Raw genomic sequence first — 60,948 nt, forward strand, 5'->3', positions numbered from 1 at the left:
TCATATCTGGTTCACTGCCCAGCACACAGAAGGCGCCAAGCCAATGCTGAGTGGATGAACCCCCCTCACTTCCACAGAGAAGAACTCAGAGCTCAAGTCTCACTGGTTTACTCTGGTGTAAAGAGGAGAGATGAATCCTGATAGGCAGCTTTCTAATACCTCCTGCTCTTTTTTTAAATCAAAGGACAATAGCCAGCACCACTTCCTCTGATCAGATGTTACAAAGTACTATTTCAGGGGAGGTAGCTTTTAAAATTTTACTTTAGAGCAAATGTTCAAATGGGTACAAAGTCCTTAGGTTTGAGCTGGGGAGAAATGAGGTTTGAGCCAATAAAAGTGATCATCCAAACTGGACACTTTCTGCAGGGAGAAATAATTTCCCAATGCCCTGGCTATGTGCCAAGGATGGCAGGCCACTGAACAAAGTATCCCACCCTCTGGGCATCACAAATTTGAAAAGTTCACCTCATCTAATCCTTACACCTTCAACCATGAGAAAGCAGGGAATGCACTGGACGAACAGATCTCTCCCCACCTCTGAGCAGGGTAGTGCTCTGCTCTTACCCAGAAAAATGCAGCCCTGCCTATGCAAAGTAGCCGGGCCCTGCAGTGAAGAAACTAGACTGCGCCTGTCACTTACTGTTGTGCTGCAGACAAGTTCCGCAGCTCTCTCAGCCAACTCCATAGGGACCCTCCAGCCACAGCCAATATGGTCCCCAACTCCCAGAGATCTTGTCTGTGCCAGTGATCCTGTGCATGGCTTTGTGTGGCTATTTGACTCCTTCATGAACCCCAGGACTGGGATAGGCATGGACTGAGGGCCTAAGTGGCTTGTCTTCCCATTCTAACACAGGGATGTTCCACTGGTTCAGTCTTAGATAGGCAGACATGAAGGCAGGAAAAGCATCCTTCAGACACAGCAGGATAATGCAAAAAGCACTGAATTCAGAGTTAAAGGGACTAGATTTTGATCGTTTGGTATTTTTCTAGCCATGCTGTCTGGTTCAACTAATTTACCTCTTTGAACCTGAATACCATCATAAAATAGAATAACAATAATCCCTACTCCAACAGGATATTGTGAGGCTTAAATAAGACAAATTCATAACAAAATCACCTTGAAAATTCCATGCTATATGAATGTTACATAAATGTTAACAACGAGACCCTTCTTTTATATCAGAGGTCAATGAGACCCAGATGAGGAGAAAGAACTTTCCCAGGGTTAAACACCACAGTAGTGACTGCACAGGGCTGACACTTGGCTCTTCTAGAATACCAGTAATATCTGAAGGACCTTATGCCTTCTGAACACTGTCCCACCACTGGAAGAAATGAGGGAAGAAGAGAGTCAGACAGAGACACACACTTATCTTCATACCTAGAACTAAAGGAAGGTCCTCATGACCGGAAGGACATCGTCCCTTCTTACCAAGGGAAAAATTCAGGAGGGACTCATGAAACCAGAGGAGTGGGAAATGGACTTGATTCATAGGAGACTATGAGGGAGAAAGGGATGAGCCCTAGGAAGGATGATGAGCCAAATCTGCCCTGGTAACAGAAATCAGAGCTAGATGATCTGCATTTCAATTTGGGCTTATTCATTTTCCTAGGCCTACACAAGTAAACCTTACCCTCTATGCTCTTGGGTAATTACTATGTGCCAGACATTATTCTAAGCATATGCCATTTATTAACTCAAAATTCTCCCAATTCTCCAGTCAGGCAGTTATCACCATCCTCATTTTACAGATGAGGAAACTAAGACATTGGGTTGAACTGTGTCCCCTCAAAGGATGTTGAAGTTCCTAGTACCTGTGAAGGTGACCTCATTTCGAAATAGGGTCTTTGCAGATGATCAAGTTAAGATGAGGTCATATGGATGGCCCCTAATCCAACACGATGCCCTTATAATAAGGGAAAATTTGGAGGGAATTGTGAGGGAAGATGGAGAATGCCATCTATAAGCCAAAGAACACCTGAAGCTACTAGAAGCTAGGAGAGAGACCTGCAACAGATTCTCCCTCACAGCCCTCAGTAAGTAGGAACCAACCCTACTGACACCTCGATTTCAGATTTCTGACCTCTAGAAGTGTGAGAGAATAGATTTCTGTTGTTTAAGCCACCCAGTTGGTGGTTCTTTGTTATGGCAACTCTAGCAAACGAGTACAGACACAGATTAAATAACCTGCCTGAGGTTACACTGTCAATATATGATGGAGCCAGGTTTCAAACGCCAGAGCCCACTTTTTCAACCACTATACTATCCTGCCTCATTTTCTGTGCTAAGAGAGGCCCGGGTCAGCTCTTTTAGCCCCTGCATTTCAAAGGAAGCAATAGGATTTCTGAAGTAAGGAAGGTTCTAATGCATAAAGTATATAGACCTTGGCAACTCATGAGCTGAGACTCACTCAGTATTAAAGTCAAGTTGGAGAAAACATTTCCTCTTGAAAAATCCAATAGTGTCACTCTTTTCCAGAAACAGAAAAATAATTCTGAAATTCATAAAAATAATAATAACTAATAGGAAGAAAAAATAGGAAGAGTATCATACAACTTCACTAAGCACTCATTTACTCATCAGAAAAATGAAGACGATGTCTAACTCAGGATTTATGTAAGAATCTTTTTCTCTTTGGTTTTCCCAAACCAATTATAGAGCAGATGAATTACGGCCAACTTATCAATAATCTGTGATTTATTGTGAGTGTACCAGCCCGTGGTACATCATTACAGATGTTTACAGCTTGTTACAGATTTTCCCTGTCATCTCACATTACCCTCAAAATATCCCTGTGAAGTAGGCAGGGAAGATGCTTTTAACACCACTTTACATTTCAGTAAACAGAGCCTTAGAGGGGTTAAATAGTTTGCCCAGGGTCACGTATTGTCATAAGGCAGAGCTGGAACATGAGCCCATGTGTTTTAGGTATTTTCTCTATATCCCACTCTTTTCAAAGAGTATATCTGGGAGGATAGGAAAGGCCACTGAAAGCTGCATTTACTCGACATCATCATTGGCCAGGCTCCTGCCCACCAAGGACATGATGCTTACTGGGCACTCTCACCTGTGCCTCACAGAGGGAATTTGCCAAAACCATAATCACAGGTAAGAGCCATATCTCCAGCATCAATCAGATGAGTAGGCAACAGATGCGTTCCATAGAGGACGGGGGCTCCCAGTCACAACAGGTCCCTATACCATTCCCTGATGTGCTTTACAAAAACTTTCCCCTGTCTCCCTTTCCAAGCCTCCAGTCTATTCTGGGATAGAGAAGAGGGCTCAGAGTCACTCACTTCTAGCCTGGTATTGTCCTGCACCATCCCTTGCCTCTGCCATCATCCCTTGCCATCCACAAGCATCATCCTTTGACTCTGCATTTGTCCTTCCTTACCAGGCACACAATAATTTTCCCCACAAATAGAAGCAATGGAGACTCAGGAGACAAAACATTTTCTGTCCATCCTCTAGTGCATCTTCCCGCTGTCACGGGGCGGCGGGGAGGTGAGGGCAGGAACACACCTGTCTCAGGAGGAACCTTCCTTGTGGCCAGGTAGCTTGTTTCCACTGACCATTACCCACCAGGCAAACAGCTGGCCTCACTGACTCCTAACATTCTACCCACTGACTGCATGACAGGACAAGCACAATAAATTATTGGATGTACCTCTCAACTGACTAACCCTAGATGGCTAATGACTCCTAATTAATTGAAAAACTGCATGGCTTGGCTGACTCATAAGCAGTTTGCTTACATACTCAAGTATGTCTCAGTGACTACTGAGTAGGAATAACCGACCAAACTCAACTAATTGAGTATCTAAGCAACCAACTGCCTGACAAACTGACCACCTCGTCTCTGCTCTGGAATACCTGATAGGCTGCCTCAGACATGAATGAAGAGGTCTGGCTTGGGAGAGTGCTGGCTGTACCTTCCTCAGCTCAGTCTCCTCTAGGGTCTCAGTGGGTCCATCAGACATCTGTGTGGGTGTAACTCTGCCTGTGTGGGTATGTGTACTGTGTCTGTGAGGATTTTTGTGAGTTTGTGAGCCCCCGTGAGCTCCCTGTGGATGTGTCATATGAGCCCATGTGAGCATCCGCAAAGTTCCTGAGAAGAAAAAGAAGCTAGAACTTTGATGATAGTAAGTATCCTTATGCACCTGCTATGTCAATGAGTTCCCTTATGGGGAATGTGGGGGATTTACTCTGTGTGGGGTGGTGGGGAGGATATAGCTGTAAGCCTGACAACTAGCTCACAAAGGAGCTTTCAAGTACTGCCGAAGGTTAGGAAAAACAGGTTTCAGAGCTAGATTCATAGGCCAAAGTATTAGGCCTAGAGCATTGGAACACAGTAGCTTCAAACCCAAATTTCCCAAACCAAACACCTGATTCTCTACCGGTACCCTACCTTTTAAAAATTATCCTTCCTTAGTCTTCCCATCTCACTAAATACAATTTTGTTTTTTATTTGTGTTTATTACTCTGTCCTCATATTTTAAAGCCTTGGAATTTCTCTCATATCCCTCAGCCATCAGTAAAGCCTCTTGACTGTTATCTTTGAAATATATGTAGAATCACATCCCTTCTCACCAAGCCACTGAGACCAACATGGTTCACCTCATTATCTTCTACCTGGACTACTGCAAGAGTCTCCTAATTAGTTTCTCTACTTCCAATCTTACCTTGTCCTATCTTCCATTTTCCATATAGCAGTCAGAATACTATTACCATCCACTGCCCTCCATTTCACAGGGGAGGAAACAGCACAGTTTCAGGTACTTGCCCAAGATCACATATCTACCAAGTGGCAGAGGCAGACTTCAAAAGCAGGCAGGCAGGCTCTGAAACTTATGGTCTTAACCATTCTTTTACTGCCTCCGCATAGAAGGCAAGACAATGAGCCCAGACTATCTGTATCCTCACTGGGAAAAATAAGTAGGACTCCAGATGCAGCCTTGTTTTGCAGACAGAGAAAGAGCTTTTCTGATGCTTATGTGGCAAAAGAAAGCTCATGGTAGAAGAAAATTTTGAAAGATGATGGAATTTTGGGTGAGGTGAAGGGACTAAACTTTGCAATGGAGAGTGAGAGCTATGATGCCCCTGAAGCAAGCAGAGTCAACTCTTAGACACCTGTGCAGAAGAATTAACACAACAGGCCTGAGACTGCTATCCTTAGAAAGGCCTGCTTACAAGGTCGGCCCTTGGCTGGCATCTGGGAGCATAGATTTGGGGAGGGTTCTCATAATTCCCATGACTGATAAGAGTGGTTCACTGTGTCTAAACCGTGTACAATGTGGTTTATGCTGAACACCTGCTTTCCTCTGGGAGTCTAAATTGTGGTACACATTAGGCAGAGGGTACATACTTAACCAGCCCCTAATAAAAAGCCTTGGGCACAGAGTCCCTAATGACCTTCCCTGGTAGATAAGACTTCACAAATGTCATCACTGAGGACTCTGACGCCTGGTTAAAAACCTATGTGTGATTTTTCAGGCCTCATCACAGGCAATTACAAAGACTTTACCCAGTAGGCCTCATGGGGGAAAGCTGCCCTCCCCATATCACTTGGTGCACAATCAATACATTGCAGTCTCTGAAGAGAATTGCAGTCAGAGACTCAGGTCCTTCTGGCCAGTCATGCTCTTCACATATTTGCATTTCTAGCCCAGGCACCTCATTCCTAGGTGTCTTTATCTGAGGCCTTGAGCAAAGGTTTTTCAGGTGCCTCTTCCAGGGCTTCTTTATGGGGAGGAAGAAAGGGAAGTCTTGAAGACACTTTCCCCCACTCTGACTCAGTACTTTAACTAGCCCTCCCTGCAACCCCAGGGTCCAAAACACTGCCAGAGTCTTTTCTTTGGGGCTCCCTCAACAGTGAGAGGACCCCCAGATCTATGCTGAACCACCTGACCTTAATCAGCAAGCAGTTTCATGGAGGGGAAATGAAACAGGGGGCAGTTGGAACTTTCTCCAGTTTTAGCTGCTTGCTAATATTATTGCAGTAAGTGGTTAAAGGCTCCACACTGGTACTCTCATTCTGGCTCACTGTTGCTTTAATTGGCTACTTTGATACCTGACAGTTCAGATCTCTCTCTCCCAGCTCAGCTGAACTCCTGACAGTCACAACTCATTGCTGAAGGAATTAAACACATTCTGTGTGATTCCACCTGGGTGAGCACTCTTGGAAACTTGCATCTGGTTTCCTCTGGACTTTTCCCCATGTGCCTGTACTGTTTGCTGATTTTGCTTTGTATCTTTCACTACAATAAAACATAGCCATGAGTACGACTACATGCTGAGAGCTGGGATTCCTCCTAGTGAATCGCCAAACCTGGCAGTGGTCCTGGGGACTCCTGACACAACACCAAAGCAGGGAAAGAAAAGATGAGAGTATTTGTACAAAGGTACAGCTTACAAGCACCTCAAACAGAGAAAGTAGGAAATACTCCACAATTATAGTTGAGGACTCTAAGATCTAACTCTTAACAATTAATAGAACAACTGTCCAGAAACCCAGCAAGTATAGAGAACTCAACGATGTCAACCAAGAGGATCTTTCATTTGTAGAAGGCTTCACCCAAAAATAATACACCCTTTGTATTATTGCTGTATTATAATACAACAAAAATACACATCCTTTTTAAGTTCCCACAGGACACAAACCAAGATAGAGACTATCCTGGGCCATAAAAAAAAACCCTCACAAAATTCAAAGGAACTGATATCATACAGATTATGTTCTCTGATCACAGTGGAATCAAACTAGAAATCAATTAACAGAAAGGTAACAAGAAAATCCCTAAACACATGAAAACTAAATAACACACTTCTAAACTAAACAACAAACATGCACACGAGATGAAGAGGAAGTCTGAAAGTGAATTAAAAATTACATTGATCTCAATGAACATGAAAATACAACATAACAAAATTTGTGGGACACAGCCAAAGCAGTGCTGAAAGGGAAATTTAGGGAAGATGAAAATGAAAAGTCTCAAATCAATATTCTAAGCACCCACCTTAAGAAACTACACAAAATAAAACCAAAGCAAGCAAAAGGAAGGAAATAATAAAGAACAAAAATCAATGACATAGAAAACAGAAAAAAATAGAAAAAGTCAATGAAACAAAGGTTAGCTCTTTGAAAAGATCAATAAAATTGGCAAACCTCTAGCAAGACAAAGAAAAAGAGAAGACACAAATAACCAATATCACAAATGAAAAAGGGAATATTGCTACCAACCTTGCATACATCCCTGCATAAATTTAATAACTTAGATGAAATGAAACAATTCCTAGAAAAGTACTAACTACCATAACTCAATCAATATGAAATAGTTTAAATAGCCCTATAACTATTAAAAAACTGGATTCATAACTTAAAAACTCTCTACAAAGAAATCTCCGGGCCCAGATGGTTTCACCAGATAATTCTGCCAAATGTTTAAAGAAGAATTAACACTAATTCTATACAAACTCTTCTAGAAAATAGGGGGAACACTTTCAACTCATTTTATAAGGCCAGTATTACCCTGATACCAAAACCAGACAAAGACAGGACCCCACCAGGTTAAATTAATAAAAGGAAGAAAACTACAAACATCCCTCATTAATTTTGATGTAAAAATCCTTCATAAAATATTAGCAAATAGAATTCAGCAATACATAAAAAGTTGTTCAACATAAGGCACTAACTGAGAAGCGTAGAGAAAAAAACAGGAGGAGGAGAGGGTGATATCCCGAACCTTAAGTGGGTTCACTCACCTGTTGCACAGCAAGCCAATCTCTGACACCAGGTGTAGTGGAAGAAAGTAGGAATTTTATTATTGCACAGCACTGAGCAAGGAGAAAGGGCAGCTAATGCTAAAATCCCAAACTTCCCAAAAAACTAAAAGGAAGGGTTTTTATTTGGGGTTTTAGGTAGGGGAGGGGGAGCATATAGCCTTGTTGGTCAGCGCTTTTCCACCAGCCTGTGTTTGGCCTTGAGACTACTTGCAGAGAGAAGGGAGCTTGTGATCTTGCTGGCCAGCAGCTTTCCCACCAGCCTGTAGCTCCTTGACAGGGAGGAGGGGGAGGAGATAAGGAATCCAGGTGGTTATCCTTGGCTGTGTCTGTCTCCATGGAGGATAGTGAATTTTGGAGCCAGGAAGCCAGGGAGTAAGCAGGGAATGAGTGTTTTGGTTTTAACCCCATATATGCTGGGTTTAATGTAGGGGAACGGATATCAGGGGTATCAAGGGGTAAAATGGATGGAATGAAAGTTCACACAGAGGCAGCCAGAGTGAGAAAAACACAGAGAAGGATAGAGGAACTGAGGAGTAATGTGTCAGGGGATACAGAATGCAGGACCAAATGGAATATTCACATAGCAATTTCCATGATATTTGCTCATAAACTGGCTGTTAGATGCATCTGTTCTCTTGGGCTTTAGCCTCCACATTAGTCTCTTCCTGAATTGCTTCTTTTACTTCTCTTGGTTTTAAGAACTGGGGAGTTTTGCAGGGGGAGTGTTTCCTTGGCTGATACAGCAGGATGGTGTGATTTACTCCAAAGGCCTCCAAATCTCTTTCTTTGTAATAGCTTCCCTAACTCAGTACTTCTGGGGTTAGGAAAACAGAAATAATCTATTCAAAAGTTACCCTCAGCAACTCCCAAAGAGCACACGAAGAAGAAAAATAAATGCAGGAGGAGGCTAAAATATTTAAAATATTTAAGAGGCCTGGGTGCATAAACCCTGGCCTAGGAAAGTTGGCCTTTGCGTAGCTAATGTTTTCTCTGGGGAGCGAAGAGGTCTCAGATACATTTTGATTCTTAAGTGTTTCACAAAATGATAAATATGACTGACATTGTTTTGTTCCCACATCTATTTCTTTCCCATGGTTATGCATTATCTATCATTTATTTTGAAAAATTCTCAGCCATTATTTCTCCAAATATTTCTTCTGCTCCTTTCTCTTTCTTCTCCTTCTGGTATTCCCATTAGACATGTTACAATTTTTGTAATTGTCTTACAGTTCTTGGATAGTCTGTTCTGACTTTTTCATTCTTTTTTCTCTTTGCTTTTCAGTTTGGGAAGTTTCTATTGACATTCTTCAACCTGAGTCTTTGCTTGGGTGTGTCCAGTCTACCGATGAACCCCTGAAAGCTATGCTTCATTTCTGTTACATTGCTTTTGAATTCTAGCATTACCATTTGATTCGTTCTTAGTTCTCACCTCTCTGCTTATGTTATCCATCTATTCTTGTATGTTGCCCACTTTTTCCATTAAAGCCCTTAGCATATCCATAATAATTATTTTAAATTCCTGATCTGATAATTCCAAAATCTCTGCTATATGAGAGTTCGCTTCTCATCAATACTTGCTTTGTCTCTTCAGACTGTGTTTTGTACCTTTTAGTATGATTTATAATTGTTTGCTAAAATCCAGACATGATGTATCAGGTAAAAGGAACTGAGGTAAATGGGCTTTTAGTGTGAGTTTTTATGTTTGTCTGGCTAGGAGTTAGATTGTGTTTACTGTTTTCTGTAGCTGCAGGTGTCAGAGGCTAAAATTTCCTCATGCCTTTGTTTATGTCTCCTCTGTTGTCCTTCAGTTTCCCTAGACTCTGAAAATTCTGAGTCTTACAGCTGTTTCATGTGTGATCCTCCATTATTATACAGAAACCATATCAGTGTGGTGGTAAAGGTATCAGGGATGGGGTGGGGGACGTGTTCTATAAACCTACAATTATGCCTCAGTCTATTGGTGAGTCTGTGACCCTGGGCGGGGACCTTCACAAGTACTTCTCAGTACTCCTCCTCCCTTTTGGGTGAGACAGGAAGGCTAGACGAGGCTAGAGTTGGGTATTTCCCTTCTTCCATCTAGTTAGGCTCTAGTAAAATAGTTTTCCTTGAGGCATTTGTTAAGGAGACTGGAACAGCTCTGGGCCTATTCCAAAATGGTTACTTCCAGCAGGCAGAGGATTTTTCTCAGATCTTCAGAGTGAGAACCTGGTAGGGCTCCTGGAGGTAAACCTCCTAAAAATGTGGGGGCTCCATTAAGGTTGGACCCCCAGGAGATTTTAACTCTCAAGTTAACCACACTTAGTCTCCAACAGTTAATCAATTACCTTTTAATTGACCCTATCAGTATTTGGCTGCAGCCTTGGTTTCTGCTCTAGGTAAGTTGTGATTCTCTATATCTACCTGTCTGTCTCTCTAGTTTTTAAGACGGTATTTGCCCCGTGACCTCAATTCTCTGACAGTTTTAAAAAGAGTTGTTGATTTTCAGTTTGTTCAGCTTTTTGCTTGTGAAGATGGGAGTGAGGACGTCCAAGCTCTTTACAGATTGGACTGGAAACCAGAAGTTTGTATTATCTATTATGAAGTTTTGATGCTTTGTGAAAGCAGATTTTTCTCTAAGAATTCACTGATACCGTGAAAGAGATAAGTTCTGAGTGAAGATCCTTCCACATGTGGTATATTAGTGGGGCTTTTAATATTTGCTCTTTGATGTTAAGAGATTAAACAAGACCAAAAGATTTCCCACACTGATTAGATAAATAAGGTTTTTCTCCTGTATACGTTAATTGCTATTGAGAGATAAGTTATGCTTAAAGGACTCTTCCCATTTACAATATTTGTACAGTCTTTCCCAATATCAGTGATTTGATGTTTGATAAGGTGTGCAGAGCAACTGAAGGCCTTCTGTATTTATTACATTTGTTTAGTTTTTCTCCAGTATTAAATATATTATGTGAGAAATAACCTGTGCATTTTGGTTTTAAGAGCTCCCACACTCACTGATGTTGAATAAGATATGAACTCTGACTAAAGGTGTTCCTTCGTTTACTGAATTTATAGGGTTTTTCCCCAGTATGAGTTCTGATAAAGGAGTGATAAAAGAGGGAAGGAAGAAGAGAGGGAGGGAGAAAGGGACATGGGAAGGGAAAGATGGTGAGGGAGGGAGAAAGACATCTATTGAAAAAATTTCCCAGATTCATTGAATGTATGTGAATTCTATCTTGCACAATAAGTGAAGCACTGCAACGAAATCCCTTTTTATACTGAAGTGGAAGAGGGATAATCCCTCCCCTGCCGTTTCCATTAAGGTTCTTATAGCTGGTCAAATAATTAGAAAGGCAGGTGAGCAGAAGAAAATAAAATAAAGTTTAATAACACGTATACACGGAAGAAACGCAGGAAAACTGAGCAACTCACCACAATGGCCAAAGCTGCCCCCTTAAATATGTCTCAGCTAAAGACAAAGAAGGGTGTTGGGGGTAATGGTTTGGGACTTCAAAGGGGAGGACGACAATTCATATGGAGATGGAAAACAAATGTTTGTTAGACAACTGTTTACTGGGTCACCTATAGAGAATGTGGCCCAAGAGACAGAATTTTGATAAGATGGGCTCTGGTGCCTTTCCTATCACACCTATTTTACATTATGCTATAGTTATCTCGTATTAGTTCCTTCCTGGATCAGGCCTTCTATCTAAAATTCTTTTAGGCAATTTGGGGGAAGGCCAAATGTCCTTCCTGATTCTTCTGAGCCTTTATTGTCTTCATCTTGAAATAATCCACATACCAGAGTGGCGCATCTGGGGGTGGCCTGCCCTGAGCCCCATCAATAGACAGTGCGTTTTTAAGGCCTCCTTCCTGTAGGTGTTACCTGACACTGATCCAGGACAGCATGCTGAGTAAAGGATTTCCCATATTCATCATATGTATAAGACCCCTTTCCTTATGGCTTCTCTGATGACAAATAATGACTTTTATTTGAATTTTTTTTTATGTCAAATAAGATTGGAATGGTGATGAAAGTCTTTCCTATAGTCATTACAACAGCGTGGTTTCTCTCCAGTAAAAACAATCTGATGTTTTATTAGCTTTCAATTCCATCTGAAGCTTTTCTCACATATATTACACTTATGGGATCTTCTTCCTGTAAGAAGTCTGTTGTTCAGTGAACACTGCCTTAGCTTCTGCTAAATCTATTATATTCATACCCATGCTCTGCAGTGGGGTTTTCTGAGTAAGTGACTAATATTTTTCTCAAAGCCCCTTTCCTCAGAAAGGCATTTCTTGTGATGTGTTCCTACATAATATCTTCTAAGCTTTGCTACTCTCCTCTCACCTGCATGTGATTCTTCATACAAAGGTGTTGAGGAAGGTTCTCAACGTGTCTCTCTCTGATGTGCTCTCGTATTGCTTATTCAGTAATGCTTTGCTCTGAAACTGCCAACTTGGCCTAAGTTCTCATCTCTGAATCTGAAACAAACAAAAATACAAAGACCAGTTCTTCTCTATGTTCATTCTTTTTTTTAATGCTAATTTTTTTCTTTTTTTCTGAGGAAGATTTGCCCTGAGCTAACATTAGTTGCCAATCCTCCTCTCTTGTTGCTTGAGAAAGATTAGCCCTGAGCTAACATCTGTGCTAATCTCTCCCTACTTTTTGCATGTGGGATGCCTCCACAGCATGGCTGATGAGTGGTGTAGGTCTGCACTGGGGATCCAAACCTGTGAACCCAGGTTGCTGAAGCAGAGCATGTGGAACGTTAACCACTCGGCCACAGGGCCAGCCCCTCTATGTTCATTCTTTAAGTGCTTACTCTTCCAGACAGTGAGAATACAGCAGTAAATAAAATAAATAAAAATCCTTCCTCTCATGAAGCTTACATTCTAGCAGGAGGGATAGACAATAAAAATTTTAAAAAGTAAAGTACAGAGTATATATTTTGAGAAAAAATAAAGACAGACATGGATATAGAAAATAACAGTGGGGTATGTATTGCAATTTTAAGTAGGGAGACAAGAAATAGCCTCATTGAGAAGATGGCACAGGACAAGAGAAAGAGAGCCAGCGTATATCTGGGCAGAAGGGAATCCAAGCAGAGGGAACAACAAATATGAAAGTCCTGCGGCAAGAGTGGCCTCACATGTTTAAGAACAACTGGGAGGTCATTGTGGCTACAAGTAAAGGGAATGAGAACCAGAGCAATAGGAGGGTAGATTCAAGAGGTCATGAAGAGCCAGACTATGTGGGTTCTTGCAGACCACTCTAGGGCCTTTGGCTTTTACTATGAGTGAGATAAGAAGTGTTCTGAGTGGGAACTGACGTGATTTAAGTTCTAAGTGGGAGTGACATGATTTAACAAAATTTGAAAAGGATCCCTCTTGGTGCTGTGTTCACAAGAGACTGGATGTGCTAGGGATGGAGGTGAGGGACAAGGATGAAAACAAGGGGACCGTTACAAGGCACTAATCTAAGAAAGATATGAAGACAGCTTGGGTCTGGGTAGAAATGATGGGAAATAGTTTGATTCTGCAACAATTCTGAAGTAGAGCCAATAGGATTTGCTGATGGATTGGATACGGGATGTGTTTTTAATTTCAGTTTCCACATGTTCATTGTAAAAGAGTCATTTTAGACTATGAAGTTGTACGGAAATGGTTAACCATGGAAAGAAGGCTTATCAGAGAAGATGAAAAGCAAGGAAATATATTAGAAAATGATTCTCAAGGACTCAAATCTCCAGGTCCTCAGGAGGAAGCCAATATTCTGAAGGATCCAACAGGCTCAGTTAACACCGTTAAAGTCCAGGAAGTTGGGGTGGAATAAAAGGTGAGAAGAAATGTCCTGTCTCAACTCTTAGATTTAGCACGGATCCACATCCAGACCTGGAGCTACCTTAGTTTCTCCTCATTTTCCAAAACAGATGTGGCTCAGGTTGCATTAAATCTATAAAATGAAGGGTATTCAAGGAATTACTGTTAATTTTGTTAGGTATGATAATTGCATTGAGGTTATGTAAACAATTGTCCATGGTTTTTAGAAACGCACAATGAAATATGTAGGGATGAAATTACATGATGTCTTAGCTTTATTGAAAATATCTCAGCAAAAGAATAAGACAAAGGAAGAAAAAATGGACACATAAAGCAAATGCAGCAAAATTTTAATAACTGTTGAATTTGGGCAATAGGCATATAGGAATTCACGGTACTATTCTCTCTAATTTTGTGTATGTTTAAAATCTGTCAAATTTTTATAAGTGAATGTTACATTTTATCAATTTATTTCCTAGAGAACAAGTTTAAAATAGATTTGTCTGGTTTTATGATGTTTGAGAGAAAAACTCAAACTTCAAAAAAAAATCATAAAAGGTATGGACTTGGTGTCTTGATTCCCCTCCAGGCCTTTTTCTTAAAATTTTATCATCCTGTGATTGTCCTTCCTATCTCCTTCATTTCCTTTCACAGCCAAATTATAAAAGATATCATGTGTTGGGAGACAAAAGGTGAAAAGTGATATGAAAAGACAGAAATGGCTTTGATGGGATGTAAACGTTAAATTTGTCACCAGCTGCTGCCTCCATCCTCAAAACTACATAAAGGGCCATCAACTAGGAATGAGGGCAAAGGGCTACTCCTCAGCAACTTCAAAGTCTATACCGACAATATTTCTGACACCCAGGTTTCAAAATCGCCAACAGTCCTTTTTCTATCTTTAACTGTCAAAAATATTAAAACACAAGACCTTCTGATTCTTTTGCAAAAAACCTAATTCATACCAGGAAAGATAGAAAATCACTAGCAGAATTCCATCACAAACCTTAGCATAAAAATGGGATTAAAAAAATCAGTATACTGATTTAGTAAGCATAGCCAAAAAAGCACTTTTTCATTAAAACCAAGTATTAAAATAAATTGAATTTAGAGTCCAAATTGCTGTACCAAAAAGCATTAAAACAACGTTAAAAATAATAAGAAGCATAGTCAAGTTTTTTGTACCGCTAACAAATACATTTCATTACAGAAGTCAGCAAATCTGAAGCAATACCCTTTTGTAAAAGAAAACTGGACAACTCACCTACCATTCGCACACTCTGTATGTAACGAAACATTTCTTCCTTCTCAGGATAAGGCTGCGAACTCGTCGGATCTTGCTTTACCGCCAGCGCTCCTTGCGTTCACGCAATAAGCCACGTTCACATCCTTTCTCAGGAGGAAAATCGAGAACCAGAATCCACACGTGCTCACTTCTAGTTCTATACTGTCTTAAAGAAAAAGTTGGTAAACTATTGTTTTAATAAGAAAATGAAAACACAAAACCGGGTCCAGTGGAGGGGCAAGGCATCCCGGCCGGCCCGGCCTCGGGGCTTCCCTCGCCGGCTGCGGCCCCGGCCACGCCCGCGCTCTCGGCTGTGCTGCGGGCGGCGGACGAGCGGCGGGCCCCGCGCGCAACACTCCGGCCGACCACGCTTGCCAGGAGATGCTGGGCCGGGGCCGCACGCGACGCCCTCCTGGCTCTTTGGAGGCTCTTGCTTCAGAGCGCACCGCCAAGAAGCGGGAAAATGGAGTTGGGGCGGTCGCTGGCCCCCATCGAGGGCCTTCTAGGAGCGGCCTTCGCACCATATTGGGGAGAACGGCTGCACACGCCTGTCGCCGCCAGCCTACGGGGGCCGTGAAGGGCCAGATGCACGTCCAAAGCGCGGAGCCCAGAGGCTCTTAGCCACGTGGTGGTGTTCCAGCTCGCTCGCCTCGTTCTCTACTTGGATGCCCCGAATGGCTTAGGGGCCTTGGCGAGCAAGAGGGAAGGCAGCTGGCCTCCGCGGGAATCCTTCTCCCTCTCGACCTGCAGGTCTCGCAGAAAAGTAAGGGCCCACCCTGAGCGCCTGGTTTTGGGCTCCACCTAAGGCAGATTATTTTGAGGATGTTCTTCAATGTGAGCCACCACAGTGACTTCTGGCTGCATCGGAAGGCCCTCCGTTTCTCCTTAAAATAAACTTAGCTGACCTCTCCCAATCACTCTTATCTTCTGACCCAACTTCTCCACTGGAAATCCCAAGTTTCTGGTTCCACACTGACTTCTTTTTAAGAGGCAAGTTAATCTTACCAGACATTCAACTTTTTTATGTTTTGTGTTCATGACTAGCTGCTAACTGTATATCAGAAATCCCTCCCTCCGTGCCCTAGTAGTTTACACGAAATTTAATGAAATTAATAAAATTTAACAACAGCAATTAAGGAACGTAGCCTCTGGTCCCTCTTCTTTCTTGCCCATATCTAGTCACCAGTTTCACTGGATCTTTCCTTTACAGTTTCTTCTCTATTTCCCAATACCACTGTTCTGTGTCTCCAGCTTCTCAGCTACTTTCTGCCTACTGTCTCTCTCATTTCCAAACCGTCCTGTCTCCTCTACCAGATTAATCTTACCCCTGAAACCAAGCTTAATTACCATGATCAAAAAACTGTAATTCCCTCATTGCCTAAAAGATTAAACGCAAACACAATCTAGTACTCGAGGCTGCCGTCATCTAGTTATCCAATTCCAAATCAACTTTCCATTTTTTTCTTCACTGAACTCCCTGCCATAGACAGAGAGTTATTCATTTACTGGAACAAACCGTGGGCATTTTCCCACCTCTGTGCATTGACTTACACAGTTCTTTCTTTTCCAGATCTTTCCAGGGTCCAGCTTAAGAGGTCCAGTACTGGTAAGCAGAACTGGGGTCAAATCCTCGTCGTTGGGTAAGTTATTTAACATCCGTAAACTTCCATTTCTTCACTCCATAATGTGGTGAATTAAATGACTCAAATGTGTGAAAAAGAGATTTTCTTCTGGCACCCATTAATTACTTGATTATCTAACATAGTCTCCCCCCTGTTCCTGCTAACCCCACTCCACACCAAGAACAGTCTCCACCCCTGCCTTTCTTAGCCTTCTACTATTAACTACATATTTATTCACTGGAGAACCTACTATATGGTAGGTGTTGTGGAGGATATATTATTTTATTTATTTATTTTTTTGCTATCAAATGCATTGTATAATTACATAAAGGCTAATGGAGAAATTCATCTTAAATCTATCAGAAAAGCTTTGCTTTTCTTGAAGAATAGAGTCCCCCCCCCCCCCTTCCAAATACCATGTAAGTAAATGATCATCTCATTTTGGTTGCTAGAATGCTCAGTTTGCATCTCTAACTGACTGCCTGTATGGCATACCATAACTTGTCCTGACCTGGATCTTTTAGGCACTTTCTCTTTTCTCTACTGCTGATTTGTATATGCTTTTGGTTTTCTATTTTATCATATCTTGTAAGCTGTCTTGAGTCATTTTTGACATATGATAGAGTTATAATAAAACAGATGGCTATTGCCTATTATGACAGTTAGAAAAAATACCTTCTAACTTATTTGCTTGTGATCCTAGTTTTTCATTTCTGGTAATGGAGTTAGATGCTGCAGGAGAGGAAATGAAAGGCTACAGGAAGATGTGACACAGTAGAATCATAACAATTAGCATTTATTGAGTACTTACTATATGTCAGGCACTGTTTTCATGAATAAACTCACTTACTCCTTACAAAGTGGAAAGCTAAGAGGCCAGCATCCCAGGAGCTCTAAAGGAGAGTCATTCCCAAGAGTTAATGGACATGATTCAAGGGAGGACATAAAGAGCCAAAATATTTATGAAGTTATCTCACCATTCAAAAGACTAAAGAGATTGCACTATTAAATTAAACCTTCCTGATTTAGATTAAATCTAGCGTCCAGGCCTGCATTGCACTATGTATTAGATGGGGCGTCTAAGAGATTTAAGACAATTTCTAACTTCAAAAAAGCTTATGAAAAAAATCACCTGAAAGAACCAGAGAACAGAATAAGAAAGGGTGTAATGCATGAGAACAATGCAAACCGTCCCTGCAAAGGACTTCTAAGAAAGTGGGGCACTTCAAGTCTCAAAGAGGCAGGACTTGAGCAGGGCCTTAAAAGTATGGATAGGATTTCTGGAGGTACAAGGAAGAAAGCAGGACATGTAAAACGGTGCCATGGAATAGTTTGAAAAGAAGCTAGGTGTGAGAAGAGGGTGTAGCAGAGGCAAAGGATAGGCCTGCCCACATACATTGGGGAGTAATGGAAAATAAGTCAAGAGATCCAACTGTGGAAGGTCTTGGAGTTTAAGTTTGAACTTTTTCCTGGGGACAGTGGGAAACTGTGGACTCTTTTTGAGCAAAGTGGTAGTTTAGTCAGGAAGCTAGATAGACAGGGAGACAAGGGCAACAACGATGTGTTTACTCTAGTGATCTAGGCTCAAACTACTGAGGACTTGGCAACAGCAGTAGGAATAGAGAGAAAGAAATCAACTGTTAAGCCATTTCAAATAAAGTCTAGCAGACTGATTACCTGGGATAAAGAGGAGTCAGTAAGCAATTAATTACAGAGCATTAAGTGACTACACAGGACTTTGTGATGTTTAATAGGAAACTAAAACAAGATTTCTGTGTTCAAGAAGCTTACAATCTAATGAATAACCTCAAGTTTTATAACCTGACAAACTGAGATTATTTTGGTCCAACTCTTGCCCAAAGTCACCGAGCTGATCATTTTTAATCAGAGGAGTGCTGGGAGGTAGGAAAAGTGTGGATCAGCACAGAATCATGGATCCCAGAAACTCAAATTTTAAGGCATAAGAGTAGCCAAAAGTGCCAATTCTGCAAATGTCAAGTAGGAAAAGGACTGAGACATAGGCACTGAGTTTGTCCTCGAGACATCAGCTTTACAAGATTGGTGACAGTCAGAGCCAGAGAGTTTAATGAAGTTTCATGAAGTCTGTAAACAAAAGAAAAGTTTAAAAAATAGGGCATTTTTTTTTTTCAAGATAATGGAGGAACTAAATGTCTTTAAGGTTTAGGACATTCTTGCTAAGGATGAGATAAAATAACACTAGGATTAGTTAGGCACATTAGTGGAACTATGGGTTATACTCTGAGGAAAATATGCTACAGAAAAAAATGGTGAGAGTGGAAGGAAGAGAAAAATCTGTCCTTTTAAGTCCAGAGACTGAATTTGCCTCAACATTATTATTCCCAAATTGGTGAGAAGTTTTTTGTCCTGTTCTGAAGCTAGCTCCTTCTCTTCTGCTACCAGAGCCAGCAAGCATTGACAATACACACACACACAGGATTTTCTCTTTAAGTGAAGGGGCTGATATAGTAGGGAAACAGAGGGTTCACTTGTTGTTCCAGAACCCAAGCCCCATAGATAAGGTGAGGAAATGCCAGGTGTCAGGTAGCTGTATACTCTTAAGGTTGGAGCCCTCCAGAATATCAGATTGAATATATTAGGTTTTTAAAGTCAATCCCTTATTGTATCGATCACTCATTTGAGCATTTAGTTTACAAAAAGAAAAGAAGGCTAGGTTAAAACTGGCTTATAGCTAGTCAGGGAAGGAAAATTCAAACAAGTATACATTTTTCTTTTCAGCTGCAGGAGGTTATGCCATGTGCTTTTGTACTAACATTAATGAAAGCTCACATATTACTCTTTACTGTGAAGTTGCTGATGTCTGATGAGAGTTGAACTCTGACTGAAGGCTTTCCCACAGTCATTACATTTGTAAGGCTTCTCTCCGGTATGAGTTCTCTGGTGGATAATAAGGGATGAGCTCCGACTAAAGCCCTTTCCACACTCTCTACACTCATGGGGCTTTTCTCCAGTGTGGATTCTCTGATGTTCAATAAGGGATGAGCTTCGACTGAACACTTTCCCACAGTCACTGCACTCATAAGGGTTCTCTCCAGTGTGAGTTCTCTGATGTTCAATAAGAGATGAGATCCAACTGAAAGCTTTTCCACATTCACTGCATTCATAGGGGTTCTCTCCAGTGTGTATTCGTTGATGCTGAATTATAGTTGAACGGTCACTGAAGGCTTTCCCACAGTCATTACATTTGTAAGGTTTTTCTTGAGTATGAGTTCGCTGATGTTGACTAAGGTTAGTACTTCGGCTAAAGGCTTTTCCACATTCACGACACTCATATGGTTTTTCTCCAGTATGGATCCTCTGATGTAGACTAAGGTGAGTACTCCGGCTAAAAGCTTTTCCACATTCACTGCATTCATAAGGTTTCTCTCCAGTGTGAGTTCTTTGATGTTCAATAAGGTGTGTACTTCGGCTAAAAGTTTTCCCACATTCATTGCATTCAAAAGGCTTTTCTCCATCATGAATTCTACTGTGGACAATAAGGTTTGATTGGTAACTAAAAGCTTTCCCACATTCATTGCATTTACAAAGTTTCTTTTGTGAGAAGAGTTTTTGGTGTTTAATTAAGTTTGAATTAACTTTGGAGTTTTTCCTAGATATGAGGGATCTAGTTCCCTTTGGAATTTTCTGCTGTGTATGAAGTTTGGAGCTTAGACTAAATTCACTGGATTCAGGGCCTCTCTCCCTAGTGAAAATTTCCTTGAGGGTCATTGACACTTTTCTGATTGTTCTTTTCTCAAAAGAAGATTTCTTCTGTACATGACATTTTGTCTGCCTTGATAACTGGTCCTCACTTTTGCAGCCTTCTTCATTTGTAGGACCTTGGGCAGTATTCCCTCTGAGACTTTCCATTGCTGACCCTGAAAACTCTAGTTCTTCAGAAATAGCCTGATTGGTGTTGATGCTTTGGTTTGGTTCAACTCTCCCTATCTGAAAGACATTTAAAGTGCAAATGTCACCTGTGTCTAGTGTAGAGAGCAAAGAAAATAAACTGGCAGAACAGAAGACAACTAATTTGCAATTCATGCACACTTGCAACTTTATATGGGAAGAAAATAAAAAGGCACAGTGGAAGAAAAGTGAACAAGGCCAGAAGAGATAACAGGCAGCGTTTTCACAGAGGGCATGGTGAGCACAGAGACGTCAAGAAATAGGGGAAGGGTGATTGGGGCTAAGCCAAAGAAAATGGAAATAAGCACATACCAGCTGATGAGCAAAGAGTAGGGGATTAGAAAGTAAAATGAGCTATTAGTTACTGTAGCCCATTAATCATAGTAAATGACAGAAAGGAAAGAGATGAGAAGAATAGACCCTCAAGTGTAGAAAAGATACCCCTAAAAAAGCAAAAAGTAAAGATGACTTATCAAGCTTAGGTATAACCATTTTCTTGGCATTGAGAGAGAACAAAATTTCAGAAATGCTAACTACCACACTGCTACCCTCATTTGTCCCCCAACCCTTCTTCCAACTAGTTTAGGTATTCCTCTAAACAAGTCTACAGTCATAGACTATCAGAGCTTTAACAGAGCTCATCTTAACAGAGCTTAACTTAGAGTTCATCTAGGCCAATTCACTTATTTGACAAATAGAAAACAGACTGGGTAACTTAAGTCATCCAGCAAATTTTAAGAGCTTAGACTAGAAATCATGTCTCCTAAATATCAAGTTGGTGGTCTTTTCATGATACCACTCACCGAGACAGGTGTTTTTGGTGACTCCCTTTTCAGCTCCCTGAAGATCCAGTATCTATGGTTGTTCTCCCTCCAACTGTGTGATCATGTTCAGTTTGCATCCTGGGATTGCTGCTGATTGGACATGATTTAATACAAGGCTATGGGTGCTGGAGACAGAGGGCTATTCATAGCTCAATCTTAATGCTTTGAATCTATAAAAAAAGATAGTGTGAACTTTCACAGAGGCTGTGGCTGGAGGGGCTGGAGAAAATGGGTATCTGAAAGGGACTAAAATTGGGTTCTGAAAGAAAGGTTATACACATCCAGATCAGAATCACTTATGGAACTTGTTAATTCAGACACCTGGGCTTTGCCTCAGACCTAGTAAGTATGATGGGAACCAGATATTTGTATTCAATAATTTCATATGACTTGACAAGTTGAATTGCCCAAAAAGAACCATAGAAACACAGTCTAGGTTGCCTGAAAAATGTTTTAGCTGGAACCAGCCTCCCTGCCCAACATTCTTCTCACAGCAGGAGGGTCTAAAACAGAAACTCAGCTTCCCATAAGACAGGTGTCTTTTTCCTTTTGCCAGTGGAGCCAGCACTTCCCAAGGATTTCAAGGTTCTCAGGTTTTAGGCAGCTAGCTTTCTCAGGTGACTCCCGTTAAAAAGCTGGCACCCCATATTCAGACTGTCTGGCACCAAGTAAGTAGTCTGTTTATCTCCCCACTGACAAGGCTGTTCTTATACTTGCCTTAGAAGGAAGAGCAGCAAGGCCCTCTCCTGGAAAACTGACTTACGCTGAGGGTTCAGCAGAGTATCATGGCTTCAGCAACCTTTCTGTTGGGAAAATGGGAGGGTATGGGAATCTGTGTTTTATCTTCTTGCCCATCTCTGGACTCTTAAGTTTCCCCATTAAAGCTTTTTCTTTAACCCATTCTCCTGTGAATTCATCCAGAGCTTTGTGCATGACAGTAGGCAACAAACTGTATAACGGTTCCCCTAATGTTTCTGCTCACAGCACGATTTGAGATCCACTGGATTAGGAGTTGATCCAGTTACAAGTCTTTCCCTTCTCATAGACTGGGAACCTTTCAGATATGGAGGTGAACCTTGGAGGATATCCACCAAGAAGCCATGCTTGGAGAATCTCAGATGCAATACAATGCTGCTGCCCATTTCCAGCTTTGTCAAAAACATGCCTTTCAACTGGAAACAGGGAACACAAAAGGCCTACCTGGGTTGAATGAGACTCAGAAGTTCTAATTTATTAAGATCTTTGCAATAAAATCTAATTGCATACTTTATATTGCCAATATTCCCTAATAAGAATTTTCCTTACTGCTAGGTTGGCTGGCCTATATTCTTGCAGTCCTGATCCTTATGCTACTCCATGATTCTTTTGTTGGCAGTTCACTGTTATTTCTCTCTTTTATTACAGTAATCCTTATCAGCGGTACCACCTCCTAGGGAGAGTTTTGGGAATTTGTGAGGGTTTTTTTGGTTGTCATGTTGATTGGATGGTGCTATTGGAATTTAATGGGGGCCAGGGATAATGGGCATTCCTGCAAAACAGAGAATGTCCCTTATCCTGCCTGACTTTCAAAAATGCTGTTAACAGTGACCTGAGGCTAGAACCTAACACCACTTTACATGTAGATACAAAGTATTTTGCACAGCTTTGATATATATTGGAAAATCAAGGAAATATAATTCTTTTGCTTTGAATGTTATTAGGAATTATTCACCATTTCAGGAAAATCCAACCACTTATGGTATTAGATTCACAAATATGACATTCAGATATTAGTCTGCATTTGTAGATGTTCACAGTGATTTTATGAATAAGTGCAGGCATCTGTTTCATCCAGTCTTTACATGATGAAATACATATTATTCTATTATAAATTACTTTTCTTGTCTTTCCCCTTTATATTACAGTTAAGATAATATATTGGTATTTTGGAAATTCCATGTGGGTAATTAATACTATCTATAAATTTTATTTCAGGATAGTATAAAGGGGGATGGTAGGTCTGAAAGGTGGAGAAATACTTCTCTAGTGAAATAGAACTAAAGTATTGACAGTTACACAATAGATGAAGTGTACATCTCTCCGTAGGTAGATTACAAAGCCTCTAAAGCAAAAGTTTTTGTCCCCAACAGAAGTCCTCGAAGATCTAAGAGCACCCACACTGCCATAAAGGTGATGTGGTAACTAATGGGAATTTTATATATAGTAGAATATTATTACATGTTATATTCCATTCTGGAGAAGAGACAGTGTTGAGAAAATGTTTAGGTTTCTGGAAGTAAGGGGAAACCATGAAGATCTGAAATTTGAAAATCTTTGTAAATTATCTCACTAGAACCATTAAAACATAGGCTACCTAAAAGTAGACAGAATATCCTAAATAGAGAGAACTAGGACAGAGTTCAAAGGAGTTGGCCAATTTGAAGTTTAGGATTCGCTGTCATGCTCATTAATATCTTGATGACTGGCAAACTATGCCACTTTGATATAAGATTATCTATAATTCAACTAATGTGTATATACCATGTAGTACAAGTATCCCAAATGTTGTTTTTGCATTCAGATAAGCTCTTTACATGTATAAATGTATTATGCATTATGTGTTTGTGTATGTGACACAACTGATAGATACATAGAAACCATTGGGGAAAGTTTCTACATTAAAAAAAAAAAAAAAAGGAACCTGTAAAAGGAACCTAACTTGGAGATTCTTTAGGTCTTTTGGGTCTGCCTAGTCTAAGCATTTTATGAATATTGATTCATTTATCTGGTTTATAGTCTCCTCATCTGTAAAATGAAGATGTTGAACTTGATTGTTTGGTCCAAAACTATCTGATCCCTGAAGTTTAATTTTAGGTCCCAAACTCTGAGGCATATACCTATCTACCTAGACTAAGGGAATAAGACTAAAATAAACCTACTCTTTTTCAAATCACAAGAAACATGTGAGAGGTTAAGGTCCATGTTTCAGAGGAAATCATTCAAGAAACAGGCCAATAAGGCTGGGTTCTTCCATAACCCAATGATGAAATAGAGTAAATGAGTGTGAGGAAGACATTAAGGGCGGCAGGCAAACAGGGAACAGTCCCACCCTGGGAAAAATGTGGCAGACTCACCCAAGAAGGAAAGGTCTATGAAAAGAGAAATAAATGTGTCTCTGCTTGGCAAGATGATACAAACTTTCAGAAAAGAAGGAAGAATCCTTAACCTACATGAGACTTCATCTTATAGTGAGGTAGACAGTTGTCTTTTCCTCTTCTGCCTCCTCTTGCCTTTCTTTTTGGTCAAAAGCAAAGTTGAGAAAAGGTCTTATCCTAAGGCATCCAGAATCACTGGTCTAGTAATGTCTACATCTGGCCAGTTGAATGCAACCCTATAGGTTAAGGGGTAAAACATATGCCTAGAAGTAATCTCACCTCCTCCAAGATACAAAGAAAAGGACAATAGACATTTATGTCTGGGCTTAAGTCTCTAGTTCTTTAATGATAACAGGTAAAAGGGATGGATCTGGGCTAAGTCCAGATCTCTAGGTGATCTGAGGCATATAATCCAGCCTCTCTGACAACTTCTCCACATGGGTATGAGTTCAAATGGAATATGGCAGTAGTCCCTTACTTCCTTCTGAGGGTCAAAACAGAAGGCAGCTGATGCGGCTCCACCACCATAGGGCTGCACATTCCTGGGCAAGTCACTCACCTTTCTTAAAATGTGGTCTCCCCATCTGTAAAATGGCATTACTAGTACTTGTCTTTTCTCACAAAGCTTTTGTGAATGCTACAAGCTAAAAGATGGCAAAGCATTTACAATAAAGAATATCATATACAACATAAGGAGATTATATTATTGCTGTGCTTACCTCGAATGAATTAATTTTAAAATTGTGATGGTGTACATTTAAGGAACGATGCTCCCGGAGGATCTGTGAGGCTCCCTGCAGCAGCTGCTGCTCTAGCTGCGGTCATTTTCCTGGCTTTGCAGGATGCACAAGAAATGGGAAAGGGAGGGCTGGTGGATGTGACAAAAGTCTTATACTTGGAGGAGCCCCCAGATATATTCCAGAGAGGCTAGGAGGTCACTACCTCCTCGAGGTTAGGGTCATATCCTTACCCAGGTTCCATCCAAGGCATTCCTCCACCATGGTGTGGAAAGTTGCCTCTCCAGTTGCCTGTTCCTCCTTTCTTCCTCATACTTCAGTTATTTGGATCATCTTACTGCTCTGTGGATACTGTATCCCTACCAAATCCTTATTCTCTCAAGTACACTGGTCACAAAGTGCTGCAGCACCAGCAAACCCAGTCTGCTCTTTCTGTGACTAACTTTCCAGCCCTCACAGCACTGGCCACCTCCTGTTCCCCTAACCATCTGAAATGCTTTTGCCCGTACCGCTTCCTCTTATAATCAGTTTCTGATCCAGCAAGAATTCTCCCATGTATTCCCTTCAATTTAAGAAATTATCTCATTCAGAAGGAAGAGAGTTCTGAAGGTTCTGGAACAGCTCTTCTCCAGGTGCTTTGCTTTCTGGTATTGGGCTGACTGCTTCCTGGGGCCTTTGCCAATGCCCAAAGGAATCAGCAGGAGGACCGAGGAGGCAGCCTCAGTTCAACCCTAGAGCAATAATCAAGTTCCCAGACCTACTAAAAGATGGTCTTCCAGCATCAGTGTTCATGGAAATTGGCTCAAAATAACAAATTCACAGAATTTGATATACAGAACTTGTCAATACCTCCACCAACAAATAATTAACACCAGCTATATTCAAGTGCCAACCCTCATCATCAGAACCATAAAACAAAGGCTACTACTCACAAGCTCTGTCACTTCCAGGAAGGTTCTTCATCTCTGAGTGCCTCAACTTCCTTATCTGTAACATGGGGATAACAATACTACATCTCGTGGGTTAATGCAAGGATAAAATGAGTTAATTTTGGGGACAGTTAATTTTGGGAGAGTTAACTCCTGGAACAGTACCTGGCACACAGTAAGCACCTGGGAAACACCCCAGGTACAGAAGCCCTCCCTTGCCTAGCTAGAGGGGGAGCGGAACGGAACTCTGATCTTTTCCATCCCCCCGGGGCGGATGCGAAGCGGAGACCACGGCCCACAGTCAGGGCGGCGGAGGGGCCGGGCTGAACCCAGCCGGGAGGGCAGCGCTGGGCGCCAGGCAGAGACCGGCGCCGCGTCCCAGCCCCGGAGGCGCCTCGGGCCGGATCTGCGGCCAGACCACCCGCGGCTCCCTCGCCTATCTCCCCCAAAGGAGCCGAGTGTTTCCGCACGACCGCTTCTCAGAGCCTCCAAGGCCACCCGTCCAGGCCCCGGCCCCGGGGCCCTGAGCGCCCCACTCACCGGCCGCCTCCGGCCGAGCGCCGGGACACACCCTGGGCCGGACCGCACTTGGACGGAACTTGAGTGCGCCGGACTTAGGGAAGCCGGAAGGATTAGTGGGAAACCCTTGCGTCAACCCGCTGCTCCAGCGCTCACCAAGTTTCCCGGGATCACAGACACTCCTCCACTCTGACCCCTGATCATGTCCTGCTCGGTACACGGGGCCAGTCATTGCTCGATCAACGGCCGGGACCTGATTCTCCTGGTCCAGACGACCCGTCAGAGAACAGAGACGATACAAAAGAATGGGCAAAGTACTAGCGGGAGCCGCTCTGCGCCTGCGCTGGAGATCACGGGACCGCCACGCTCTGCTCAGACTCGCTTTCCTGGAGGTCTTTGCAGAGACCCTCCCCGAGTGTGTGTGTGAGGTTGAAAAGTTAGTGCTAGAGGCCTGAGAAAGCGGGTCTTCCAGAGCTCCTGAAGATCTTAATACATGCTACAGTGTATAACGTAGACCAGTGTTTTATAAATAGATTTAAATAGCCTACCTGGAGAGCCGGTTAAAATACAGAGTCCCAGTTTTCGCACTCAGATTGACTCATTGACGAGAATCCCAGAAACACCGCGTTTTCAACGGGCATCCCAGATAATTCTGATGCGTGTGGTCCGTAGACCATCTCTGGTGACACAGGCTTCTTTGCACAGCCTAGGTACTTAAATGCAATTAAATACAGGAAACCTCTCAAATTCCACCAGGAGACATAAATAAAATCAGGACCCTACCTTAAGCTTGTAGATTAAAACACACACACATTTCTACAGACAATTTTAATACAAGATAGTGTACTTGCACCAAAAGCGGTAGTTTGTTCTGGGAGTTCAGAGGGGAGAGAATCTGTGGGATGAGGGACATTGGAGTGGTTTGGTTTAGGAAAGATTTAATGGAAAGTATAGCAGGAGGCAACCTTAAAAAGAATTGATGGCTATCACAGTGGATAGCACGTGTAAGACTGTGGATTTGTCATAGGACAGCTGTGTGCAAGTACAATGGAATAATGCAGGTTTACTGAAGCATGAAGTAAGTATGGTGGTGCTGGATCCAAATCATAAAGCTAGTAGGGACCTGGAGACCATCTAATTTTATTATGTCCATTGCATTTTTTATTGTTTTCAAATCATAGTAAAATATACAGAACACAAATGTTACCATTTTAATCATTTTAGAGTGCACAATAAAGTTTTTAGTATCTTCAGAATTTGTGCAAACACCATCTAATTTCAGGACATTTCATCACCTCAAAAGACACCATAAGCACATTGAACAGTCACTCCTCATTACCCTTTCCATCCAGCCTCTAGGAACCTCCATTTTACTTTATGTCTATATGAATTTGCATATTCTAGACACCACATATAAATGGAATGATACAATATTTGTCCTTTAGTGTCTGGTTTATTTCAGTTAGCATAATGTTTTCAAGGTTCATCCATGTTATAGCATGATCCATTTATCTCCTGTTGGACACTTGGTTGTTTTCACCTTTTGGCTGTTGTGAATACTGCTGCTATAAACATTGGTTATAAGTGACTGAGTCCTTGTTTTCAATTCTTTGGGGTATGTACCTAAGAGTGGAATTTCTGGATCACATGGTAATTCTATGTTCAACTATTTGAGGCATTGCCAAACTGTTTTCCACAGTGGCTGCACCATTTTACATTCCAATCAGGAATGCATGAGGGTTCCAGTTTCTCAACATCTTTGCTAACACCTATGTTCTGTTTTGAGGTTTGTTTTGTTTTGTTTTTTATTACAGCCATCCTAATGGGTATGAAATGGTATCTTGTGGTTCGGATTTGCATTTCACTAATGGCTAGTGATGCTGAGCATCTTGTCATGTGCTTATTTGTATATCTTCTTTGAAGAAATGTCTATTCATATCCTTTGTCCATTTTTGAATTGGGTTGTTTGTTTTTTTGCTGTTGAATTGTAAGAGTTTTTATGTATGATGGATATTAATCTCTTTTCAGATATATGATTTGCAAATATTTTCTCCCATTCTGAATGTTGTCTTTTCATTCTTTTGATAGTGTCCTTTGATGCACAAAAGTTTTTAATTTTTTAAATTGAGATATCACTGACATATAACATTATGTTAGTCTCAGGGTACACATAATGAGTCAATATTTGTATATACTGCAAAATGATCACCACAATAAATCTAGTTAACGTCCATCACCACACATCAATACATTTTTTTCTTGTGATGAGAACTTTTAAGATCTACTCTCCTAGCAACTTGGAAATATACAATACAGTATTATTAGCTATAGCCACCATACTGTACAAAATGTTTCTAATTTTGATGAAGTCCAATTTATCTATATTTTTTAAAAGATTGGCACCTGAGCTAACAACACTTGCCAATCTTTTTTTTTTTTTTTTGCTTTTCTCCCCTTCTCCCAAACTCCCCCCAGTACATAGTTGTGTATTGTAGTTGTGGGTCCTTTTAGTTGTGGTATATGTGATGCCGCCTCAACATGGCCTGATGAGCAGTGCCATCTCCGTGCCCAGGATCCGAACTGATGAAACCCTGGACCACTGAAGTGGAGTGCACGAACTTAACCACTCAGCCACGAGTCTGGTCCCCCTATTTTCTTTTTGATGCCTGTGTTTTGTGTTATATTTAAGAAATTATTGTCTAATCCATCACCATGAAGATTTTTACCTATGTTTTATCCTAAGAATTTTATAGTTTTACTCTTAAATTTAGATCTTTTATACATTTTGAGTTAATTTTTGTATTTGGTGTAAAGTAAGGATACAACATCATTATTTTGCATATGGATATCCAGTTTCCCATTGCCATTTGTTGAAAAGACTGTCTTTTCCCAATTGAATGGTCTCAGCACTAGTTGAAAATCGATTGACGTATATGTGAAGGTTTTTTTCTAGGCTCTCTTATCTATTCCATTGGTCTATATGTCTATCCCTATTCCAGTACTACACCATTTAGATTAATACTGTAGCTTTGTGGTAAATTTTGAAATTAGGAGGCATGAATTTTCCAACTTGTTCTCCTTTATGAAGATTGTTTTGATCTTTTGAGGTCCCTTGAAATTCCATATGAATTTTAGGAGGGCTTTTTCTATTTCTGTAAGAAAAACATTGTTGGAATTTTGATAAAGAATACATTGAATCTGATTTGAGTAGTATTGTCATCTTAACAATATTCTCTTCCAACCCATGAACATGGTATGTCTTTCCATTTATTTAGGTCTTTATAATTTCTTTCAGCAATGTTTTGTAGTTTTCAGTTGCAATGTTTTCTACAAGTCTTTTGCCTCCTTGGTTAAATTTATTCATAAGTATTTTATTCTTTTTGATGCTATTGCAAGTAGAATTCTTTAATTTCCTTTTCAGATTGTTCATAGCAAATGTATAGAAATACAGCTGAGTTTTGCATGTTGATTTTATATTCATTTATTATCTGTAACAATATTTTTGTAGATTCTTTAGGGTTTTCTACGTATAAGATCATGTCATCTGTGAACATAGATAACTTTACTGCTTCTTTTCCAATTGGATGCCATTTTATTTTTTTTTCTTGTTTAATTGCTCCAGCTAGAACTATAGTACTATAATGAATAGAAGTGGGAAGAGTGGGCATCCTTTGTTCCTGATCTTAGGGGGAAGTTTTTCAGTGTTTTACCATTGAGGATAATGTTAGCTATGGGTTTTTTCACACATGGCTTTTATCATGTTGACGAATTTCCTTCTATTCCTAGTTTATTGAGTATTGTTATCATGAAAGGGTATTGAATTTTCTCAAATGCTTTTTCTGCATCAATTAAGATAATCCTGTGGTTTAATTCCTTCTAAAAATGTGGAAATTCATGTGTAATCTATTGCATTGATTGACTTTGTATGTTCAATCATATTTGCATGCCATTTGGTCAAGATGTACCATCTTTTTAATATGCTACTGAGTTGGGTTTGCTAGCATTTTCTCAAGGATTTTTCCACCTGTATTCATAAGGGATATTGGTATGTAGTTTTCTTTTTTGTTGTAGCACCTCTGTCTGACTTTGGTATCAGGGTAATGCTGGCTTCATATAATGAATTGTGAAGTGTTCCCTCCTCTTCAATGTTTTGGAAGAGTTTCAGGAGAATTTATGTTAATTCTTTAAATATTTAGTAGAATTTATTAGTAAAGCCATCCAGTCCTTGACCTTGTTTTGTTAGGAGACTTTTGATTACTGATTCAATCTCCTTATAAATTATAGATCTATTTAGATTGTCTATTTCTTCTTTAGTAAGTTTTAGTAGATTTTGTATTTCTAGGAATTTGTCCATTTCATCCAGGTTATCCAATTTCATTGTATTCTCTAAAAATTATTTTTGTTTCTGTAAAATCAGTAGTACTGTCCCCCTTTCATTTCTGATTTTAGTAATTTGAGTCTTTAGTAATTTGAGTCTCTCTCTTTTTTTGGCTTAGTCAATCTAGATAATGAGTTAGTTTTGCTGATCTTTTCAAAGAACCAACTTTTGGTTTTGTTGATTTTCTCTATTTTTCTATTCTCTATTTTACTTATCTTTGCTCGGACCTTTATTATTTCCTCTCTTCTAGTACCTTTGGCTTTAGTTTGCTCTTTTTTTCTTAGTTCCAGAAGAGTATAATTAAGTTATTGCTTTGAGATCCTTCTTTTTTAATGTTTGCACATACAGCTATAAATTTCCCTCTTAGCACTGCCTTTGCTTCACCCCATACATTTTGGTGTGTCTTACTTTTGTTTTCATTCTTCTCAGGTTATTTTCTAATTTTTTTAATGATTTCTTCTTCGATCCATTACTTGAGGCTGTTTTATTTAATTTCCACATACTTGTGAATTTTCTAGTTTTCCTTATGTTATGATTTCTGGTTTCATTCATTTTGATTAGAATAGATATTGTGCATTATATCAATCTTTTAAAGTTTTTAACACTTTTATTGTGGCCTAACATATGCTCTATCCTGGAGAATGTTCCATGTGCACTTGAGAAGGCATATTCTGCTGTTGTTGGGTGAAGTGTTCTATATTTATTTTGTTAGGTCCAATTGGTTTATATTGTTGCTCAAATCTTTTATTTCCTTACTGATTTTCTGTCTGGTTGTTCTATCCATTACTGAAAGTGGGGTATTGAAGTTTTAATTATTGTGGAATTTTCTATTTCTCTTTTCAATTCTGTCAATTTTTGCTTCATATATTTTGAAGCTCTGTGGTTATGTGCACATGTTTATAATTGCTATATCTTCTTCCTGTGTTGAACTTTTTACCAGTATATAAGTTTCCTCTTTGTCTCTTGTAACCTTATTTGATTTAAAGTCAATTTTTTCCAACATTAATATAGGTACTTCAGGTCTTTTTTGGTTACTATTTGTATGGAATGTCTTTTTCCATCCTTTGACTTTCAACCTTTTTATGTCCTTATATCTCAATTGTGTCTCTTGTAGACATATTGGTGGATCTTATTTATCCAATCTGACAATCTTTGTCTTCAATAGGAGAGTTAATTTAGTTACATTAAATGTGATTACTGATAAAGAAGCTTTTACTCTGTCATTTATGTATTGTTTTCCATATGTCATATATTTTTTTCCTTATTTCCTCCATTACTGCCTTTTCTGTCTTGATTTTTTGGTGGTGTATGGTTGTGATTCCCTTCTTTCCTTTTCAGCATATTTTTTAGTTATTTTCTTAGTGATTGCCATGAGGATTACAACTAACATCTTAAACTAACAACCTAGTTTGAATACCAGCTTAGTTTTAATAGTATACAGACACTGTGCTCCTATATATCCCTGTCTTTCCTGTTTTGGTTCTTAATTTACAGATTACCTCTTTATTCACTATATGCCCACTAACATAGAATTATAATTATTTATAATTATTTTATGTAATTAGAATTAAGTCCCCTTTGGCTGCCTGCCATAGTTTTGGGTTATGGGGGATGGTAGCCACTACATGAAACAGTGATATTCACCAAAATTTACCAACCTCTCCATCAATCTCACCTCTGGACTCTGCAAGTGTTTAACTGGGTCCAGAATTCCAAGAGTCGCTTCATACAGTCCTGCCAGCTCAATGGTAATTTCCATGGAGGGACAGATACCTGGACATTCCTACTCACCCATCTTCTATGACACCACTGTCATTTCCTTTTACAAATTGTGGGATGAAGAGTGAAATGACACAGCCAGAGACAAGACTAGAATTAAATCTTGTGTTTTTTAAGGGGGCTGGGGTCTCCTGGATATAAGGAGCTTGAGCAATAAAAGGACAGAAATTGTTTGGAAAAAGAGGGACAAGGAAAGATTGTTTTCTAAATCTTAAAAACAGAAGAAATGCTGTACATACTTAACTTCCGTCTTTCTGTCTGACCTCTTGGAATTTTTGTGTTTACAGTTTTTTCACTGCAGAGAAATATGAAAGCCATTTGCAAACAATTCCTGTGAATTTTGAAATGGTACTTTTATGAATCTCCACCAAACTTACCTTTAAGTTTCTCCCTTTTGTATATTTATTGCTTCACGTAAAAGAACTTTTGAAATTGAATTTAAGAAAGCATTCTTCAATCAACTATGAGGGATGACAGATTGACAAACTCTGCTGAAGGTGAATATGCAACCAGGATAAGTTTTGTTAATCACTGAGAAATTTGCAGAAGACTCAAAAACAGAAACTATGACGTTATTCATTACTGCAACACAGTAATATGTAGGTAAAAGTTTTTTCATCTTTTCCCCAAAATACATTAACATAATTAAAAATATCAACCTATTATTTAAAAACGTTTTGGCTTAAAAATTTTTTTACTGGCATAATTATATACGAAGTTCAGTAAAAAATATTCAGCTGGCCGTTATTATTATTCATTCCATTTCAGGATTACGGTGTATTACTGAAAATAATTTTTCTTGTACGGAAGACGAAAGTTTAAAAATTATCCGCTCTGGATGTTAAATATGCCTTGGGGAGGGTACCAGGTTATCTTCCTAAGCAACATAAATGGAACCTGAGACTCTTCGTCTAACGCAGGTGTTATTCTCTGCTGAGAAGCTGAAGGCGTGGGAGGATCAACCAAGACCCCCACTGCGACCAAGCAGACATGCACACTTAGCGCCCCCAGCGAGTCCCTGGGTTCTTAGGTCCAGATCAAAAGCCGCTGCAGTTAGCTCTGGGCCCAATCTAAACTGCGGAGGTAGCTGTTGTCATGGAAACGGCCTGCTGTTGACTGGTGCGCCATTCCTGGCGCCTTTGTTGCGTCATTTCCGGTCACCAGCCCCGGGCGCGGTAGCCCTAGCCCGCCTTAGCTGTAGGGGTGAGTGTATAGTGGAGTTTGAATGCTGTCTCCCGGAATACTAGTTGACAGTACGCTTTTCCCTAGAGCTTTCTTTGGAGAATGCCCCATGGTCGGTCGGAAGGTTGTGGTCCCACAACGCTCCGGACCGAGTCGCCAGAGCGTCTGGATGCGTCGCGGCGCATCCTGGCAACCGCCCGACCTCTGTGTAACCTCTCAGGTCCTTTAGCCAATTTCGGGGTTGGCTTGTGTGGAGTGTGTGCATGAAAGTCTTTCTTTAGCACCTTTCTGCCTTTTCCGTTCTCTTCTCCTTGATAGGTTTCCCCATTGTGGGATCTGCGTCGCATCCTTTTCAGAGGACCGTTTGGGACACACTCGTTGTGACTTTCTGCCTAAATGGTTTCAGAGACTTATGCTTTTTCTTTAATAACGACACCATGCACCTGCTTTACATCCTTAAAATGGACTTGATAAAAATGGTTCGACCATTCTCGTGACATCCTGAAGTAAGACAGACTTGGGGATGAAGGTCGGGGTATGCTTTCTCAAACTGTGCAGTGAAGGTCCTATCTACATTCATTTTCTGAGTGGGGCAGTTCTCATTGTTTCTTTGAATCTCCAGATCCCAGAACCACAGAAATAAAATACTTTTTCAAATTGAACGCATAGAAAACTTTTTTCCCCCCCAAAATAGAATAGGAAATATCAGAGTGCAACACATACAGAAAGGGCAAGTTTTTGTTTTGTGAAGCTTTTGTGTAATCAAGTGTGTGTACTGGGTTGTAAAACATTTCTTACTGTGTGGTCAAAAGTTGAAAGACACTGGTGATGCTTCCAGTGAAATGTATGACATTCAGGCAGAGACACAGGAGACCCAGAGAACTCCCTTTGTCAGACTTCAGGAGATGACCTGGGTCTATAAAGGAGAGCTTTGATTCTTGAAATTGTCAGATGGACAAAGTCCACTGGTGCTAAGGAATGCTCTGAATAGCCTGCCAGCAAAGATTAGCATTTGGATGGGGGCACAATATCCGGGGATCAGGGAAGACTATTGACTAGTGTTTTTTAAACTTTGGACCATTGTGAGTCATGAAATCAATTCAGTGGCTTGCAAACAATGTTTAAACAAAAAAAGAAGAAGAATAGCAAATATGTATATCGGAGTAGCTAATACACATAAGAGTAAGAGCAAACATATACAGTATAATAATAATTGTATTGTGAAATTTGGTCCAGTTAAACACACACCATATACATACAAAGGCAAGTTTGTAGTAGGTTGCAAAGTAACATGTATTTCTGAATGGAAAAAAAAATATTTCATTAGTAGATGATAAACTGAAATGCTTGAGGGGAAAAGATGAGAATAAATAAATGAGGGAAGGGGGTTGGTGTTCTCGGAATGAGTAAAATACAGCCATTTCAGGTATTGTGGTAGAGGTGAGGGATTCTCAAATGGAGATTTAAGGAAAGAAAAGTAACCCTATTCTTAGGATTGAAGATAGATACTATTGCCTTGTGTGGGGACCTGGAATTGGCCACCCCAAGATATGTCTCTTTGGCATCAGGATTATTTGAGGCTGATTGCTTTTGATAAACTGGGACAGGGAAGGAGGCTCTGAGGAATGGAACTTGCCCTTTGTTAGGACACATTTACATTTGTAAGGTAAATCTCTATCTGTAAAGGTGCCTCCCTCACTGTACCAGGAAGAAGAAAGGAGATGACCTTCTCTCTAAAAACTCTTAATCAATACCAAAGGCAAGGACTTAAAATCTGCATTTTATTGTGCTAGTCTCGTAACCTCCTGTAACTGACTTCCCTCCCCCTCCCAACGTTGGCATTTCTTAAGGATTAAGCATCTTTCCTTAGGCTAGGAACTGATTGCTGCGCTCACCTGTGACCGCCCAGCTCCAGACAATCAACTAGCCTCCTGCTACGCCCACCAAGATAGCAGACCACTACCTGCTGTGTCCATCAAGCCCTGTGCTGACAGGGCAATCTTGTGACTGTTGTGGGAGGGACATTTCAATCACATGTGAAACACCCCGTTTGGGGGTATATAACCACTCTGTGCACCCCACTTCTTCGGTGCCCTTTCTTCCTTTGGGGAGAAAGGCCCCGGGCCATGGTTCCTCATAAAGCTTTGTTTAATTTTCTCTTGCTATTCTGTCTCATGTGAATTTAATTCGTTCTCCGGCCAGACGAACCCACATTTGGGGAGAGGAAATGTCCTCCTCTCCTACACTTGTATCAGTAAGAATGTATCACACTTTATTTCTTTCTCAGCTGTTATGTGTCAGCCAGCCACCGAACCAGGAGAGGGAAAACAATTTAGGAGAAGAATCTTGGAGATAATCATATATAATTTGTAGGATTATTTTTCTCCCTTCTTCTTTCCCTCTTTTTCCTTCTTTTTTTTTTTTTGTAGTATATCTGCTTAAGAGGAAGAAATTATCCTCCTTATTACTCATATTTAAAACAATTATGGAAAGACCCAACCACACAAAAGTATAGAGCTTTGTACAATTAACCCCTTAATACCAATCGGTCAGCTTCAACAAACAACAGCTTTCTGCTGTTGATCATATATTTTCTGTCCTCAGAGGTGTTTTGAGAGGTAGATGAGGCATACAGAAGGAAATTAAGACATCATCTTTCATTTCAAAGAGATAGCCTGAAGTCATAGGAACAGAGATGAAAATATAATAGAGGTCTTCAGAATCTTCCTATCTTCTTTCTGTGGATCATATATCCTATATTCATGCTTGTGTCATATTTTATCAGTCACTTTATTTAAGGGATAGGAAATTTGTTCTTTTCCCCCTGTATTCAAGTTTAGTGAAGTCTTTATTTTTCTTCCGGTTTTGTGTCTATTTCTTGTTTTGTGTTTCGTTTCTGGTCTTAGGTTTTGTATTTCTAATTCAAGGAATTCTTTCATATCACCAAAATGCTTGTTGGAGGATATCTAATGTAGTTTAGTTTTCCTCAGCTTCATGATTGGCTTTTTGGGAGGTTTTTCATTAGCAGAAAAGCTTTTAATCACATTTTCTGACTTTTTGCAGTAGTTTTGCGTGGGTGTGGTCTGGGTTTTTTTTTCTATTCATATATTTTTTTAGATGGGGGAGACTCAGTGTGTCTTGTTTTTCCTTAATTTCTACAGAATCCTTAATTTTTTCCTCTTATTTCCTTCTTTCCCTTCACTGCCTTGTCTCCAAGAGGTACTGCATCTTCTCTCTACATAGCAGATTTTCTCTCAGTATCTGCTTCGCAGAGGCTGTCACTTCTTACTGAAACTGGCAGAGAGTTAGCCATTGATGATTAAGTAGCTAGGAACTAAAGTTTTTTTTCCTTTTTGCAATTACTGATTATAGCTTTTAGCTGTTTAACCCACCCATTGTTAACTGTGCTGTTTAGGCACTATGCTGACTCCCACTAGGTTCCTATAGATAATATCTCCCTGGAGCCTGGGTCACCATGGTAATGGGTGGGTGAGCTGTTTTTCACGAATTAGAACTCCTTGTCCACTTCAGGCCGGTTGAGACCACCAACTCATCAACTGGACCCATGCAGATGTCCGATAGGCGACCTTTTGATGTCAAGACTAAAAACTCCACCCTCAGATCATACTAATGCCACCGTTTTGTGAACATGGGTCCTATGAAGAGGCATGAAGTCTGACTACGCTTGTGCAGATCATCAGTTACCTCACCTCTCACCTCCAATCACCTCTCTCCGCATTTCAGACCACCTTGCCACCTATCCTGTAAATATCCCTGAGTCCCTATTTTCAGGGAAGCGAATTTGAGACTCATGCTCTCGCTCCCTCGTGTGGCTTCCTTGTGAGTAAACTCTCTGCTCGGTGTTTGGCTTTCTGGGCAGTGGGCAAAAACAAACCTGGTTCAGTAACATTATACTGCATATTTTCAGCCCATTTCCCATAGCCAGGGCTGTTAACTGCCAAGTCCTGATCTGTGTTCAGTGTTTTGGCATTTATGGTTTCACTTTTTCTTTCTGGGGGTGATCTTTTCTGTGCTAACTGTAAGCCCTTTGCTCTTTCGTGAAGTCTTTTCAGCCTTGCTCACCCTCCTTTCTGCACCCACTGGCTTTAGTGGCGGTGGATGGACTTCAGGAGCTCTGTTGGAATTTGTTTCTTTTCTTCCTCCTCTACTTATTTGAAAGTTGCTGTGCAATGCTGAAGGCATAGGTCCTGAATGTTTTCTTTCTTCTCTTTGTTGACTTTACAGTTGTTTCGGGAGAGTAAGGAGGAGATTTGGAATTTCGTTACTGCCCTTGTTCTCCAAACCCAGAAGTTACAGAAAACATTTTTGATAAAATTTAATATCCATTCATGACAAGAATGCTTAATAAAGTAGGATTACAAGGGAATATACTTAATTAGATAATGGGTATTTATAAAAAAAACCCATAGTAAATATCATACCTTAACCTCAAAATGGAGAAAAATTTCCCTTTGAGTTCAGGAACAAGACAAGAATGTTTCCTCTAGCATCACTTCTATCAACATTGTACTGGTGGTCTTAGCTAGTAACAGAAAGGGAAGAAAAAGTATAAAGATAAGAAGGCATAAAAATGATTATTCACATATGATTGTATACATAGAAAATCCAAAAGGATCAACAAACAAGTTATTAGAATTAATAAGCGAGTTTAGCAAGATTTCTGGATGCTTCATCAGTGTACAAAAATGAATTGCATTTGTCTGGACCAGCAGCAAGCACTTACAAGATGAAATAAGAAAGATACCATTTATAATAGAAATATAACAAATACCTGGGAATAAACCTAATAAAAAACGTTAAAGATCTCTATTCAGAGAACCATAGAACATTATTGTGAGTCATTAAAGAAGATTTAAATAAATAGAAGGTTATATTCATGACTTGATGTTTCAGTATTGTAAAAATATCATTTCTCCCCCAAGTGATCTAAAGATTCAGTTTGATTCTTGCTGCTGCTTTGTAGAAACTGTCGAGCTGATAATAAAATTCGTATAGAAATGCAAAAATCTACAATAGTCAAGATTCTCTGGAAGATGAAGAAAAGAAGGAGAGCTTGCCCTACCATCCATCAAGGTTTATTATAAAACTACAGTAATTAAGACAGTGTTGTATTGGCACAAGGATAGACAAAAAGTATAGAATATAGAGCCCAGAAACAAACCAATGTACATTTAGATGCTTGATCTATGACCAAGGTGATACTGCAGAGCAGAGGAAAAAGGATATTCTTTTCATGGTTTGGGACAATTAGCTGTATGAATGAAAAAAGAGGGAAAATTTATCCCCATTTCACATTGAATACAAAAATCAATTTCAAGTGGATTAACACGCTAAATATGAGAGGTAAAACAATGAAGCTTCTAGTACATAATGTAGGAGAATATCTTTATGACCTTGCTATAGAGAAAAATTTCTTGATACCAAAGAAATCACTAATAGTTAAATTGGACTGCATTAAAATTAAGAACTGGTGTCAAAAGACACCATTAAGAGGATGAAATTGAAAATGATTTTGTAATACACAAGACTAAGAAAATTCCTATGCCCAGAATATTTAAAGGAGTCAAACAAATCAATAAGATAATCCAGTAGAAAACTGGGCCAGAGACTTAAATAGGTGCTCTATTAGAAGAGACATGCAAGTAGTCAATAAACTTATGAAAGGATTCTTAAAACTGGCTAGCAATTAAAGAAATACAAATTAAAACCACAATGAGACACTACTACACATCCACTGGAACGGCTAAAAGTAAAAAGACTAACTACTATTGGCAAGGATGTGAAACAACCATAACTCTGATGAGATTTTAAATTGGTACGGCTTTGAGAATGAGTTTGCTATTAACTAAGTTGAACATATATGTTATGACCTCATAATTCCATTCCTGGATAAATTCTCAACAGTGATGCATGGACAAGTGCCCTAAGCCATGTAAATGAATGTTCATAGGTGAATAATTCATAGTAGCCAAAAACTGAAAATAATTTGAATGTCCAAAAAAGTAGAATAGATAAATAAATTGTGGCATAGAATACTGCATCTAATTTTTGTTTTATGACATTAACAGTTTTGAAGAATCAAGGTCAGTTGTCTGGTAGAAAGTTCGCAGTCAAGATTTGGCTAATTATTTCCATAAAATTAGATTCTGATTAAGCAGTTTTGGCAGAAGTACCACATAGGTAATGTGTTCTTCCCAAAATATCACATCAGAAGGCACATGATGTCAGTTTGTCCCACTATTGATTGATTGTTCACTTAGGTTAATATGGTGTCTGTGTAATATGTTAAGTTATATCTCTCCCCTTTGATCACTATTTTTACATACTCAAGGGTTCTTTTAAATAATTCAACATGTTATACACCATTACTGTCATCCTTTTTGATTCTCAAATTATCTAAAATTTTGCTAATGGGAGGCCCTTCAAGTTTGCTTCTGTGACTTTTTGCTATATCTCCGTCAGTCTTTGAGACCTTGTTTTCTGGCATAACTGGTTTTCTGCTTACTTTATATATCCCTTGCCTGAGAGTTGGATCAGTTATTTCTTCAAGGGGGCCTTTTTTTTCAGTTGGTTTGTTTGAGTTAGAGCCAGTTGGGGTCCATACATTGTGCTTAAGTCTCTCTCTCTTTTTAAAAGTAAACTTTTTATTGTAAAATAGTTTTAGATTTACAGGAACATTGCAAAGATAGTACAGAGAGGTCCTGTACACCCCTGACCTAGTTTCCCCTATTGTTAACATCTTATGTTACTGTGGTATGTTTGTCACAACTAGGAAACCAACATTGGTACATTACTATTAACTAAATTCTACACTTCATTAGGATTTCACTATTTTTGCTTCATGTTTTTTTTTTTTTCTGTTCCAGGATTCTATCCAGGATAGCACTTTACATTTAGATGCCATGTCTCTTTAGCCTCCTCTGATTTATGACATTTCCTCAGACTTTCCATGTTTTTGATGACCTTGACATCAACATACTGGTCAAATGTTTTTGTAAAATATTCCTTAATTAGGACTTTTCTGATTTTTTTCTCATGGTTAGACTGGGATTATAGGTTTAGGGTATGAAGACCACAGAGGTGCAGTCCCATTCTCATCACATCATCTCAAGGATACGTGCTAGTCACATGACTTGTCACTGATGATATTATTTTTGATCACTTGGCTGAGGTACTATTTACCAGCTGTTCCAACTGTAAAGTTACCCCTCCCTCTATACTCCATTCTTTGAAGCAAGTCGCTAAGCATAGCCCACACTCAATGAGTGGGAAGGAGGGAAATTCACTTCCCATCCTGGAGGGAAGAGTGACTGCATAAATAATTTGGACTTCACTGTAAGGGAGATTTGTCTTTTTTTCTCCTTTTATTTATTCAATCATTTATTTATATCAATATCAATTCATAAATATTTATTTTATACTTTGTGTTATAATACAATGGTACATTACGTTATTGCTCAAATTATTTTAACTTTGGCCATTGTGAGCTCTTTTAGGTTGGCTCCTATGTCTCTTTGACATCTCCTCTCCCCATATCCTCTTTTTTTTTTCACTGAGGAAGATTAGCCCTGAACTGACATCTGTGCCAGTCTTCCTCTACTGTATATGTGGGTCGCCACCACAGCATGGCTGATGAGTGGTGTAGATCTGTGCCCAGGATCCAAACTCATGGACCTGGGCCCCCAAAGTGAAATGCACTTACTTTAACCACTACACCACAGGGCTGGCCCCTTCTCATTATTTTTTTAAAGCATTTCTTTACTTGCTGTCACTACAAGATGCTCCAGTCCCATCTTGTATTTTCTCTGTCCCAATCCTAGAGTCAAACATTTCTTCAAGAGGCCCAGATTCCTTTTATTGGTGAATGGTTTTAGAAACTAAGATCTAGGTGCTGGGTGTGCTCATTGTTACTGGAGTGCCACTGCTTCTAGGCCCTCTCAGCTGACAGTGTTAGAATATATATTTATATGTGTTTACCCATGTATGCATATCTATAATTATTTCTGTATCCATCCATATCTATATTAAGCTAAACATGAATTCATGTTGACATCTCTGACTCTAATCCAGTACCACAGGTATCACTTTTGCCTGTTCTCTGGCTTATGTCTAACTTCCCTCTCCAACACTGAGAAACCCGGCATTCACAGTCTACCATCCATTTACTTATTATATCAACTCCAGGCTACATGTATATCTATTTCAGAATTTCTATCCACATATTCCCATGAGAAACAAATTTACCAGCTAGGGTACATTGCTTATGTACGGTTTTTGTCTTTAGTTTTATAGTTCTCAGTCATTTCAGAAGTTACTTAAGTCATGTCCTTTAGTCCCCATCTCCCTTAGTGAGGTTATGTCATACATTTGTAATACAGTTAGAATCTTTTATCACAGCTTGCATTCTATAGGATCTAAGATCCTCAACCTCCTGATTGGAGTTTTTTAAAATTCTAATTTATTAAGGTTCAATATTTATGTTGTAAAGTTGTTGATTTTGAAAAATGCATAGTGTTGTTTTCAAAGTACAGTATGATACAGATTAGTTCCATCAGCCTAAAAAATCTTCTATGCCTCCCCTAGTCAAATGCCTTCCCCTCCCCAAACTACTGGCAACCCCTGATCTGTTTCCCATCCATATAATCTTGTCTTTCTAGAATGTTATATGAATGGAATCATGTAATATGTAGGCTTTTCAGTTTGCTTCTTTCATTTAACAAAATGCACTTAAGATTCATCCATACTGTTGTGTAAATTAATAGCTCATTCCTTTATATTTTTGGATAGTATCCTATTGTATGAGTGTATCACAGTTTATTTATCCATTTACCTGTTGAAGAACATCTTGATTGCTTTGAATTTTTGAAGATTATGCATAAAGCACCTGTAAACATTTGCATGCAAGTTTTTGTGTAGATTAAGCTTCTCTTGTTTTGTTGAGATAAAATTCACGTAACATAAAATTCACCATTTTAACCATTTTAAAGTGTATAATTCAGTAGTTTTAAGTATATTTACAATGTTGTGCAATCATCACAACTATCTAATTCCAGAACATTTCTATCATCCCAAAAGAAAGCTGGGGTCCATTGAGCAATTACTCCCTATTTCTCCCTTCCCCAACCCTGCCATGCACTAATCTATTTTGTCTCTATGGATTTGCATATTCTGGATGTTTCATATGAATAGAATCATACAATAGGTGGCCTTTTGTGTTTGGCTTCTTTCACTTAGCATAATGTTTTCAAGGTTCACACATGTTGTACCATCTATCAGTACTTTATTCCTTTTTATGGCTGAATAACATTCCATTGTATATATATATATATATACCACATGTTTATCCATTAATCTGCTGATGGACATTTGGATTGTTTCCACTTTTTGGCTATTATGAATAATGCTGCTATGAAAATTCATGTACAAGATTTTATGTGAATATGTTTTCAATTTTCTTGGGTTTATGCCTAGGAGTAGAATTGCTGGATCATATGGAAAAATGACATCTAAATTTACAAGGAACTGCCAAAGTTTTCCACAGCAGCTGGACCATTTTACTTTCTAACCATTAATGCATGAGGGTTCCAGTTTCTCCACATCCTTGCCAACATTCATTGTTTTTCATTGTTTTGATTATAGTTATCCTAGTGAGTGTCAAATGGTATCTTGTGGTTTTGATTTGCATTTTCCTAATGACTAATGGCGTTGAGCATATTTTATGTGCTTATTACTCATTTGTATATCTTCTTTGGAGAAATGACTATTCAGATCCTTTGCCTGTGTTTTTTAAATTGGGTTGTCTTTTTGTTGCTGAGTTGTAAGAGTCCTTTATTTATTCTGTATACTAGACCCTTGTCAGATATATTATTTTCAAATATTTTCACCCATTATGTGGATTATCATTTCACTCTTTTGATAGTGTCCTTTTATCCACAAAAGTTTTTAATTTTGATGAAATCCAATTTATCTATTTTTTCTTTTGTTGCTTGTGCTTTTGGTGCCATATTTAAGACGCTGTTGCCTAACTTAAGGTCTCGGAGATTTATTCATATACTTCCTTTTAAGAATTCTACAGTTTTAGGTCTTACATTTAGGTCTTTGATCCACCTGGAATTAATTTCTCTATATGGTGTGTGTAGGCGTCCAAATTCATTCTTCTACATGTGGATATCCTATTATCCCAGCACCATTTGTTGAAAAGATAATTCTTTCCCCATTGATTGGTCTTGGAGCTCTTGTGAAAAATCAATTGACCATGGACACATGGGTTTATATCTGGACCCTGAATTATGTTCCATTGGTCTGCATGTCTATCCTTATGCCCATATCATACTATTTTGATTAGTGTAGCTGTGGTGAAATCAGGCACTGTGCATCTTCTTATTTTGTTCTTTTTCAAGATTGTTTTTACTATTTGGCATCTCTTGAAATTCCATATGAATTTTAGGATCAGCTTGTCCATTTCTGCAAAGAAGGCAGCTAAGACTTTTAATCATTGAATCTGTAGATCATTTTGGGAGTATTGACATTTTAACAATATTAAGTTTTCTACTCCATAAACATTGAGCATCTTTCCATTTATTTTGGTCTTCTTTAATTTCCTTCAACAATGTTTTATAGCTTTCATTGTACAATTTTTGCACTTATTTGGCTAAATTTATTCCTAAGAATTTTTTATTTTTCATGGAAAATGGAATTTTTTTAAATATCATTTTGGATTATTCATTGTTAGTATGAAGAAATACAACTGATTTTTGAATATTGATCTTGTATCCTGTAACTTTGCTGAACTCGTTTATTAGCTTTAATAGTTTGTGTGTGTTTATTCTTTAAGGCTTTCAAGATACAAGATCATGTCATCATGAATAGAGATAGTTTTACTTGTGCCTTTCGAATCTGCATGGCTTTTATTTATTTATTTATTTATTTATCTTCTAAATTTCCTTGGCTAAAGCTTCCAGTACAGTGTTGAATAGAAGTGGCAAGAATGGACATTCTTGTCTTGTTCCTGATCTTAGGGAGAAAGCTTTCAGTCTTTTACTGTTAAGTATGGTGTCAGCTGTGCGTTTTTTCATAGATGCCCTTAAGCTGGTTGAGGAAGTTCCCTTCTTTTCCTAGTTTGTTGAGTGGTTTTTGTATATTCTTTTAATTGTGAAAGGGTGTTAGATTTTGTCAAAGCTTTTTCTGCATCTGTTGAGATGATCAAGTGTCTTTTTTTCCCCTTCATTCTATTAATAAGGTGTATTAGATTGATATTTTTGTGTTGAATCATCCTGCATTCCTGGTATAAATCCATTTAGCCATGGTATATAATACTTTCAATATGCTGCTGGAATCAGTTTACTCGTGTTTTGTTGAGGATTTTGTCATCTGTATTGATAGGAGATATTAGCTAGTCTTCATATTATTTTGGTGGCATCTTTTGTCTAGCTTTGATATTAGGGTAATATTGGCCTCATAAAATAAATTAGGAAGTGTTTCCTCTTCTTATATTTTCTTTGAGTCATTCGTCCATCAAGCCACTAGACAGGTCAAAACAACTACCCACAGTTCTTTGTGGATGAGGTTTGTTCTGCTCCCTCTAGTACCTAGGCTGCAAATAGGGGCCATTATCTTCAAGGCCACTGCTGAACTGGGGAGCGTAGAATGGGACCAGTTAAAATGCCACAAAGTTAAAATGCCACAAAGCTTGCTGTTCTTACTAAGATTCAGCTACTTTTCTTTGATTAAGCATTCCACTGGTTGCTGCAAGCTTTTGGTTAATTTCTAAAATTTCAAAAATGTTGATTCTAGAATTCAAAAGCAGTTTTTGTGGGGCCACCTCATGGCGGAGTGGTTAAGTTCATGTGCTCCACTTCAGTGACCCAGGGTTTTGCTGGTTTGGATCCTGGGTGCAGACATAGCACCGCTCATCAGGCCATGCTGAGGTGGCATGCCACATAGCACAACCAGAAGGATCTACAACTAGAATATACAACTGTGTACTGGGGGTGCTTTGGGGAGAAGAAGAAGGCAAAAAAAAAAAAAAAAAAGGAGATTGGCAACAGATGTTAGCTCAGGTGCCAATCTTTAAAAAAAAGTTTTTGCTAGAATTGCTTTGGTTGCTTTTTGGAGGGGGGACTTTTGGAGTTCCTTACTCTGCCATTTTCTCTGCCATTTTCTCTGCCATTTTCAAGTGTCTTAATTTATAACAGTCTCCTTTCTTTTTCCCCCATGTCATTTGCTTGTTGTTGAAGAAACAGGGTCATTTGTCACGTAGAATTTCCTATAGTCTGGATTTTGATAATTACATGATAGTAATGTCATTTAATGATTCATTTGTCTGCTGTAATTTCTATAAACTGGAGGTTATAGCTAAAGACTGTATTAGATTCAGTTTCAGTTTTCTGACAAGAATCCATATATCTGGGGCTTTGTTCTTATTTCAATACCTCAGGAGGCATGTGATGGCTTAATGTTTCACTGTTAATGATCAGTGGGTTCAGGTGTCATCAATCTGATTTATACATTATAAAGATCTCCATCTACCTTCCTCCTAATAGTGTAACATCTTTTACGTTTGGAATTCTAGGTCCTCTACAGAGTACTGTTCAGTAAATGTTCACAATTGTGTTTCTGCCCACAGGTTCTCTGGATAGAGGCCTCAGTTTGGAGGTTAAAAGTACAGCTCAAATGCCAGAGATGGAGGTGAGCCTCCAAGGAAATTGCACCTCTGAAGAGAAGTCATAGTCTGAAGAGAAGCTTTAGCTTCCAGCTCCTTTCAGACATCTTCTGAACGGCTGTTTGGAGGAAAAGCTGGTAGTGCTGGATCAGTCAACAGACAAATAGGACAAAGCTGACTTAGAGGTCCTCAGAGCATTGGCACTGGCAAGATCAGAGAGATGGGGAATTACTTGTGCTGAAGCAATTCCAGACCCTCTTGAGCAAGGAATCTAAAATTTGTCTGAAAATAATGAAAACTCTGTGTCTCTGGAAGATTTAACCCAAATGAGGAGATAAGTATGACTTACAGAAAGCATACACTAATGGACTAGACTCAGAAGAAGGCAGTTGGTAAAGTGAAAGTAGGAAACATAATTTTTCCTTACCTTTCTTTAGGCATAGGGTCAATCCTAGGTAATTTTATTTTTTATTATTGCACAAGCTTTGTAACAGTAATGGAAAGGGGAAGAAATCAGCCAGAATCTCATTTCCATAACACATCAAGTGTATTTTCCATGTGTCCTTCCTGTCCTTGCCTATATAAATGCATACTTTTTACTCAGTTATAATTGTGGAGTAGAAACAATAATTGTTTCAGACTTTTCATTCTATCACAAGCATTCTATGCATTGGCTGTGTAGTTTTCATAATTACTTTGACAGTGGTGTGTTATTCCCTCAAGATGCCATTTCGATACTTTGTAAATTTTGTTTCTTTTTATGGGATATTTGCATTGTTTGGAATTTCTGATGTTTTCGTGATGCAGGACTCATCTTGTAGCATGTGGCATTTTTCTGTTTTGTTTTGTTTTGTTTTCTGCTAAGGAAGATTCACCCTGAGCTAACATCTCTGCCAATCTTCCTCTATTTTGTATGTGGGTCGCCACCACAGAATGGCTGCTGATGAGTGGTGTAGGTCCACGCCCAGGAACCAAACCCAGGCCGCCGGAGTGGAGTGTGCCAAACATAAATACTAGGCCACTGGGCTGGCCCCTGTTTTTTTTTTAAATGATTTCTTTATAAGTAATTGCTAACAGTACTATTACTGCAAAGAAATTCTGAACAATTCTGTGATATGAGGGGCCAAATTGCTTTCCAAAGAGGTCATAACAATTTACACTGCTTGAGCACCTTAATGAAGTGGAGTTTCTCCTTAGTACTCTCATCTTCCTTTTTGTACCTATTTCTACCTCCTAGTGTTCCCCTGTCCAGGCAGCCTATGTCCTCATGATCCCCTTTCAGTTTCTGCCCGTAAGAGCATCCAGATAACTGTTGCCTGCAACCCACTTTGATAACAGAGATAGGAATTCTTTTCTCTGAATCTCGGGAACTGGAAATTACATCTATCCTTTTGCTTTCTTTGATAGCTTTCTTTGTAGAGCAGGTAGGGGTCACATCTGTTGTTCTGGGGGGCTTACTGACCAGTAATTTGTCTTTGGACTCCATGTTCTTCTGACATCTCTATCTTCGTAGGATTCTCCCTCCCCTCACAATGGTGCACAAAGGAGAGAGTCTGGCTACCATGCTTCTGATTGCAAGGCACCAGGTAAGTAAGAGTTTGTTCCCAACAGAAATGACATTCAAGTGTTCACAGCATTAACACGTTTTACTCTCTCACCTTGAAATTTATGTTCTCATATGAGAATTCTGAAATCAAATGTTATTTGGCTTATTGTGGTAAATGGTAGGTTCTGTAGAGAAAGCTCTCTCTCAACAGTACCATTCTTTAGTAATTAGCTCCTCAAGCCATGCATTTATTTATGCATCCAGTAAACATTTTATATTAGTTTCCTATTGCTGCATAACAAATTACCACAGATTTCACAGCTGAAAACAACACCCATTTATTATCTCACATTTTTGTAGGTCAGAAGTCAGAGCAGGGCTCATCTAAGTTCTCTGTTGAGGTTTTCATATAAGCTGAAATCAGGGTGTCAGCTGAAGCCACGATCGCATCTGAGGCTTGCAATCCTCTTTTAAATAAACTCACTTAGTTTGTTTGGCAGAATTCAGTTCCTTGTTTGTAGGACTAAAGTCCCATTTTCTTTCTGGTTGTTTTCTGGGCATTGTTCTCACAACTAGAGGCTGTCCTCAGGTCTTAGACATGTGGCCCTTTCACCACATGGCAGCTTGCTTCTTCAAAGTCAGCAGGAGAATCTGTCCAGTCTGCTGCCATACAGTCTTATATAATGTAACTAATGAAGGGAATGATTATCCAATTGTAGTCACGGGAGCTGCTCACACTCAAAGAGAAAAGATTATACAGAGTGAGTACAATGGGAGTAGAAAACTAGGAGACACCTAGAATTCTGCCCACCATACATTTATGGAAAACTTAGTAATTAATTCAAGCAGTGCTTATTAAGTATTCACTATGTGTTTTCTTGGGGATGCTAGAGAAGTAGGAAATAGAATTTCTACCTTCAAGGAGCTTGGCATCTGAGTGAGGAAGTCAACATACAAGTAATACCATTGTAGCAGTCTTAGGTAGTAAATGACTAGTATTTTTGAAAGGAGTGGTACAGAAAAGAAGTGCTCTAGGAATTTTAAGATAGAAAGTATGGACTGCAAGGATCAGGAAAATTTCAAGTAAGAGGTGGAATCTATGTTGAGATGTGAAGGATGCATAGAATTTGAAAAATCTGGGAAGTGTGAGAAACACTATGATGGAGACTGTGGTTGTCTCCCAATATCCATATTCCTCTTCTCAGTAACAGAACCCCTAAATTTTAGCTAGCCACATGGCCAGAAAGAATAAATGCCATGCTTTTCCTGCTTCTTTTGCCCCTGTTTCATGTGACTAACTTCTAGTTGATGTATGCAAAAGTGTCAGGTGACAGCTTCTGGGAAACTTTCTGAAGAAATGGCTGATATGTGCCCTTCTTTTCCCTTCTGCCCTTCTGCAGCCATCTTGGATTATGAAGTCAAGTTCATACATGATGGACCAACAAGATAGAAGAGCCTGGGTCCCTGATGCTTTGGAATGCCACGGCAGCCCTCACCACCTACCTAGACTTTTTGTGTGGTCTCTGGTTAAGTCACTGTTATTTTGAGGTTTTGGTTAGTTATAACTGAACTGAGTCTTAATTAATGAAAGTATATTTCCAACAAAGTGAATAATACAATCAAATGCTAAGAAATGAGACTAGTTCAGCTGATAAATGAGAAGTTCAGCTGGTAGAAATAAAGCAGTTGTGCTAGAAAATAGAAGAAAATAAGACTAAATTATATGGTAGTCTAGATTGTGACAAAAGAAGCACCAATGGGCCAGCTGAGTAATTTGTAATTTATCTTGCATATAAACTAGAGCCAATGGAGTATTTTTTAAAAGAAATAGGCCATAGTGAATGTAATGTTTGAGAATGAAATTATAACCAAATGGATATATGAGGTAAAGGAAAGTGAAGAATTGAAAATGGTATGCTGGTATCCTTGAGAAATGGAGTCCTGAGGAAGAAGGGACATATTTAGGATTGAGTTAGTTCTGAAGATATTGCTTTTGAGATGATAAGAACATGAAGTGAACATGGTTTATGGGTAACTGAAGATTCAGAACTAGAGTTTGAGGTGTCGGTTCTTTATTTAGAGGAACAGTGCTAATAGCTGAAACAAAAAGAATATAGAGAGAATTGCCATGCCCAAGGCCTGAGCTTTGAGAAATACTCCCATAAAAAGCATAAAAGGTAGAAGGTATCATGAAAGATCAGAGAGATAGAAGAGCCAGAATAAAAGGAAGGGGAATGTATGGACAAGGAGTGAGTTTCATGACATGAAGGATGTCATCAAATCCAGCAGAAAAATTGAAAAGAATGAGGACAAAGATAGTGGACAAAGATAGTGGGTTTAGGTGTAGCAAAGGGAGTAATTGTTATCTCAAAGGCTGAATCTCAGAAATAGCCTGGGAAAACTAAAGATTTGCAGTTCCACAAGGAAGGAACTTTTCAGTCTTCAAGAAAAGAAATCCTAGCAGGCTGTAGTGTATAGAAGAAGAGACTAAAGTATAATTGGGGCTTTTGCTAGTTGGTCCCAAGCTTATTTATGTGGTTAAAGAGATCATTTACTCACAGTGAGGGTGGAGTGTGGAGGAGATTGAAGAAAAATCTGAATGATACCCATCAGAGAAGAGAATAACCTAGGGAGTCCATGTAATACAAATAGTAGTGTTGTCTAACAGCAGTGAGGGATATATTGAAGATGGTCTGAGAGAACTTTTATTTATTTATTTTTACCAAGTCAATATATCAATTGAGAATGCTTTTGGCTACAAATAACGGAACATTTAAACTAATAGCTTAAACTATAGTCTACAGCAGAGTATGGCAAACTAGGGCCTATAGGCCAAATCTGGCCTGTTTATGTAAATAAAATTTTAATGGAACACAGCCATGCCATTTGTTTACATATTGTCTGTGGCTGCTAGAGCACTATAATGGCAGAATTGAGTAATTGGGACATAGACTGGATGGCCTGTAAAGCCTAAATTATTTACTGTCTTTTCCTTTACAGAAGACATTTGCCACCGCTGGTCTAGACTAGAGGAACATTTAGTGCCTACTCAACCAGAAGTCTAAAGATAGACAGATTCAAGGTTGATTCACTGGTTCAATAATATAAGGAAATTATTATCCCTGCATATCTCTTCCTTATTTCTTATTGTTGCAAGATGGCTGCCACAGCTCCAACCATCATTCTACAGTGTTTAATGCAGGAAGAAAAGGCAAGAGATATGTGGCAGATGGCCATTTTCTCCTAAAGTGATTTTTTTCCTTTTATTAAGGAGCAAAAACTTCTAAGAAGTGCCCATCAGTGCCCTTAACTTTTCATTGGCCCAAACCATGAGACACTGAGAAATATTACTGCATAGAATACACAAGTGATGATAGTTCTCCTTCCCTAAGATCCAGTAGGTCATATTTCCAGTGTTTAAGGGGTGAGGAGAGGAAAAGGAACACACAGAGGAGATATAGGAAGAGTAGTCCTTCAGCTACAAGAAGAAGTAGAAGTGAGAATTGTTGAGGAAGACAAGGAAGTGGAGAGTTAAAAGAAAGAGGAGCAACCAAGCATAGATTCTATAAGATAAGGACAAAAAATGCCCACAATATTTGGCAATTGAGTGGCCGCTGCTGACTTTAGTCTTTGCCGCAGTCTTTTAGACTTTGAGAGCAGAAGTCAGACTGAAGTTGAAAGTAAGGAAGTCAAACAGTGTAAGAAAGGGGAAAAAAAAGACTGAATAAATATTAACCAGAAGAAAGATATGGGTTAAAGAAAGGGAATTTTAGGTTGAGAAATGACCTGAATATTTTTAAAGGACAAGGAGAAAGAGCCATTGAGATGAGAGAGTTGAGGATGCAAAGAAGAGACTGACTGCTGGAGTGAGATTCCAAAGGAGACGAGGAGATGAGGTCAGAGGTGCAGAAGATAAGATTAGCCTGGGGCAGGAGGGATGCTTAATCTCTGGGGTTGGAGGAAAACAGGTGAAGCGATGTGTGGAAAGAAACAAAAGTACCAGTTTGGGTGCTTTCATATGCTAGTAACTGAATACTAATGAGAGGTATCTTTAGCAGGAATTTTTAAATCATACACAAGAAATCCAGAGGTAGTTACAGCGTTGATTAATTCAGCCACTAAATGTGGAAAGTTCTGGAATGGCTTCTCTATGATTCTCTTAGCTTTCTCCTCTTGTTGCAAGATGCGTGCCACAGATTCAAGCCCCATGTCCTCTCATAACAATGTTCAAAGGTGGGCCGGGGTAAGAATTCTTATCTTTCCCTGTCTGTCTTTTTTTTCTTTTGTTCTTTTTATTTTAATGTTTCAAACCTATTAAAAATTTGCAATAATAATGCGAGGAACTCCCATATGCTCTTCATCTAGATTCAGCAATTGTTTACATTTTGCATCATTTGCTTTATAATTCTGTGTGTGTATAATTTTTTTCTGAATCATATCTAAGCATGTTGCCAGCCCGATGCTTTTTTTCACTCCCATATACTTCTATGTATTTCCTAAAAACAAGGATATTCTCTTACAGTCATAGTATAATATCAAAATGTGGAAAATTAACATTGATACAATATAATTATTTAATCCACAATCCATATTCAAATTTCTCCTTGGTTGTACCACTAATGTCCTATATAGCTACCTTTTCCCCTTGTCCAGGATCCAGGCTGGACTCACTTGTATTAAGTTGCCATGTATTTAGGCTCCTTTGGAATAGTTCCTTAGGTTACTTAGCTTCTTTGTCTTTCTTGTTTTAACATGTTTGAAGAGCACAGGCCAGTAATTTTGTAGACTGTCCCTCAATTTGGATCTTCCTGATATTTCCTCATGAATAGATTTAGGTCGCACAGTTTGTGCAGGAATAACAGTGTGGTGTGGTGTCCTTCACCATGCATGATATCAGGGTTCACATGATATCTATTTGTCCCAATATTGGTGATATTAACCTTGATCACTTAACAGTTTTCACCACTGTTAAATTATTTTTTCCCTTGGTAGTTCGTAAGCAATTTGTGGTGAGACACTTTGACAGTATGTAAATATCCTATACTTCATCAACGTTTCACCCATTAGTGTTATTATCCATTGATGATTTTTAAATTCCGTCATTCCTTCTACATTTATTAGTTGGCATTCTCCTGTAGGGAAGAACTCTCCCTTCACTTATATTCATTTATTTATTTATATCAGTATAGCCTTATGGATTCTTATTTTAGTCAATGAGATATAATCCATTATTATCATTATTTATTTTAATGCTTAAAGCATCTCAGATTTGGCCAATGGCAGTCCCTACAGTCTGGCTTCTATGTTCTTTTAACACGTCCTCATTATTTTTGGAGCAGTTCCTTGTTTTTTGGCACAAGATATTTGAGGCTTATCTTGTTCTTTCCCTGACCCAGCCAGTCTTCAAATCAGCTATTACTCTACAGAGCTCCATTTTAGTGGAGCATGAAATTTAGACATGAAGGTTGGGACACTAAGTGCCACTCTTCTTCTGGGGTGTCATTGCCTCTAGGCCCTGTCAGTAACAGAGCTAACAAATAAGTCCTCCCCACCCCATTTACATATATATACACACATCTATTTTTGTATCATCTGTAGATAGATATAAAGCCATGAGTTTTTACTGATAACTCCAATTTCAGTCCATCAATAAAGAGTTCATTGTATTCTGCTGTCTTTCCGTAATTATTACTCACTTTTCTAAACCTGTCTCCCATTTGCCTCCACTTATTTAGTCATTTGCTCAAGCCTAGAATACACAGGCATTATTTTCAGATTTCCTAATCCATACAACTGTAATAGAAAACCTACTAACTAGAGTTTGACATTTGTTTACAGTTCTTTTTTGAGATAAGATTATATACAGTGAAATGCACAGATGATATGTTTAAATTTGATAAATTTTAATAAATGCTTATACCCATTTAATAACCACCTTAATCAAGATATAGAATATTTCTATTAACCCACAAAGTTTCTTCATTCTCCCAATCAGTTCCCACCCCACTCCCTGTAAGCAACCACTGTTCTGATTTTTATCTCAATAGATTTTGCCTGTTCTTGAACTTAATGTACATGGAATCCTATTATTATGTTCTCTATTGTGTCTGCTGTTTTCCCTCAACATAATGTTTTTCAGATTTATCCATATCCTGGGTGTATCAGTATTGCATTCCTATTTATTGCTGAGTAGTATTTATTGTGTGAATAGACCACAGTTTATTTGTTCATTTACTTTTTGATGGACAGTCAAGTTTTTTCCAGTTTTTGGCAATTAGGAATAAAGCTGTTATAAACATTCTTGTACAAGTCTTTTGTGTACATATATTTTACTTTCTTGTGGGTCAATACCTAGGAGGGGAGTTTTGGGGTCATAAGGTAGTTGTATATTTAACTTTATGTAGAACTGCTGAACAATTTTCCATTTACATTCCCCTTAGCAATATATGATAGATCTAGTTACTCCACATCCTTAACCAACAATCTTTTTAATTTTAACCCTTCTAGTGGGGGCAAGTGATGTCAGTAAAATAGGGGCATAGGAATTTCTAACGCTCATTCCTCCCCCTCACCCACCATCAGTTTGAACAACTATCCATGCACAAAAATACCTTCAAAGAGCCAAGGATTCTACTTGAGGGATTATAGCACCTGAGTGAAGCACAGAAGTAAGAAAAGATGCATTGAGGAGGATCAGAAAGCTAGATTTACACTACTCCCATCACCCCTCCAATAAGCCCCAGGAGCCCAGCACAGAGAGAAACAGCCTCTTCACAGAAGAAGGAGAGTGAAGTGAGTGCCTGACTTCACCACAAACCCCAGAGCCAGCTGCCCCAGCACCAAGCTGACTTTTACAGTCCTAAGTGGCTTTCTGCTGGATCCCATAAATCCACGCCCCTGGCTCACCCCAGTGCCTGCTGGCTCCAGTGGCCTCAGGCATCCTCCGTGGCACCAGGCTCCTGGCAGTCTTCTTTGAATCCAAGCCCTGGGTTCACCCCAGGGCCTGACAGCTCCAGGGGCCCCAGGTGGCTCCTGTGGCTCCAGGTGGCCTCCTCTGTTCCAGACTCCCAGGAGGCCCTCATTAGCCAATTTCCTCAGCCCACCCAGGTGCTGGCTGGCTCCAGCAGCCCCAGGTAGCTTCTATAGCACCAAGCACCAGGTGGGCTCTCATGAACACAGGCCCCCAATCTGCCTTGGCACCTGCTGGCTCCCATGGCCCCAGGAGGCTCCTGTGGCCTCAGGCACCCAATCACTCCCCGTGAACCCAGGTGCCAAGTGAGCACCTATGAACCCAGGTTCCCAGGCAGGCCAAGCACAAGGCTAGTTACTGCAGTACCAGATTCTGATCTACCCCGGTACCAGGCTGGGTCCCATGGCCCCGGGCTCTCAAGTGCCCCAACATTAGGCCAGCCCACACGGTCCTAGCCTTGAGATTGGCTCTTACACACCCAGGCTCCTACCCTGCCCCAGTGCCAGACTGGCCCCTGCAGACGCAACCTCCAGGCTGGCCCCTAAGTCCGCTGGTTACAGGCTGACTCCTGTGGTCCCAGGCTCCAAGCTTACCCTAGTGCATATAAAATTACAAATTTCCCTCTAGGCAATCCCTTTTAGCTATATCTCATGAATTTTGCTAGGTTGTACTTTTACTATCATTTAATTTGAAATATTTTCTAATTCCCCTGGTGATTTTTCTTTTGACTCATGAGTTACTTAGAAATGTGTTTTTTTAAATTTCCAAATATTTCAGGCTTTTCTGGATACCATATTGTTACTGATTACAAATTTGGTTCTGCTGTGGTTAGAATATATTATATTCAAGATTTCAACTCTGAAATTTATTGAAACTTAGACATATGGTGAAATAGTCTACTTTGAAAGATAAAATCAGCTGAGTAACTGACTGGTATGTAATCATCAGACAGACCAAGCTGTCAGAAAAATCGAGTTAAAGGAAAGGCATTCATCCATTCATTATGTATTTAGTAAGTACCTACTATTTACTCAGTTCTATTCAATATGCATAAATGAGCAAAAATTTCTGTTCTCATGGAATATGCAAGTAATGGGAGGAGGAGAGACAATTAGCACAATAAGTAGACTAGTATATTAAAGGCTGGTTCTGCCACCAGTTTGGTGGGATTTTCAGTCCTTCTTGGAAGCTACTGTTTGTTTTTTTCTCTCAAATAGGGCCCTCCAGGTCACCCTTCTGACCTCAAGATACTTTCCACTCTCCAGTTCTCACCTCCTAGATAAATTAGAAGATAATTTCTCATGGTTTCCCCCAAAGACCTCCCTTTGTCCTTTGGATCTTAACTGAACTGTGAATATGTTGCTCAGTCTGCTTCATGGCTTCTATCACCCCCACCCCAAGAAGGACTGAGAATCCCACAAATTTGATGGCCAAGCTAGCTTCTGTCTATATCCACAGAGAGAAGTTCAAGTTCCTGTAGGGCAGAAGTGAGTGGCATCGTGTAGGATGAGAGATATGTACTCCCTAAACTTGCCCACTTCCAATCTTATATTTTTATTCTTAAGTAGAAGCCCATCTTTAAAATGCCACCCTCACCTTATATAAAATGAAGGAAAGAGGGATGTCATGATGGGTTGGTACTCTCTGTACTCTTGGAACGTCCTGGCAGGAGTAGCTATGCAGGCTCCAGAAAGTGGGGCTAGCACAGAGTAAGAAGGGAAACCTAGAGGGCAGCGATGGTGACATCTGTTAGTGTTGCTCCTTCCTTCCTGGTGTCTGATGTTATGTACTGCTTCTGTGCTGTCTTCTCGGACATTTAAATTTCATCACAGCACTTGCTGCTCAGAAGCCTCCAGTGACTTCCCGTCTCACTCAAGAGTAAAAGCCAAAGTCCTTACATTCACTTATTAGGCCTCTTATTTCTTACCACTCTCCTTCTCACTCATTTTGATTCAGCCATACTGACTTCCTTGATAAACCTCAAACCCACTCTTGTACTTGCCATTTCTTTTCTCTGGAATATTATTCTTATGTATCTGCAGCCTTTCTTCCTTACCTACTCCGTCTTTGCATAGGATTCACCCTCTCAGTGATACTTGCCTTGACCACCTTATTTAAAATCGCTACCCTCATCCACCACCCCCCCCCATATTGTACCTACTCCTCCTGTTTGTGAAATAAAGCATCTTATAATATGTGGTTTATTAATTTTATTTTTATCACTGCACACACTAGAAAGTAAGCTCTATGAACACAGGGATTGTTCTGTGTCGTTTATGACTTTATGCCAGGCACCTGGTGCTTGGCACACAGTAGGAGTTGGACAAATATTTACTGAATGAATCTTGACCTCTGTGTTTTGAATTTTTTCTCCATTAAAACTCAGATTTTGGGGGAAATTTTTCTCAGATAAAAACTCAGCTTTTATCATACACAAAATATAATTATTCTATGTATTCTTTTTTTTTTTTTCCTAAATGTTTGTCAAAACACAGTATTGGGGGCCAGCCCGGTGGTGCAGTGGTTAAGTTCGCACGTTCTGCTTTGGAGGACCAGGGGTTTGTTGGTTCGGATCCCATGTGCAGACCTAAGCACTGCTTGTCAAGCAATGCTGTGGCAAGCATCCCACGTAAAATAGAAGAAAATTGGCAAGAATGTTAGCTCAGGGCCAGTCTTCCTCAGCAAAAAAAGGAAGGAAGGTTGGCAGCAGATGTTAGCTCAGGGCTAATCTTCCTCAAAAAAAATCCCAAAAAACGTCAGTGTTGGAAGATGCATTAGAATTCATCTGAAGCATAAATATTCAACCCAATCAAAGCCAGTGAACCCTTTTTATAATAAATATTTCATAATGCTTCCTTTACCTTCTTGAAATTTCATAGATAATTAAAACTATATACACACTTCATTTTAAAAATCAATATAATGCTCTAATTGTAACATGAAGAAAAAACAAAAGGAGAGCAATTTATATAAAATAATATGTATGTCAACTTGTAAATGCTCAGGCATGACTGCCCTGGACCACATAATGAAGGTGCCAAATGCTTGCACCTAAAAATGATGAACAAGCTTGGCTTTAAGACAAGGAAGACAATATTGAATTGAATATCATCTAGAATTTTTAAAAATATTTTATGTATTCAAATAAGGGCTAAATAAGTATATTAATATATATGTAGAATATCCATGAATGTACAGTTACAAATGTAGACCAAGGACAAGTGTCTCGTCCTCTTGTATCGACAACTCAAATACCATGAGTGGCATTGTATCAATGAACAACTCTTGGCAAATATCTGAACAAAACAAAGTCCTCTTTTATCTTGATTCATCTGGCAGCTGCATCTTTGGAAAATTCAGACATTGTTAAAATCACACAAAAAGTACTGCATGTTTATTAAAAAAATGGACTTAGGTTTATATTCAGATAATTAAAAACTAATTTTTCATGTATACGAATGCACAATTTTTTACTGTGTGGGACTGTCGAGCAGTACATTGCAGAATATCTGGCATATCTGGTCCCTGCTCACTAAATTCCATTATATCTTTTAATCATAGTGACAACTAAGAACTGCTCAACCCATTCCAGAATGCCTTCTGGGGTATTATATTGTCCCTGTTGAGAACAACAGATCTAACCCTATCACCTTTTCAATGACTGAGTCCTTTTTCTAACATCCTACCAAATAACCATCCAGGCTATGCTCGAACACATCAAGGGAGGGGGATTTGCTGCTTTTCAAGAGAGCCTCACCCAGTGTCGGATTATTTTGACAAACTTTCCCCTTATAAACAGACCAAGTTTATTTCTAGTTATCCATCCTTTAATGTGTATAAGCAAATGTATTAAGTTTCTTGAGGGCACACAGACAGTATTTGATACTTCTTTATCCTGGCAAAATTCTTAGCATAGAGCAGGTATCCAAAATATACTTGATTGACTTCAGGCACTCAGAGCCTTAAGCTCCACTAACCACTTGACTTCATTCTGTTCATTCTCCTAAAACGTCTGGCGAACAAGTATTTGTCTGTTTTTTAGGAATCCGTGACTTTTTGAGCTGTGGCTGTGTGTTTTACTCAGGAAGAGTGGCGGTGCCTGGACTCCATTCAGAGGGATTTACACAGAGATGTGATGCTGGAGAACTACAGAAATCTGGTCTCCGCTGGAAATCACAGTTTTCCCTTGAGATTCAGCATTGATCCAGTAGAGCAAATTGGGCTGTTAATAGCTGTGTGAAAAGGGCATACTTAAGTGGTGATTTGGGGTCATGCATCACAAACTGCACATGCTCCTTAGGTTTAGCAATAGTGTTTCTGCTACTCATTCCCAAGGGAATGTCTACTGTTAGAGTTGGAAATAGGCAGTGGGGCTGCCATGTCTTTGGCTGCCCTTAAGGATTCTCTCCAGGGAGCAGGGTTGATGGGGTGAGAGAGCCCTTTCTCAGTAGCAAGACAAATAATAAATGAATCTTCCCATGTCGGAATGACCTCCTTACCATGGTCCCCTTCCTATGAACATAATGCTGACTCACTTTCCCTTTCCTCTCTTTGTTGCCTTCAAAAGAAGTCTCGTGAGCCTCCTTCCAAGACTCCCTGTATTCTTATGTGATGAAATAATAAACAGTTTCAGATCTTATTATGTCTACTACTAACTGCCAGGTCACATGCCTTTCCTTATGAGTAGGGCTGCCAGTTTCCAAGCCTGATGCGATCATTTACCTACAACAAAGGGAAGAACCATGGCTGTTGAAGAGAGAATTTCCTACAGAAACCTCTTTAGGTGAGTGAGAACAATGGAAGTCAATGGAAGAAGCAACCCAATTGTTTGGTAACATATCTGAGGTAAGTTAGAGTTGTTCCTCATAGCCTAGCAAATCACTCTCCCCACATATTATCTAACATGTGTTTCTGGTCTCAGAGAAAGTGGCGTTCTTCCCTAAAGCTAATTACTCTCCCTGAGTTCTGGATCTCACCTCTGGATGTGGTTTTTAGGGACCTACCTAGCTCCTTCTCAAGCATCATCAGTATTTCATTTTCTATATTCTCCTTCCCTTGTGCCTTCAAACATTTATTGCTTTCCCTTATCTTAAAATTGCCAATTCTAGCTACTATTCAGTTTTTTTCTCCTGTCTTCTCTCAACGAATTCCAGGTTTGTGTGATATGCACCTGCTACCTCCACTTCTTTACCTTTTGTTTTTCTCCTTTGTAATTTGCCTTTCATTCATTCTCCTGAAAGTTATCTTCAGGAAGTTCTCAGCTTGCTTTGTTATATCTACCCCCTGCCATTTTATTTATTTATTCCCTTTTATCCTCATTCTGCATGCCTATTTCCCTCACCCTCTGTAGGCAACATTGTTTTTGAAATTAATCTATGTTGTTTGTGTATCAGCAGTTGGTTCTTTTTCACTGCTATGTAATAATGTGTATTTTTTTGGTAATGTTATAAGATTTCTATGGTTATTTTTAATTTACCTAAATGATTTTGTGTTACAAAGCTCATTTTGTTTCTTATTTTCTTCTCTTAATACTGTGTCTCTGGAGGTTGCTCTGAGCATCTCTAATCTGGTGCTTCTAATTGCCGTATGGTGTACACCCATCACATTTTCCCAGTGATGGGTACTCAGATTGCCTCCAACTCCCCATGACCAAAGTCATGCTGCTATAAAATCATGAGACTTCTCCTAGTGATCTATGTGGGAATTTCTTTGGCATGTATATCTGTGACTTGCTCACTTTATTCTAGTCATGTTCATGGCCTCCTTTTCTTCTCTGTCATTTTTGACACAGTGGACTAACTCTATTTAGTGCTCTCCACTTCCCTCTAGTATCTTTCATCATTCTT

At 39.4% G+C, this 60,948-nt stretch overlaps 1 protein-coding gene and 1 long non-coding RNA gene across 19 annotated transcripts; one reads left to right on the plus strand and one right to left on the minus strand.

Annotated features, from left to right (window-relative positions):
* Window positions 1-17,265: 17,265 nt before the first annotated feature.
* ZNF391 (zinc finger protein 391) lies at window positions 17,266-26,899 on the minus strand. 18 transcript variants are annotated; one of them, XM_070515463.1, is made up of 6 exons: window positions 26,722-26,884; window positions 26,050-26,104; window positions 25,100-25,209; window positions 21,964-22,049; window positions 21,226-21,416; window positions 17,266-20,461 (listed from the first exon to the last, which is right to left on the minus strand). In XM_070515463.1, the coding sequence occupies exon 6, from the start codon at window positions 20,381-20,383 to the stop codon at window positions 19,307-19,309; it is 1,077 nt and encodes a 358-aa protein (XP_070371564.1). In that variant the 5' UTR covers window positions 20,384-20,461; window positions 21,226-21,416; window positions 21,964-22,049; window positions 25,100-25,209; window positions 26,050-26,104; window positions 26,722-26,884; the 3' UTR covers window positions 17,266-19,306. The 18 variants fall into 18 exon arrangements, with proteins under 18 accessions (XP_070371564.1, XP_070371559.1, XP_070371563.1 ...); XM_070515458.1 differs by having other exon boundaries at window positions 26,587-26,884; XM_070515462.1 differs by having other exon boundaries at window positions 25,100-25,213; window positions 26,587-26,884.
* A 6,976-nt stretch (window positions 26,900-33,875) lies between these two features.
* On the plus strand, window positions 33,876-54,412 carry LOC123288468 (uncharacterized). Its single transcript, XR_011505144.1, has 3 exons — window positions 33,876-33,925; window positions 46,551-48,172; window positions 49,533-54,412. It is a non-coding gene; the product is annotated as an uncharacterized lncRNA (long non-coding RNA).
* The last annotated feature ends 6,536 nt before the right edge of the window (window positions 54,413-60,948 follow it).

The sequence above is a fragment of the Equus asinus genome, chromosome 8 (genome assembly GCF_041296235.1).
Source record: "Equus asinus isolate D_3611 breed Donkey chromosome 8, EquAss-T2T_v2, whole genome shotgun sequence".
Taxonomy (NCBI): Eukaryota; Metazoa; Chordata; class Mammalia; order Perissodactyla; family Equidae; genus Equus; species Equus asinus.

Coding starts and splice junctions, on each gene's coding strand:
- ZNF391 (XM_070515461.1), bottom strand. CDS start 20,383: ATGGAAAGTCTCAGAGGGAATACTGCCCAAGGTCCTACAAATGAAGAA.